The sequence below is a fragment of the Quercus robur genome, chromosome 4 (assembly GCF_932294415.1).
Source record: "Quercus robur chromosome 4, dhQueRobu3.1, whole genome shotgun sequence".
Classification (NCBI taxonomy): domain Eukaryota; kingdom Viridiplantae; phylum Streptophyta; class Magnoliopsida; order Fagales; family Fagaceae; genus Quercus; species Quercus robur.
The window spans coordinates 84,164,495-84,236,583 of NC_065537.1; the positions used below are offsets into that span (position 1 = coordinate 84,164,495).

Sequence of the window (72,089 nt, forward strand, 5' to 3'; positions counted from 1 at the left end):
ATTCCTCAAATTTTTTATTTCCAAAGTCATCAAACAAGTTTTCAGCTGAAGTTTCATTGTCCATGTTGTCTTGTTGTTCTAATATATCTTTTAGATTATCAAGTTACCTATCAAGCAATCAACTAAGCAACCATTGTCATCCATTTTCTACAATGTCGGACCTACTTCATTTACTATTCAGCTAGTTCTACTCCACTTCATAAGGTAGAGAATAGTTATTTGTAGTTTCAAGTTTCCTAGCGCTTTGCATATTCTATCTACAGGGATATTATAGATTAAAATATTGAGATCCAACTTAACATTTTCCAATTTTTGAAATGAGTAACCTCACCATGTACATTGGAACACAAGCATGCAATATTTGGAATAAATATACCACACAAGTACACCTCACTTGTCTTGCATTTCTTGAGAGAGACTAATTTTCTCATTAATTCTGTCTTACAATATCCATTGATGAACACATCATAATACTTTTATAACTCAAACTAAATATTTTTATTACAATTTTACAAACAATTATTATCAACTAGCATCATAATTTCTTCTATGCGGATCCATCCATTCTCATTCTTTTCTTCTTTTTATGAGCTTGCTTCCAATTTTTTTTTTTCTTGGCTTCCAAATTCTTTTTCAAAAAAAGACATAATACAATAGTTGTTTTTCTTGGCTTCCAAATCCTTTTCTTGATTCCAAATCCAAATCTTTTCAACTTTTTGAGACTGACCTTACATAAACTGTCAATGATCTACAACTTATGATAATAGGCCGACATGATTTTTACGGTCAATTTCAAATACGGTCAATTTCAAATGGCAGAAGCAGTTAATCAACACATTTGAACGTGACAAGTTAAAGACAACATTTTAGATTCAAATCTTTATACAAAGTAATCACGGTCGAATAGTACTTTATTGTTGCAATTACAAAATATAAACTAATAAAATCTATAATTGCAGACAAAAGGTTCATATGAAGCAGTTTATCAAACAGATCTAAACCATGATCAAAGTCTCTGTATCGAATTCTCACATAAGTCATGAACTAATCTGGGTTTTCGAAATTATAACTACTAGCAATAGCAATAGTTGCACAAGTAGTGCTAACAGAACAAGTACGAACATGAAATAAAAGCCTTACACAAAAGGGGAGAGAACAAGTTAGAACACACACAGATCGGGTGGGTAAAGATGCACACGCATTTCTCCACATCATAGGCTGCCGCCGCTTCCTCTCTCAACAAAAATTATATAAACCTTAAACCTAAAATGCTGCTTATATAATGGAATATGGACTCATTTTCCTTCATGGGCTCAAAAACAGGCCCAAGCTTAGAAACGTGAGTCAATGTGTGTGTACCTATAGCACGGGACCCACACATTGTGAGCACCCTTGCCTTCTTCACCGCAAATGTGGCAAGTGAACGTGAGTCACAAATAAAATAAAATCCAATTTAGAGAAAAAGAAAAACGTGACTCAATGCAAAGGGCTGGCAAGCTGAAACAAAGAAAGATATAGGCGTGAGAAACTGAGAATTGCTGCCTTTTCAGTTTTGTAGCATTTTTTTTTTATTGCTCAATTTTGATGTGAAACACCAATGTTTTTAATTTAAAACAAGATTGAAGGCTTCTTTTGGGTGGGATCAAACGTTTACAAAGGAGGATTGTGTACAGAATTTGGGTGTGAGTGAGAGCAGCACTTGCACATTAGGTGTTTGATTTTGTGTCTAATAAAAGTAAGTAAAGAAGTTTGGATTTTGAATGAAAACTGGATTTGGGCCTGTTTGTTTAAGAGGCATGGACGTGGCCTAGGAGGAGACAAAAAAATTTATGGTTGTGGTAAAAAACTGTAATGACTGATTATGAAATCCTCTCTTCTAAAGATATGACAATACAATTTGTAATAACTTCCTTTGGCTAAGGATATAAATTATTGCTTTTTTATTATGCAATCTCAAAAGTGGACGGCAATGTTAAACTTAAAACTATTGAGTTAGAGATGAGTTTTTTAATTGTTTTTTTTTTCTTTAAACAAATAAAAAAAATTCTGATTTTTTTATTTAAAGGAAATAAATGGAAAAAGTTAGGAATAAATAATAAGAATGTTTTCGCCACAAAAGTTCGAACCATGTCTCTTCTCCCAATTCTTGAGACTAAAAAAGTATAATTTGTTTTACTTTGTTCCGCTTATGTCAATTCTTAATTTCTTATAATTCATTAAAAAGTATCTAACCCAAATCTAAGTTTTCCTTTGTTCTGTATATCAAATAGAAAGTGCAACTAAGTTTGCTTTTTTATGCAACCTTTTACTTAGGTAAAGTCAGTTAGTACAGCTCAAAACAACAAAGCCAATCCAACAAAATTTTTGACAAAAAAATTAGTAGTAAATGGCTAACCTTATAGATTTAACGGTAAATGGCAACTTATTATTTTGAAATTTTGCATGTGATTAACTTATAAATAAATATTAAATAAAAGCATGGATCCAATAATATAGTAACATAAACCAAACTATTTAGTGGTAATATCTCACAAAAATATAGTATTAATCCAAGTGCAATAAAAATTTACTACATTTAATATCTATATGACAAATTTTAAGCAAGCACTGTTTATGAATAACAATAGAAAAACACGCATATATATGAATAAATTTGCAAAAGCAACTATTAATACTTACACCAAGAAGAATTCAATTTTGACTTCAAAACGCACTTAGGAAAACCTCCAAGTTATCCTCAATTTCAATATTGCTAGAACTAAGGTTATGGAGAACTCATTAATGACTTCTACTATATATAGTGTATCCTATCGTATCAAAAAATAAATTCCCTCTCCAACTCAAAAGAAAAGGAAATAAATAAAGAACAACAACACAAGCAAGCAAGAAATATATTCTTGCTTGCCTACAACTTAGAGTTATATACTTTTTCTTTCTCTTTTATCTAATCTTTTATATTTTTTAATCTTACTTATCCATTTCATGACTTCTTACTAACATTTCTTTTTTCTATACATGTCCATGCTAAAATGTTATTTTCTCATTCATTTATGAGATTTTGTTTTGTTTCTCTAATTAGGTTTTATACACACATAAAGTTTAACTCTTGGGTATGATGAATTTTGAGGTGGAATTTACTCAAAATTGTACTTCATAAATTTCATTTGGGCATATTGCAAGTTTTCCTCATTTAGCTTAGGGAGGGAGACTAAGAGAGTTTTTAACCGATAAGAGTTGTAGTCCATTCCTAGCCATAAATCATGTGCCCTTCTTGATATTAAACTTTCAAGCCTACTAAGCACTAAGCACCAACTATAGAAAGGGTAGTGGTTAGAGTTTGGGCCTGTGGACATTTGTAATGAGGTGTTTCAAATTAGTGATGGATCAACTGCTTTGATACTTGGGCTAAATCACCAAGTTTTTCAGCCCATTTTACACCATTTGTATATTTTCTCACTCTTTGGACTGATCGATGATGGCCAATGTAAGGCTGAATTTCTATATACGCACTTCAATCATAACTTCCTTTATAACTTCTTATTTTGAAGGGATTTTGCATGTGATAAATCTAAAGATCCAAACAAATTTTACAATTTTTTTTTCAATAATTGTTGATGTTGTTTGTTGTGATTGATGTATCATAAAAATGATGTTTATAGTGAGTTAATATGAAAGTGATATTGATCCAGTAATAACTTACCACCTTAACAAGTTTTGGGAAGATGTTGTGATAACTTTTATAACTATTCCCCTAAAAGAAAGTGTAACCGTAGAATTTTTCAATTTCAAATGTGCACTAGAATGAATTGGGATGCAACAGATTTCAAATTATCAATCATGGTTTTTAGCAAAAAATAAAAAGAGTTCAACCAAATCCAACCCTATAAGGCTATAACTCAATGTGCAGGATGAACATCAATAAAACTTTAAAAATCATTGAGAAGATTTAAATAATAAAAAGAAAAGGAGAATAAATATAAGATTTTTGCTTTGGGACTGAAAATGAAAAAGGGACAAAGCATTTGCAAGATTACTTCACTTGAAGTAATGCTAATGAAAGAATTTGGTGAAAAAAATATTCGGTATACTTATTGCTTCAATAATAACCCGTACTGTTATTGTATTGTGATTGTTGGGGAAACAACAGAGTAGGGAATGAAAGAAAGAAATTTCCCCAAGTAGGGAATGAAATAAAGAAAAACTATCTCAAGCAAGGCATAATCAAAGTCACAAGATGCTTCCCTTTGTAAAGCATATGCAAAACTTCATGTTAGAGCATCTCCAACAGGGCTGGCCATCTCCAAATTTTGGAGAGAAAAGCCACTATTCACACAAAAACAGCCCTCCAGCAGCCTCTCTATCTCCAAAAAAAATTTTAGATTTGCTACAGTAGCTCTCCAGGCCTGGAGAGTACTGTAGCAATCACTGTAGATTTTGCAAATAATATTTCTCATTAAACTAATACCGGTTGAATTAAATTTTTTTTTTTTCTCTTTCCTTCCTTTCTCTTTCTTCTTCACTCCGTCTCTCTCTTGCTTCTCTTTAGAAAAAAACTCTCTCTTTGCTTCTCATCAGAAAATGACGGTGAAGCTTAAAATCGACGAAGCTCTCTCTCACAAAACGATCTGCCCAGATATTTTGAAGCCCAAATCGTGGCTCAACCACCAGTGAGGAAGAACGGAAATCTGAGAACATCGGTCAACAATGGAAATCTGAGAATATCGGTCAACAATGGAAATCGGTACCCAAAATTTGATTTCATGGTTTTTTTTTAATAATGTTTGAATTTATTGATGGTTTTGCATGATTTGCTATTGCTACTGTCTGGATTTAGTTTTGGATTTATGGGTTTTTTCTATGTATCTCTGATTTGTGTTTTTCTTTTTCACTCTGTTTCTTGATCTCATCTATAGCTATTTAATCAATCTTATTTAGAGTCAATAAGCTAATCTGATTCCTTTTAGTTTCTTATTTTTTAATAAATTTTTTGGCTTCATCTCTATTTTTGCATGCCAACTGTTCGACTTAAGGCCTTCCCTGATACAGAGCTTAATCCCTTTCTTTCTTCCTTCCTTCTTCTTGTTCTTTTATTTTTTTTCAATGCATTTTGATTCATGTGTTACAGTAATATGATTGAAATCTTGCTCTGAGGAAAACAGAGAAGGTAGGGGGAACTTGGGAAATTTTTTCTTAGACAGTAGTTGTTGAATATATATATATATATATATACACACACCAACAGAGAGGTTTCTGAGAGAAGCAATGGACGGGAATAAGAAAACGGCGTCATCTTCTTCCTTGACTTCTAAACTTTTTAGGTCCAATTAAAGAATCTTCTTCGTCATCTGGGATTTTTGGGTCTATCTTTGTGCCTTCAACCAAAGTATTGGCTTTAATCTCAGTTCAATTTTGTTGTTTTGAGCTAATGTTTAGAATCTATAAATATGTGATGTATTTTCTTTGATTGTTTCAATTTGATTTTCATTGATTTTATTTTGTTATGTTCGTCTGTTTTCAATAAATCTCCTCTCAAGTAACAAATGTGTCATGCCCAACAAAAAAACAAGTGCATATCTTTGTGTGGAGCAATGAAATTGTTCGTTCAGTATTAGGTTCGAGAGGCTTGAGGGCAAGCTTTTTGGGTTAAGACTAAAGATAGCCCCAAAATGGAAGTACCCAGCCTAGGGTAGTTGAGAGTAGGCCAAGGACAGGGCCTAAAATAACCAACCAACATGAATGCAAGAAGTTATTTAGGTTTCAGTGGAGAGGATCTTTCTAAAACCAGAACTCAGTTTCTAAACTGTAGGGAAGCCATTGTTTTTTGCAGTGTGAGTATCCTGGACGCCATATAAGGGAGTTCTTAATCTTCTACAAAGAACTCCCTGTGGTAAAAACATTTATTTAGACCTAGGCCTGAAGTATGGTGTTGATTTGTGATTTATCATTCATTCCTCTGGAGTTTGTTTCTTGTTTTGCTAGAGATTAAAAGTTTAAATGCTTTGCTAAGTAAACCTTTTGAATGCTTTTTTAGATACTTGTGCTCATATCATGGTTAATTACTTGCCTAAACAATATTTCCTCCTTCAGTATAACTTAATAGATGTTCAAGCTACATGTATCAAGAGGCTGTATTGTCCAAATTTTTTTTTTCCTACAGAACTAGTAACAACATGCCTTTTCATGATGTATTCTTTGCTTTTAAGTATCAATATGTGAATTATTCACACAGGCTGCAATAATTGTGTGTTTTTTTGGTGGCAGCAACTTGGGAAATTTTGTCCATGGGTCGTAATACAAATTATGCACGTAATATGCTTCTAAATGACTCTGATTCCGATGATGATTTTGAGATAATTGCGCTTCTTGCATTGGAAGAAGAAAGATTAGAAAAAGAAAGGGCATCAACATCACGTCGTGGTTCTGTTCCAGGCCGTAGGTGTATCCAATGTGATCATGAGCAAGGCCTGAAAGCATCCCTACAACAGTGTCCCATGATCCTGCAGAAGAATTTAGTCAATTTACGGCATTCATTGCAGCCCATGAAAAAATTAGAGATACAGAAACTCATTTTCAACTCCAATTGGATCTCATTGAGCACTTGTGGCAACGATATAGTGATTCGATGTAATTTGAAATTTCTCTTCATTTATGTTAGTTTTCTACAGGTAAAATTCGATGTAATTTGAAATTTATCATATCTATGTTAATTTTGAAATTTATCAAGTCTTTTTGAAAAGTATGACTATTGAAAAATATTACCATTTGAAAAAAATAACCCTAAAAAAAAAAGGCTATTGAGAAAATATAATTGTTGGAAAATTTGAAAATGTTACCGTTGGGAAATTTAAAAATATAGCTGTTAGGAATTTGAAAAATATAGTTGTTGGGAATGAATAAAAAAATAATAAAGAAAGATTAAAGAAATAATAAAGAAAGAATGAAGAAATAATATTTAAATGAGATAGAGAAAGAATAGAGAGTCTGTTGGAAAGTGTATTTTAAAAAGTGGGTAGCTAAAAGCTAAATGTCACTGTTCATTCTCCAAACAGACAAAAATTAGACAAAAATTTGGAGAGGCTGCTGGAGATGCTCTTACAACATACTATTAACTTTATCAACTAGCCAATGCAGTACAAAGATTGGCACCAAACCCAAAGAGATCTACGTAATTAATGGTGTTGATAATTTCAAGACAATATATATAAATATATATATATATATATATATATATATATATATATATATAGAGATGGATTCAAGTTACACCTGGTGTAACTCTTTAAAGTTACACCATTTTTAAACCATTGGATTTAAGTAGATCTAACGGTAAAAAAAATACACTCATTAATGCTGATATTCTGATAAGAATCTTATTTATTATCCTTATTTATAACATTACATAGCTATCTCTAATTCCAAAAATAGGTATATTTTTCCCTTTGTTTGAGAAGAAAGCCATGGATTACTTCATCATTATCTTGGTTTTTTTTTTTTTTTTTTTTTTCGTTATTCCGGAATGTTATAATCTTAAGAATGAACTGAACAACATGATTACCTAAACAAAAATCCAAATCAAAAACACTGTTTAACCCTTAAAAATTTACAACGTTCTACGCATGTAATATATACAAATTAACAAATATCCCAGTAAGCCTAACACGCATTTTCCTTCTTGCCGGAGATCAGATGATGAAATAAACTTAACCACCACAAAGACCAAGACCCCCACTGCCGCCATGATCACCTGTGTTGTCTTGTAATAACTCTTGCTCCGGTTATCGCAAAGACGCAAATTCATCTTGTTCATCTTTGTTAGATGGTATACTTTTGATTTGATTTGATTTTTTTAATTGAGTTACATTGTTTATATAAGTTATTTTTCAACCCATAAGACCCAACCCAACCAATCATTTATGTAATTTAATTTTTTTTGAGATATAAATATATTTTTAGTACCCTTATTTTAATTTTATTCTTAATGATTTGATTAGTTCGAGTTTTTGATTCATCAGATTCTATGTAGCTGTTGAGGTGAAACCTTATGAAAATGGAGGTGGAAGAGCAATAGAGAAGAGAGAAACGTGTAGTGGATGAGAAAGAGAGAGCAGAGAGAAAAATATACGTATTTTTGGAATTAGAGATAAGTATGGAATGTTATAAATAAAGATAATAAATAAGATCCTTATCAGAATATCAACATTAATGAGTGCATTTTTTTGACCGTTGGATCTACTTAAATCCAATGGTTTAGAAAAAGTGTTACACCAGGTGTAACTTGAACCCATCTCATATATATATATATATATATATATATATATATATTATATGCTGGCCTAATTGACAAGTTATCATCATTTTCATTGCATTGCATTGTAATCATTCCTATTGTAATAGTAATTCTTTTGAGCAAGAAACAATCGACCTTGTGCCCAATGAACATAATTATAAGGATTTGATCAGATTATAATACTTAGACATGTGTTAGTTGAAATATCAAGCAATTTGGGCCTAATATAAAGCCTTGTGCTTTACAATTAGTCAAACGATGTAATTTTTATTTGGGAAGGTCAAGAATATTCCTAGCATGCAAAGAATTAAATTGAAACTACTAGACAAATAAGATTTTTTGATCAATTAGTATCTTGATCTTCTTGTGATCTTACATGCAGTTTGCTATGCTTTATTTATTGATTCCTTTAGAAAATAATATGATTATCAAGCTCTATAATTATGGACTCCATTATCTAATAGACTAATACTAATGCTGCAAAATAAAATTTGAGATTTGCTCCATTGCAAGAATTTTTTATTTATTTATTTATTTTAGGATCTATTTGGGATGTGCTTATTTTGCTGAAACTGAAAACTTTTTGTAAAAAGTACTGCAGATGAAAGTAAAAGTTAGCTGAAATAATATAGTAGAACATATGAAAAATACCAAAAAATGTAATGAGACCCATGAATAGTAGCAAAAATAAGTTAAATAGTAAAATAAGTTGGCAAAAATAATCCATGCCAAATGCACACTTAATTAGAAAGCATATGAATAAGAGTGCAAGCATGTTCCATATACTTAAAAAAAAAAAAAAAATCAAAATAAATCACTTTACTCACATGATTTTACTCTAATTATTCTGAGTTTATGCTTTTGATTTAAAGGGTTTCTAATTTTATCCCTTCTAGTTTCCTCAATCATCATTTAGGACTTCACCTTTAATTTGTGTTGGGTTTGTGACATTGATATTTGGGTTTTTCTTTTCTTAGTGGCTGAATTATAATTATATTCTTTTTTAGCCAATCCTCAAGACCCATTGGTCATTTCAGTTTGCTTCTTTTTTTCTTTTCTTTTTTTTTTAAAATTTTTTTTTATACTGATTTCTTATCTGAATTTTTTATTGAGTTTTTAAGTCTCCTCAATTTGGGTTTTCTTTGGGGAAATGTTTTTCAATTTTGTTGCATTTGTTTAAATTTTTGGGTATTTATTTAATATTTCCAATTTTATTAGTCTTCTTTGTTTGTCATTTTGTGTTGTGTGTTTGTGTTTTAGATTAATGGTTCTTTTTGTTTGTTGTTTTTTCATTCACTGTGTACACTGTGTAATGCCTGTGGGATCAGGGACAGGAAGAGGAGGAATTCTATGTGGGTTTGAGTCATGTATCATGTAGGAAAAAAATATAGATCAAATGCTCATGCCACTGCCACCACCACCAAATCCAATTCCAATGCCACAGCCACACCCATTGCTAAAGCTGTTGGCAATGGTGGTAGAAATCTGAGAGAGTCTTTAAAGACAAAATTAATGGCTTTGGAAAAAGATTTCTTGCTGCAAAGGTTACTAGAATTGTCATAGTACGATCCATCCTAAGCAATTGAGGTATCAAAAAAATGCGCTCAAAGAGCTACTTAAAAGACGTTTGAATTGCTTCAAGAGTTTTAATTGTTAACATGCTGACATGATTCTTTTGTCACTTTAATTTGGGTTTATTATTAATGTTATTTTTATAATCTACTATTAATTACACTGAAAAATGTTGAGTTCCTATATTTATTGAGCCCAAAAATAGAATAACATGATTACCGAAAATGCTATAGCAAGGTGGTTTTAATTCAACGCTATGACACCACGCACCCGTGGTTCGGTGGTCACTTCACAAGTATAAATGCTTGTGGGGTGTGGGGGACAAGGACTAGGGTTCAAGCCTTCAGGAGAGAACTTTACACACATATACACTTAGATTAGGTTAGAGTAGAAAATTTATCTTGTATAAAAAAAGAAAAAAAAAAGTCAACGCTATGAGAAATTATTATGTCTACTAGGAGGATTGCTCATATGGTCCTCCCAACCAATAAGACTATTCCATTGATGCAAATGCGTGAGTGGGCTTCCTAATTAGCACAAGAAATAAAAAAATAAAAAATTATCGTGTGATGTCACATTTGCATATATAACATCATTTTATTAGTTAAGAGGTCAAGAAAGATCACGTTAGTAGTCCTTTTGGTAGACCTAATAATTTTTCCAATGCTATAGGGCATGAGGTCCAAGTGGCAATTATATAGGTCAATCATAGTGTTATAGTCCTCTATCTTATGAACTAAGATGAAGGTGAAGACCTGGATCTCCCTCAGTTTCAAATGAACCAAATCTAGTTGTTCCTCTTGGTTCTCAAGACCCACATTTGAAATTGCAAATGATTTTATTTGTCAGGTGATAGCATAAGATGTGAAGTTAGTTTTGTCTGATAAAAAAAAAAAAAAAAAAAAAAATAGGAACTCAAACCTTTTGAATAAAAAAAATTTGGAACCAATCTATTTTTGGGAACTTTATTTATTAACCTCTAGACTCTAGACAGTTTATGGAGATGCAGTATAACAAAAAATGCTTTTTTTTTTTTCTTTTTTTTAAGTAATGTATGCTCATCCCTGAAGGAGTTACTTTGTCTCCTAAGGTTTATAAGGTGTGACCCATTCCCAGCCAAAGATCCAGAGCCCAAGCTTCTGGATATTGAACTTTCAGGCCTAGTTCAGGCTTGGCTAGGAGGGGTACTCAACAACACACTGAGCATATCACTATCTGAAGGATGGTAGGAGTTTGGGCTTGTGGGCATTTGTGTTAAGATATTACGAATTAAGGATGGCCACTCTAATACTTGGGGTACCTCACCAAGTTTGAATCCACTTTACCCCTTCCATGTCTCTTACTCTTTGGGCTAAACAGTCACAAGCATAGCACATATAAGACTCAATAGCTATGCAAGCCCATCAATCATGACTTCGTTCATTTATTTTTTCTTTTAAACCAACTTCAAAATTCCATACATTATTGAGATATATGCCAATGGTTCTATAAAGCAGCATTGGTGTTAATCAACCTTCCATCTATAACAAAATTTGACTATTAATTCAGAAGTTTTGGGTCTGCGTGGAAGATTGTCTAGTTAAATAATGGGGATAGTCACTAGTGTCTCTTTTACCAGCTTGGGAGTAACGACGTAGCTAGTAAGATTCTATTGAATATCTTAATTATTAGTTGATAAGAATTCACAGTCAACCCAAATTTAATTGGGATTAAGGTTTAGTTGAGTTGATTTAAATATTAAGTAAAAGCAATTAAGATGTAATAGTTAAGGTTTTAAAAATTTTAGTTTGGGAGACAAACAATAATACAATATAACATGGTTTTCAATGCAACAACAAAGGAGAATAAGGTACAAAGATGAAAATTGTAACCTTGTCCAACGAAATGGAAAGAGGGAGCAATCAGTAACGAAGATAAAAATTATTTATATTAAGATAGCCTACACAAAAGCTTTTGAGTAGATTCCTCAAAATTTTTATTTCCAGAGTCATCAAACAAGTTTTCCGCTGAAGTTTCATTGTCCATGTTGTCTTGTTGTTCTAATATATTTTTTAGATTATCATGTTACGTATCAAGCAATCAACTAAGCAACCATTTTCATCCATTGACCTACTTCATTTACTAGTCAGCCAGTCCTACTCCACTTCATAAGGTAGAGAATAGTTACCTGTAGTTTCAAGTTTCCTAGCGCTTTGCACATTCTATCTACAAGGATATTATAGATTAAAATATTGAGATCTAACTTAATATTTTCCAATTTTTGAAATTTGTAACCTCACGTTTACATTGGAACACAAGCATGCAATATTTGGAATAAATATACCACACAAGTACACTTCACTTGTCTTGCATTTCTTGAGAGACTAATTTTCTCATTAATTCTTTGTCTTACAATATCCATTGATGAACACATCATGAAACTTGAAAAATTTTGAAAAATAAGAGATGAACACTTTTATATAATTTTACAATTTTACAAACAATTATCATCAACTAGCATCATGATTTCTTCTATGCAGATCCATCCATTCTCATTCTTCTTTATGTCAGCTTGCTTCCAAATTTTTTTTCCCTCTCTCTTGGCTTCCAAATTCTTTTTCAAGGACATAACCCAATTATTGTTAACTTCAACAACTTATGATAATAGGCCGATATGATTTTTACTAAGAGAGAAAATAACAACTAGTCAATTTCAAATGGCAGAAGCGATGCCCCAAAACGTCGAAGACCCATCAGTATATCTTCTTTGAAATCTAGTATAAGTCATCTGCTCTAGAGCATCCTGCATCTCCCAATCCCATTGATCCGTTTCTTGAGAATGATGCTACGACTATTCCTCAGTCACCTCCTGCAGCACCCTCCGCATTCATGCTTTTCAAGATGAGATAAAAAAATGCATGCATGCTTCTCATGATGAGATGAGATGCGTCAACGGATTAGATTCAAATCTTTATACAAAGTAATCACGGTTGAGTAATACTTTATTGTTGCAATTGCAAAATATAAACTAATGAAATCTATAATTGCAGACAAAAGGTTCAGATGAAGCAGTTTATCAAACGGATCTAAACCATGATCAAAGTCTCTGCATCGAATTCTCACATAATTCATGAACTGATCTGGGTTTTCGAAATTATAACTACTAGCAATAGCAAAAGTTGCACAAGTAGCACTAACAGAACAAGTAAGAACATGAAATGAAACCCTTACACAAAAGGGAAGAGAACAAGTTGGAACATACACAGATCTGGTGGGTAAAGATGCGCACACATTTCTCCACATCTTAGGCTGCCACCGCTTCCTTTCTCTCAAGGAAAATTTAAGAACACTTTGACCTAAAATGCTGCTTATATAATGGAATATGGACTCATTTTCTTTCATGGGCTCAAAAACAGGCCCAAGCTATTAAGCAAACTTGGAAACGTGAGTCAATGTGTGTACCTACCGCACGGAACCCACACATTGTTAGCACCGCAAATGTGGCAAATGAACGTGAGTCACAAATAAAATTAGAGATTAAATAGGGTCCTGACCTGACACGTCAGCAAATAAAAAAAAACATTTTTTCCCTCCTCTCCTCTCTTCCCATCTTCCTCACTTTTCCAGAAACATTGAAGGCGTGAAACAACGTTGAAGGAGTCACACAGCCTCTCTTTTCTTCATATCTCCCTCTCTTCTGCAAAATCCTCTGAAATCATGCAAATTTCATTAAAAAATCCCAGCAAAGGAGCTGTTCACGCACCCAAACCAACCATTAATGGAACTCACAAAAAAATACAGTGAGAAACCCATGCCACAAACTCAGATCCACCCAAAAAAAATCAACCCAGCAGTTTCAACTAGCAATTTTACTTCAAGAAAAATAGAAGACATACAAACAAGAAATAAACAAGCAGTGAAATAAACAAACAAGAAATCACAGAAGGAAAAAATAGAAGACATACCCATGAGTGAAGCCTCAAGCAAATGGGTCCTCCATAGAACCTGATCCATGGGTGACATGGTTCCAAGCTTTGCACCCCTGTTCTGTATCTTAACAATGCTCATAAGGCTTGATAGTAGAATCACAGACATGGTACCAGCTATAGTTTTCGCAGTGGCAGGACCTTTCCCAGTCTTCAACGGATCCAAATTCTTTATCGCAAGCTCTCTCAAAGGCCCAATCTTGACCAATAGAAGAAATGCCAAAATACCCTCAGCAAACAAAACCAAGAACAACTGAATCATTCTCTCCTTCAACAAAGCAAGCCTTGATTTTTCTCTCTCCAATGCCAATTAATATTCACAAAAATTTATAAAAGCCTACTTCACCAAAACAAGTTTTAAGCTTTAAAAAATGAGGTTTCTTCAAATCCATAGATCCACAGACCCATCCATTAACAAAAAGCAAGAAACTTTCTTACAGAGACCCGTTTGCTCTTTCTGATTGGAACAAGAAAAACACACACTAGAACCAAATCAGCAGTAAACAAATGCAAAAGCCTTAATTTTCCTAAAATGGGTTGAGGAAATAAATGAAACCCACTTCAAAAAACCTGGTTTTATCTTAAAACAATGAGGGTTTAACGCCACAAATCTGTGCATTTAGTCATATGTAGATAGAAAGAAAGAAAGAGCAGAGACCCATTTGTTCTTTTAATGGCTCTTTTGTGAAAATTGACTTGGTAATTTTGGCTTGGGGATTAACGGGGTTGTAAATAAGCCAATTGGTTTTTTCTCATTTGCCTTTTTTTAGGCCAAAAGGTATTAAAGGGGCCAAATGAAAAGAATGTAGAAACTGCTGGGTTGATTTTTTTTGGGTGGATCTGTGTTTGTGGCATGGGTTTCTCACTGTATTTTTTTGTGAGTTCCATTGATGGATGGTTTGGGTGCGTTAACAGCTCCTTTGCTGGGATTTTTTTATAAAATTTGCAGGCTTTCAGAGGATTTTGCACAAGAGAAGGAGATATGAAGAGGAGAGGCTGGGGCTCCTTCAACGTTGTTTCAAGCTTTCAATGTTTCTGGAAAAGTGAGGGAGATGGAAAGAGGAGAGAGGGAGAGAAAAAATGTTTTTTTATAATTTACTGACGTGTCCGGTCAGATTGACTGACGTAAATCACACCTTTAATTTAATCTCATAAAATTAACATCCAATTTAGAGTGACTCAATAAAGAAAGAATATAGGCGTGAGAAACTGAGAATTGCTGCCTTTTCAGTTTTGTAGAATTTTTTTTTTATTGCTCAATTTTGATGTGAAACACCGATGTTTTTAGTTTAATAAAAGATTGAAGGCTTCTTTTGGGTGGATCAAATGTTTACGAAGGAGGAGTGACTATAGAATTTGGGCGTGAGTGAGAGCAGCATTACCACATGAGGTGTTTGATTTTGTGTCTAAGAAGCAAGTAAAGAAGTTTAGATTTTGAATGAAAATTGGATTTGGGCCTCATTGTTTAAGAGGTATGGATGTATCAAAAAATAAATTCCTTCTCCAACTCAAAAAAAAGAAGGAAATAAAGAAAGAACAAAAACACAAGCAAGCAAGAAATATATTCTTGTTTGTCAACAATTTAGAGTTACATACTTTTCTTTCTCTTTTATCTAATCTTTTATATTTTTTAATCTTACTTATCCATGTCATGACTTCTTACTAGCATTTCTTTTTTCTATTTTTATTTTTCTAAAAATGTCCATGCTAAAATGTTAGTTTCTCATTTATTTATGAGATTTTGTTATGTATCTCTAACTAAGTTATACACACATAAAGTTCTATCTCTTGTGGATGATGAATTTTCAGGTGGAAATTTCTCAAAATTTTACTTCGGAAATTTCATGTGGGGGCTTACTGCTAAATTTTCCTCATCTTTCTTAAGGTGATTAAAAGAGTTTTTTAAACTTATAATGAGAATTAGTACAAGAACATGCAAAAGTTGTCGTTGCTATTACCTCAATCGCCACCCAACACTCTTGTCTATATTGTTGTGGCATGCTCATCCAATGAGCAGGCACAAGTGGGCACAGATAGTAAATTTTCGAGATCGTACCCAACCACCTTGACCATTTAATCCCGTTCTCCCCTCGGTTGGCTTGTGTTGTTTAACTCCAATAACATTTTTACTCCTAGTGCAAGATTCCATATATCTTGATAATGCGTAGGCCCATGAGTTTTATGCCTATTATCAGCAAGGGCTGCTTGGGCATCATCTGTATCTAGTGAACCACCATTACGAACTAATTTAAAAAGTTCACAACTAGTACTAAACACTGTCAAAGGATGAAATTGAAAACATGTAACTACCTGGTGGTTGTGTATCATCGTCACTTGTCTCGGGTTGTGGTCTTTCTTCCTCCCTATTATGGGCTTATTGTGTTTCTTGGTATTGACTCCCTAGTGATTGAGAAGAGCCTTGCCCAACTTCCAGTACTGCCAGAAGGTGTTTTGTAGGCATTCCTGCGTGCAAGACTTTAACAACAAAAACATAATAATAAATATAGACCAAAATTGCATACAAAGGAAGTAAGAAGGCTATTGTCAAACAAGTAACAACGTATACCATGTAGTCATTTGTCGCTATTTCTAGCAAGTAATACTCATGACATATTAAAGAAATAACATTAAAGAATACCATATGCAAGATGCCAAAGTTTGAACACCATAGAAAGGTACATATACTACTAACAATTTACTAGTTCGTTAATAACTATAATGTACTTACACAAAAAATACTAAAAGCAAGTTAAACTACTCATCATTAATGTACTCATATTCATCATATTCCTCATCGTTTGACTCATTATCAATAAACTCATTTTTGTCTAAGTGGGGTTCATGAACATCTTTGTCACTAATGATCGAGGTATCGATCTTAAGCCCAATTAAGGTTGTCATTCACATCATCACGTACATTGTTAGTACTTATATTGTAAGGAATGTTGGGGACTAGTACCAACATCAAATACATCCCTAGTTATAGTTTTAACAACAACATACCAATTTTTGTGCCTTTCATTTTTTTGGGTTGAACCTATTGCAGCACTTTCCAATTGACGTAATAAGTATTTTTCAAAAAAAAAAAAAAAGAACAGAAATATAAATATATATATATATATATATATATATATATAGTATTTCTAGACCTATTGCGGCTCTTTCAGGCACCGTAATAAGGCATAGAGATGATCGCTCTTAGCTAGTGAACACTAGTTGGGATGGTCATGAGGGTGTCCTAACACATTTCAAAATTTGTTCATTATTTAGCCAAAAAAACCAAAAAAAAAAAAAAAAAAAAAATGCAGCATTACTTGTAATTAATACATTAATTCATTTCCTATTTCCATGTACTTCATTAGTTAGTTTTTCGTAGGTGTATTTTGTTTACAGTTAATTCTAAGCTTATATTTTAAGTTTGGAAAAAAAAAAAAAAGACTAAGTTTAAGGAAAATATCACACTGTAAATTTTAACCACTTTCTTGTAAATGTAGGTTACAATAATATTGTTTTTGTATTAACGTGTGCATTAATTATCACTTTCATTATAAATTTTTTCTTTTAAAAAAATTCATTCCTCAACTATTGAAAACGTTACATTTTCTGTTGTTCAACTTATTTATTTATTTATTTTTCATCTTTAAATCACTGAAAAAGTTATTAGTTTGTCCTTACTACTTTAGCCCCTAAATTATCAAAAAATATTCTTAAGAAAAAATTGTAACATTTTCAGGAATTTTTTTTATTAGTAATGAAAAATGAATTTCATACAAACTTCATTAAAAAAAAAAAAAAAACTCTATTTTAGCCTAGTTAAACGAATCTACTCTAAGTAGATTAAGTCTATTGAGAATTCAAAGCCAAACCAAAAAATTTGAAGACAAAATACTTTTTAGTTAAAGTAATAGTAGGTTTCAAATATATGGAGATCTTAAACTCTGAGTCCCTGAGCTCGGCAACCACCATGCTTCCAATCACAACTTGCATGTCATCACCTTCGTTGTTGTGGAATCTCATTCCTGTCAATGTTGCCACCGGCCAATCCTAACTTTTTCAATCAGCCAAGGCTCGGAAATGCAAAAACGAAGACATCATTGAACTACCACCAGTAATAACCAGTAACAATATTGATGCTCGTATCTTCACAAGACTCAATCTTGTAATGCATGAAGTCATCCCAGCCCCGCGATCTTCCATCTCTGCCTTGAAGCAGCCTAACCCGACAGCTCTCATTATAGATATGTTTGGAACACCAGCACTTGAGGTGGCAGACCAATTTCAAATGCTGAAGTACGTGTTTGTTTCATCCTATCTGTAAGGTTGAATTTATTCAACCATCTAATTGGCTTTATTCCGTGCCAAATTTGCTTGTAATTCAGCATTTAGTAACCCTGTATTTAGGTGGGTTTGATGTAAGGGTAGTGAGTGAGATAGAGTGAAGATTGCTTAAGAGTGTGCAAGAAAACAGAGACTCGTGGGTGACTCGCGGCTGCAAGCCGCCAGACGCAGCACACGTGCCAAGCATGCTGGAAGGTGAATAGTCATGCAAGCTGGAGCACTACAGGACAAAACAGGACAACTGGCCATACGGTTATCTCGCGACTGGATCTCGCGACTTAGTCAAGCCGCGAGGTCAAGCCGCGAGCCACCCCTGTTTTGTAAAACCTGACGTTTCACATTCCTCTCCCACTCCAGTATAAATACCCCTTTTACCCACGATTGTGAGAGAGCTTCCAGAGAGAATTTTGAGAGAGAAATCCTAAAGAAAAACAAGATTGATTCACCCACAATCTATACATTAGAGTCTCTTCAAATTCCTCAACTCTCTTCCTCTCCATTGTCAAATCCTTGAGAGGCATTATACCAAACCTGGTTCTCACCATCATCATCACTGTGAGACAGTTGTTTGGATTTCTGGGAAGCAGTTAGGAAGGAACCAATCTTCATTGGTTGATGCTACGGTCTAGTAGCGGAATCCGGGAAGCTAGAAAAGAAAAAGGTTCGGCGCAACCTCGTTGGAGCAAGAAGCTTAGAGGGCTTAGGTGCACTGGGTAGATTAGGCTTGGAGGGTCTATTGCTGTCCATGTATCCCAACTGTATTTTCTAGTGGATTGTTTACCGCTTGGAGGGCGGCGGAGAGGTTTTACGCCGAGGGCTTCGGTTTCCTCTTCGATAACACATCGCGTGTTGTCTTTGTATTTGCATCTTCCTTCCTCTCTATCTTTGCCTTTTTATTATCTGCTGTGGATTGTGTTTTGTTTTGGCTTAGATAGTTTTTAACCAATTCCATATTATAGCTTATGTTAAGTTTCCGCACACTTGTTGTTTGACATATTGCTTGAATTGGTTAAGTTGTAATTTGGGGGTCTAAACGTTCAAGGGTGTTTATACACGTTTTTGAACTTTCACTATCTACTTTTGTGTCTCACGTGAACTATTGATGTAGTAATTGTGTGGGGGGAGACTTCCCCTTCTTTTATATATATATATATATATATATATATATATATGCTTTGAGAATGAATTGTCTAAGTTTGTAGATGAAGTTATGAAATATGTAATTATTAATTTTCATTTATTTGTAGTCTAAATAATTCATTTCGTGTTAGAGAATTATGTATTAAATACAAGGTTAGTGAATATGATCATTTCTATAAGTTCATGAATGAAAAACTTGTCTGTGCGAACTATAGTTTTTGTGTAGAAACTCTTAAATTTGTGTTTTACTTTTTGGAATTCGATAAAATTTGAGCCAATTATAGAATGCTCTCTCATATATTTATGCATGTCGATTCATGCATGTCATTTTTAATTATTTAATTATTGGACAAATTAAAAACGATTGATAAGTTTATATTGCATTTTATGGAAAAATATAAACGGAATGATGGTTGATACAAACTGAACAAAACTTTAGATGCTAAAATTCAAATTCTAAAATTTCATAGTGTATATATAACCCAAACATCTCCAAATTTCAGGAATATAGTTTGCAATTTAACATAAAATTTAACCACACCCTAGTATTTCCCTACAAAAATATTTACTTAGGGGAATAAGAAGAACATGACCAAAGGTTTTATCCAAAGTTTCAATGAATGAAATATGAAAAACATTTTTCGTATACCAGCTCTGTGCATTGCCTCTAGATTTACAATGCCACAGAAACCTGACCTTTCTTGTCCAGAGTTGGAATAAGAACATGTTTAATTCATGCATATATTCATTGGGCTTGGGGGCCCAATGTTATTTGTTGTTGTCAATTAAATCCATTGGGTTTGGAGTCTCAAAGTTTTGTAACGTTGTCCCTTAAGCACGATTGGGCTAGGGCCCAATGTAGTGCGGCAAAAAAATTGAGAGTTGTTCTCTAATAAATGTGTGATACTTGCACTTCTAAACTACGTTTGGTAAACTGTAATAAATACTGTAATGTAATAGATATTCTTATGACATAACTATTTAGTTGTTTGGTTATATTTTTATTACAATAAATAATTATTCTTTATGAATAGTTATTTTTCAAAATGAGGAATAACTATTCTTTATCAAAAGTACTGAATATCTATTCCTTCAGCTTATGTAATAACTTTTTTTAAAAATTTCCTAAAAAGCTATTAGTTGTCACATTTTCAAAAGGAAAGAAAATAAATTTTCCTTGTTGTTAATTATTAGCTCTATTTTGAACACCCTAAGAAAGTGTATTTTAGGAAATTTGACTTAAAAAATGATTTAATTACACCTTCTTTTTATACTCTACTAAATTGTGGATGCATATTCAAGATTCTATCCCTAAATAGTCACCAAACTAATGAATAGTAATACTTATTATATTCCAACTTTAATGTATTCACTGTAATATTTATTCTTATTCCCATGTAATAATCATTACAGTATACCGAACGTGCCCTTATTGCTAAAAGGGGAGACAATCTATGGATATGGGCCTAAAAACTCGACCCAATGGTTCAAGAAGTTTCTCAGTTGATAAAAAAAATTAAAAAATCTTTATAAACCAAATTTCATATATTTCCTAAAGCAATCTAATTTCATGTATGGGAGTCTCTAAAAAAAAAAAAAATCATGTATGGGAGAGTTCAATGAATATAAGTCCATTTATACAAAAATTTCTATTTAATGTGTGTGTTTGGCTACAAATTAAAAACTAGCTTATTTTACTATTCAGCTTATTTTTGCTACTATTCATAGGCTCCACTGCACTTTTTGGTACCATTCATGAGTCCCACTATACTGTTTCAGCTAACTTTTACCGTTATCTACAATGCTCTCAATAAAAAGTTTTCAGTTTTAGCAAAATAAGCGGATTCCATACGGACCCAATATGTTCAAAGAAAACAACCCATTTTATCCTACACACTATGCATGCTTGCATTATTTTTATTGATAATCTATTATAAATTTTTGGTTTAATAAAAACTATCTTACAAGATATAGTTTTGCCTGTTCATACTAGTATATAAAACCTACTATTCTCTATTCCCAAAAGTTTTAATAAAATTAAAGGAATATTAATTGTTTATTTTATATTATTCTAATTATTTACTATTATTTTTTAATTATTAAGAGTTAGAGCAGAGTAATTATATGTTAAAGATGCTATCTGAGTTCAGGATAGTAGGCTTTATTATCAAAACTCTCACATATTAGTTTAATATCCACAAGAGTCTAAGCAACTTCTATTGAAAAGATCCTATCTGAGTTCAAGAAATCAACAAACAAGTCCAGCAAAATTGCATTATGCTATAACATTAGAGAAACAAGTACTTTGACAAAATTGGAGAGGTAAATATTCTACTTATGGTTATATTATCTTCTTACACCTAACATTTTTACAACATATCAAGAAAATCAAAGATCTATAATCATCCCATACATGAAATATTTAAATTTAAACTTTTTTTTAAACTTTAAAATTCTATTTAAAATATGATTTTATGAATTAAATAAAAAAATATTCAATTAAAATGAAATTTGAAGTTTCTTGAAAACATAAAGATAAGATGTGATCCAAAAATAAGATTTTCAAAATATTAATCTAAAAAAATATTAAATGATGTATTGTCAAGTAAGAATTATGCATGATGTAACTATATCTTGTCCTCTTTTATATATCTTTGAATAATATAGTATTAGAAAAATATATTATTATGCCACTAATTGATTAGAAATTTTAGGTATGAATATTATTTGGAAAGTCTCGAGCTTGCATTAACTCGGGTTAACATTAGCATGTTCTAATAGTTAGAGAAGATAGAATTCATTAGTTAGGGAAATACTCACTTACATTATGTTTTGTTTGAGGGGAAGGGGAGGAAAACAAAGAGAAATTAAGTTTTTTCCATTGCTTAGATAGAGCATGAGAAAAAAGAAAATGAGCCAAATTTGATGAAAAACACATCACTTGAGCCCACATTTTTCCCTTCCCCTTTTTTCTTCTTTTCCGTTCCTTTCCCTCAAACCAAACATAGGGTTAATCCTTTCGAGTTTTCTCTCCACAAGTGTCATTGATCCTAGATCTGTGTAATCTTATCTGTTTATAGTTGGAACATGTAGGACAAAAGTGTAGAAAATCATGTCATGAATCCGACATGTATTATCAACCACAATGTAAAACGCGTTCCTAGTTGTCATATCTTTCTTTTGTTTTGCTTTTCCCAAATATTCTTTTTTTTTTTTTTTTTGATGGGAAATAAGAGAATTTCATTCAACAGAAAATGTATTACAAAGAAGAGCAGAAGCTTGAGCATTACAAACAAAGATCCTCAATGAGAAGATGCTCAAGAAAACTTGGAAAAGACCTTTTCCAAACCTGTGATACACCAGAAAACCCAGCCACCTTTGCAAGCTCATGGGCAACTCTGTTGCCTTCCCTTTTCAGATGTTTAAAAGAACACCAGGAAAACATAGCAGTCAATTCTCTGATGTTTCTGATTATGTGCCCAAGCTCACCACCATGGATTCCATCATTAATTGCTAGAATAATGGATAAGGCGTCGGACTCAAAGATAGCGTGGGAGACTTCCAATTCTGCTGCAAGAAGCACACCATCTTGCAAGGCCAGAGCTTCTGAGACCTCAGTCGAGAAAGATGCAGGAAGAACCTTGTTTGATGCTGCTAGAACTTCACCCATATTATCGCGGATGACTACACCGATGCACGATTTCCTCCCATCTTCAAAGGCTGCTGCATCAGTGTTGATTTTGATAAAGCCCATAGGTGGAGCTTTCCACTTGGACTGAGGGATGGACTGAGAAAGACACGGACAGGAGCAAGCAGCCTTGTATTCGGCCAAGACTCCACCTGCCATTTCCCAAGCATGAATTGGAGGGGAACCCGAGTCCTCATGGATTGCTTGATTGTGATTCCACCAAATTGACCAGGCAACGGCAAAGAAAAACTCTAAATCATTCGGGGAGCCTTTTGCAATAAAATCTAAGGCAATATCCACCAAGTCACTATAAGAGGAAGAGAGGTCCACAGGACAATTGTTCCAAAAAGCCCAAGTCATTTTTGCATGATCGCAATGAAGAAGAGCATGGGTTGTGGTCTCAATGGCTTTGTCACATAGGGGGCAAAAGCTAGAGCAATGAACACCTCTATTGTTTAGATTTTTCATAGATGGGAGACCGTTGACACAAGCCATCCAAGCAAAAATTTTGATCTTCAGAGGGACTTTTTGCTACCATATTCGCTTCCATAAAAGGGTCCATGAGCTGCTTGAGGTGCTTTCACCTTCCTCCATAGAATCCACAATACTTGAAGCTATATGATAAGCACTTTTAACCGTAAACTCACCCCTCTTGTTGCCTATTCAAATAAGACAATCTTTGGGCAAATTATAGTTTAGAGGAATATTAAGGATGGTGCTGGCTTCATGGGGTAGAAAAGTAGCATTAATCACGTCAATCTTCCACCATCTAGTATCAATGTCAATGAGGGAAGACACCCAAGGAAAGTCTTCATAGCCATCTTGGGGGGAAATTACCTTGTGGGTTGATGGTGTTGGCAACCATCTATCATCCCAAATATGGATTCGCCGGCCATTGCCTACCCTCCATCTTGTGCCCCTTTTAATAACCTCAAGACTATTGTGGATGCTCCGCCAAGCATATGAGGGGTTACACCCTTTTTTGGAATTGAGGACATCATCAAAAGGAAAATATTTTGCTTTGAAAACCCGGGCCACAAGAGAGTTGGGGTTTGTGAGAATTCTCCAACCTTGCTTAGCTAGCATGGCAAAGTTAAAGGCTTGAATGTTTCTGAAGCCCATACCTCCATGGAGTTTAGAACGACACATCTTCCTCCAACTAACCCACACAATCTTGTTCTCTTTGTCCTTTTGCCCCCACCAAAAAGCTCCTCATCATACTTTCCAAGTCTTGGCAAAGAGTTTTGGGGAGTTGGAAGCAACCCATAGTGTATGTAGGTACTGCTTGAGCCACCGCTTTGATTAGGATATCTCTCCCACCAATTGAAAGGAGTTTACCCTTCCAACCGGCAAGCTTTTTTGCCACTCTATCTTTAACTTCAGCGAACACCTGAGCTTTGGATTTCCCGATGATGGAAGGCAGCCCGAAATACTTGTTATGGCTGGAATCTTGCATTGGGCCGAGGATGTTTAGGATGCCATCCCTTAATTCTTGGGAAGTGTTCGGGCTAAAAAAGACTGAGGATTTGTCAATGTTAATTTTCTACCTCGAAGCCTCTTCGTATCTGTTTAGGATACTGACAAGAGTATGACATTCTTGCTCCTTTGCTTTACAAAACAAGAGGCTATCATCGGCGAAGAAAAGGTGAGTAATTAAGGGGCATCCTCTACAAATGGAAAATCCATTAATTTGTTGGTTCATAGCAGCTTCATGAATAAGAGTTGAAAAGCCCTCGGCGCAGAGGAGGAAGAGGTAAGGGGAGAGCGAGTCCCCCTGTCTAATGCCCCTTGAGGGAGAAATGTTCCCACAAGCTTCCCCATTTATAAGCACTGAATAAGAAACAGAAGAGACACAATTCATAATAGTATCAATCCATTTTTCTGCAAAACCCAAATTCTCCATCACACCTTTAATAAAGCTCCATTCAACCCTATCAAAAGCTTTGCTCATGTCCAATTTAATAGATATGTAATTTTCTTTACCTTCTTTTTTATGGTTTAGATAATGCATGAACTCGAAGGCAATAAGAACATTATCTGTGATCAAGCGATTAGGAGTAAATGCACTTTGGTTTTCAGATATGATATTTGGGAGAATGTCTTTAAACCTATTGGCAAGGACCTTTGAAATGATTTTATAGGTGGTGTTACAGAGACTAATGGGACGAAATTCTGTCATTCTGGCTGGCTGGTTGGTTTTTGGTATGAGGGAGATGTTGGTTTTGTTTATTTCAGTCATGGGAAGATTTTGAATTCAGCACATTTAAAACCATGTTTATAATGCTAGGTCCAATAATGTCCCAATAATTATGAAAAAAGATCGCGGACATACCATCAGGCCCAGGTGCTTTGGTGGGATGAAGTTGCTGAAGTGCCTTCAAGACTTCCTCACTTGTGAAAGTTTTGGTGAGCTTAGAGTTCATTTCATCTGTGATATGCCTAGGGATTGCATTAGTGACTTCATTGATTCCGACGGGAGAAGATGTAGTATAGATTTTCTCAAAATAAGCTATGGCAGTGGCTGTGATACTTTCCTTACTTTCACACCAAACACCCTCCTCATTCCAAAGCCCCAAAATGGAATTCTTCTTCCTCTCCAAAGCACGGGCTTGAAAAAATTTCGTATTTCTGTCACCTTCCTTATACCAATGGACTTTGCTACGTTGTCTCCAAATGATCTCCTCACTGTCTAGAAGGACATTTATTTCCTTTCTAAGCTGATTAATTTCAGCTCCTCTACAGCCTTGCTGATCGACATTTGTAATGGAGTTAAGAGCTTTTCTTTTCTCGGCTAATTTCTTAGAGATATTGCCTACTACATTCTGATTCTAGCTAGCCAATGTGCTTGCACATCTTTGGAGATTTGAAGCTATCCCTTTAGGAGTGGCTGAGAGAGTACCGGAGTGCCATGCCTCCTCAATCACATCAAGACAGTCCTCCCTTTTGACCCACATAGCTTCGAAATGGAAACGACGTTTATTTCTACGAGACGGAGGAGGAGAGTCAGAGATGGCAAGAATGCAATGGTCGGATGTGGAATCAGCCAAATGGTGGACAGTAGGTTCCTTAAAATATCTGAGCCATTCATTAGTAGCAAAAGCTCTGTCAAGGCGAAGCGAAATCCTGTTACTCCCTTCCTTCATGTTGCACCAAGTAAAATCTGGGCCACAATATCCTAGGTCCTTAAAACCACAGTGATTTATAATTCTACAAAAGCCATCCATTTGATTTTGGGAACGTTGAGCTCCACCGTCTTTTTTCAGACATTGAAAGGATTTCGTTAAAATCACCACAACAAAACCAAGGTAAATTAAATTGACTATGTAGATACGAGAGGAGTTTCCATGATTCTTCCCTGAGGTGGGTCTTCGAGTATCCATAAAACCCAGTGAATCTCCAAACAAGACCTGTGACTGTCTCTGTAATTATCGCATCAATGTGATGGTTAGAATAGCTCTTAATCTCCAGCTTTGTGTCACTGGACCAAAAAAGAGCAAGCCCTCCACTTCGGCCCCTACTCGATACACATAACTCATTTGTAAACCCAAGTTTCAATTTTAGTTTTTCCATACGTCTGCATTTTGATTTAGTTTCTGAGAGGAAAACTAAGTTGGGGTTCCAGCGCCGCACATAATTGCGGAGCGCATAGACTGTCCGGGGGTTCCCGATTCCCCGACAATTCCAACAAAGGGAATTCATTGTTTTCAGTGGTATGGCCATTCTGTATTTTTCATATCCTACTCTATACAAAACGAATCCAACCAAGAGTAATAAAGCCCAAGGAAACAAACAAAGCATCCAAACAAAACCGACCAAGAGATAATCCCAAATTCAGAGCCTAGAAGCAAAAGAGAAATACAAGTCAGAATTTCAGAAATTACCCTTAAATGCCGGTGAATCGCCCTACAAATGGACCAGCAGCAGTTGCATCAGGCAGAAAATCCACCGAGAGCCACCAGCACAATCTCAAAACCCACCCAGACCAGAAAACCCACTCTCCAGAGGAACATGCTCCTACGGCGAGAGAGAAGCTCCAAAATGACCGGGTTTTATTTATGCAAATGCCGACCCACTTCCTTATTGAATCCGATGGTGGATGGTGATACACGGCTGAGGAATTTGGGATTTAGATTTAGGGATTTTCGGACAAAACAGATTGGCCACGAAGAGAACGGGTAGAGAAGACCCACACAGTGGAGGAGAAACCCACCCACTGATGGTGGAGAAGACCACACAAGGTGGAGGAAGAGTCACACGGAATGTGTGAGAGAAAGCTCCTACTTGGGAGAGACAAATGAATTTTTTCTTAATATTCAAGAATATTTTTAGGAGGAAAGGAAATTACACAAATACTGGTCCAAGCTCATCTTCACCTTTTGGAACAAAAACCCAATGTGCATTTTAAGCAGGAATTAGAAAATTAAAAGTTTTACATGGTGCAAACAAAAAATCCCAGCATTCAAAAAAAGTGAAACTAGTCATATTCGACAGATTAAGAACGAAGGCTACCAAAAATGTAGAGTTTTTTTTTTATTTTTTGGAATACAAAATGTACAGTTTTGGAGGGTTAAATTTTGCCTTTTCAATCATGAATAGTTACAATGGATCCCCTTGGCCCCATATTCTTATATCCAAATAGTGTTTGCTAGCGATTTTCCATATCCAATAATGTTGCACATTATTTCTGGGAATCGAGTACACATTCGTCAACATCATGAAAATTTGAAATCGTACTGGAAAGATACAAATGTATTTCATTAAAGTCTGTTTCATTTCTTCAATGTCGATGACACTTAACTATGAATGGTACATTGCCTTGTTAGTTGTCACATGATTATTGGCTCCATAATCGATTTGGCTTAGGTCTATATCTTATCATATATATCTTTACCAGTGCCCATCAAATCAGGCCATGGTCATGGGCCAAGTTTGAGGCCGAGATTAGAAAAAATAATCTGGCTCTTTCTCAAACATGTTGATGATGAGTACATCCAAAAACAGAAGTCCAGAAGTCCAAAATAAAACACGTGGACCAACACTTTTTTTTCTTTCCAACTAAAGAAAGGGATTTGGTGCGGATTTATGGCGGACTTCTCGTCCAATGATGACAATAAATAATATCATTTGTATTAGAGAGAGTTCTGGTAAGATTATCATTATGGGTATAATACATTTGTTGAAGTGCTACCATTGAAACTGCTAAATTCTTGTCAAACATCATATGTAATAATATAAAAAATTTTACCACCAAGTCACACTGTGGTAGACCCACACTTACCGTCTTGCACATTTTGGTCTAATAGCGAAGAAGAAATATTAATGGTGGCCCATCTTCCCCACTAGAATGAATTATATGCATGCCATAAATAATTAGCAATGATAGACAAGGACGTCAAATTTTGGGAATATTAAAGCTTGTTTGATGCTGTTGTTATATATATATATATATATATATATATATATATATAGTTACTTTCAAAGAGATAATCCACACTTCATAAAAAAAAAGAAAAAAAAAAGAGAGAAGAAGAAGAAGAAGATTTGGTAGGTCAGATAAGCATTTGGATTCTATTGAGTATTTAAAGTGTTAGGTTTTAAGACTTTAGAAACTAATGTATTAGAACTTCAATTTGTATTATGTTAGCAAACTATGATCAAAACATAGAGTCTAAGTTTAGGCTTGCTCAAAGTGTGTTTATTTGTAAAATTGGAATCGAGTGTTTGCAAAAATTATTGGACTTAATCTGCAAGGCTCGATCGATCGAAAATTAAACTCGATCGATTGAACTACGTGCATATTTATTTTTCTATAGAATTTCCAATTCATCCCAAGCCTATTTAACGTGTAGAGTTTTATGTTTTACTCCAAGTATAAAAGGAAAAACCTTAACTACGTTTTAGAGATCTTTTGATGGTTGTGTGTTGAATCTTTTGTGAGATCTAGAGGTATTTACCTTCATACACACTTAGGGTTATCAAAATCAAGATTCATGTCAAGAACTTAGTGATCTCTTCAGTTGTTACACAAAGAACTTTAAAGAAGATCTGAAACCTTTGAGTGGAGTCTCAAAGTCACAAGAAGGAGAACTTGTGGTTTCAGTGGATTAAAGAAAGAAGCAATCTGTGGACTCGGAGCTGTCACGTGGTCGTGGTAGTAAGTTTTCTACTCGAGGTAGCAATAAGATGTTAGTGGTCTAAGTCTTATTGTACAAACTTCAACTCTTTCATAGTGGATCTGTTTTTACATTGAGGATAGCTAGGTTAAATCCTTCCCAAGTTTTTTACCAGTTAAGTTTTCTTGGGTTATCATATCATTATGTTCTTTATATTTCCGCATTATTTACATGATATGATTTTGTTGTGTTAATCATGAACTAAATAATTAATCTAAGTAATCACTTGCCTAAATAACTAGATTAAAAAACTTGTGTTAAAGGGTCTAAAAATGTACATAAAAGATTATTTATACTAAAGCAAATGACTATTTAATATGTACAGAGAGACATTGAGAAAAGAGGATAGGCAAGGAAAGAATGTCTCACACTGCCATCCACACCGCTTCCTTGCCGGTTAGCCCTTCCCCTTCCCCTTCCCCTCCCCTTCTCTCTCTCTCTTTGTGTTTTTTTATTAGTAGACCTAGTGTTTTTTTTTTTTTTTGGTTCTTTCCTGTTTAACTAGTAAGAAAATGATGGAAATGAAGAATATTTTGAATGAATTGGATATTCTAGCAATGTTTGTGTCTATGTCTTGATTAGGATTTGGGTTTATATATCAATGATTTTGTGGATCTGTGCTTGGATTTGTGCTATTGTGTTTCTGATATTGTGCTTATGTTTAAGTCTGGGATTGTGTTCTTGAGCTTGTGCTTTTGTGTTTCTGAGCTTGTGTTTTTTGTGTTCCTTAAATGGATTTGGTGTTGGAATTATGTTGGCTTTTTTGAAGGAAATGAAATTTATGGGTTTGTGTTCTTGTATTTTGGGGCATGTTGTGATCAATTTTGAATTTTCTGGGTTTGTGTTTGTATTTTGTTTTTGTTTTTTTAATTTTTTGTTTTGAATTTCTTAATTTAATTAAAATTTTAAAGCATTAATATTAATGCTTTCAGATTAAAAAAAAAAAAATATTTGATTACCAAAAATTAATTTTTGGTAATCATTTAATTGGTGTGCGTGCATGTGTGTGTGTGTGTGGTGGTTGTTGGCTATAGTGTTGTTTTGAAATGCTGCTATAGCCAATTTTTTTTAAAAAAAAAAATATAAAAGTCTATAGTAGCATTTTAAAAATGCCACTATAGGGTATGGATCTACAGTGTTTTATAAATGCTACTATAGGATATGAACAACGCCACTATAGATCTATAATTATGGTATAAAAGTGGCATTTATAATCACCACCATAGAAAACGCCATTACAGAGTTTTTAGGACCTAGTGGCGTTTAATGAATGCCACTATAGACCCTTCTTTTTTTTTTTTTTTGTAGTCCTAGCCATCTAGCATGTAATTTATTGCATGAATAAGGTTGCACTTCAGATTAATCACAATAATATATATATATGAAAAATTCATACCTAAGTTTAACACTATCAACATTTGTTTTTGAATTTTTGCTAATTCCTTATAACTCTTGTAGGAATATCATTCGATGCACTCTTGATTATTTTTGCTAATTCCTTATTACACACAGTGTAATTTGTAACTATGATGAAAAGTAGAGGCATGGATAACACTAAACCCTTTTCAAAATTTTAAATACTATAAATTTCATTATTGATAGTTTAAGAACAAAATTAAACTCTTACATATAATTTGGAAATCAAAATAATAGTTTGGATATATAAATACCTAGGCAAAACAATCTAGTTTTCAAGTAACAAAAATCAAACACAAATAGGAAAATGGCATTTTCTAAATATAGGTCAGAAACCTATATTCTCTTAAAAGTAGTAATAACCACAATTCCTAAAAAAGAATGTGTCTACACACACACATATATATATATATATATATATATATATATATTGTAGGGACACGATTTGCGTAAAACCGCAGTTGAGTTGTGTTTGCACGTAGATGGGCCCATACAATATCATTTGTAGAGAGTGGGATCGAAAGGCTAAGTCGTGTTACCCGGCTGTGGTGTTGTTAAGGGGCCCATAAATGGTTCAGGCGTATCCGCCTCTGGAACCCCTCCTCTTTTTTCCTTCGGACCCCCTGCTTTAGGTTACATATTTTTTCTTTTATACTAGCATGCATTCAATTTCCTTCGTCCACGTGTAGGGTCGACCTTTCCAAGACTGATACTTGTCCCATCAGTCCCAGACCTAAGTCGTTGAGAGTTGTTGATAAAGTTAATGGATAAGGCTCTGTTAGGTGCCAAGTTCAGTCCGGGAAAAGGCGGTAAGGGCAGCCTGTCCTAGATATTTCAGATTTTATTTTAAGATATTTCCTATGCCGCTTTTGCCCTTTTTCTTGGTGGAGCTTTGAGCCAGCCGAGGGCTGCACCGTCCTCGGTCGCTTTTCTGGGCCCATTTGTGCTTTGCGCTAATGAGCTTGGACTGCCACCTTCTTCGGCTTGGGCCTTAAAGCTTCCCATGAACAAGTGGACCTGGCCCATATATTGTTGGGCCCCACATATATAATCATCAAAGACTTTAATTATTTGTTGACTTCTTCTAATCTTGCCATATAATTTTGAAATTCCACATTTTTTTCATGCGGTCATTCTAGTATACTTTTTTTTGTTGACTTTAAATTTAATAAGGATTGCCAATAAATCCTCTAATATTTACAGCCTCTTTAAATTATTGTTACTCATATATACGTGGATTGTATGATCACCATGATTGTGAAACCCTCGAAATAAGATGCAAGGGAGTGTATTAAAAAAAATAGAAAATAAAAAGGATACTATTTAAATATTCGAAGAAAAGTTTTAATAAATAAAAGAAACAAAAGATCTGTTTTTAACTGTTTATAATAATTTTAAAAAAAGAAATAAAAGCATTTCTTTATAATAATAAAAATTAATCATTTTTTAACTGTTTTTGTCTAAAGATTTCTTTAGCTAACTTTAGATATTGGTGAGAAAAACTGAAGGTGATAAACATGATGTGTAATTAATGATGTGTAATTAATCATGTGTTTACTTTCTCTCTCTCCTTTTTTTTTTCCTCCTAAATTCTATACACAAAATAAAGTAAAGAGTGTGCTCAAATTAGTGTGAAATACTAATACTTGTTTAGACCCCCAAATTACAAATTACCAATTCAAACTTATCAACAAACAATGTACGTGCGGAAAATGTAAATAAGCTAAAATAGAATTGATAACATAATTTAAACCAAATAAAATCACATCCACAGCAGAAATTAAATGACAAAGATTAAGGGAAGAGAGATGCAAACACAAGGACAACACAACAATGTGTTATTGAAGAGGAAACCGAAATTCTCGGGGTAAAACCTCTTTGTTACCCTTCAAGTCTTCTCACAGATATGTGTATGGTGAGAACAGGATTTGGCTAATGAACCTCTCAAGGATGTAACAATGGAGAGGGTAAGAGTTGAGGAATTTGAAGAGTCACTATGTAAAGATTGTGGATGAGTTAATTTGGTTTTCCTCTAGGGTTTCTCTCTCAAAATTCTCTCTGGAAGCTCTCAATATTTCGTGGGTATAAGGGGTATTTATACTGGAGCGAGAAAGGAATGTGAAGAGTCAGTTTTTCCAAAACAGAGCGGACTGGTGACTTGGCCTCATGACTTGACTGAGTTGCGAATCCAAGCTGCTTGCTAACTGAATGGCCAGTCTGGACTTTTTGTCCTGTAGTGCTACAGCTGGCATGACAGTTCAACTGTACTACATGCTTCACTTGTGTGCATCATTTGGCAGCTTGCCAGTTGCGAGCCATCCGCGAGATCCAGTCGCGAGTCTCTGCTTCAGTGTACATTCTTGAGCATTTCTTCACACTCTCTCACATATTACCCTTACATGATTCCCACCTAAATACAGGGTTTTTAAGTGCTGAATTACAAGCAAATTGACACGGAATAAAGCCAAAAAAATGGTTGATTAAATTCAACTTTACATAAATAAAGCAAAATAAATCGGTAACACTACTCTTTAAGCCATAAGTAAGCAAGCAACAATAAACGTAAGCTTAAAGAGTAAGGGAAGAGAGATGTAAGCACAAGATAACACCAAGGCGTGTTATCAAAGAGAAAACCGAAGAATTTGGCGAAAAACCTCTCCGCGACCTTCCAAGTCGAAATTGATCCACTAGTGAATAAAGTTGGAGTACACGAATAACAAAAGACACTCCAAGCCTGGTCTACCCTATGTACTTGAGCCCTCCAAGCTCTTGCTACCAACGGACTTCTCGAAGTCTTGTCTTCACTAGTTTTTTGAATCCTGCAATTTATCCCAATTGCATCCGCTATTTAATGGCTTATTCCAATACTTCCCAACAGCACCAAAACTTGACTCAACACTTAGATTGGGTGTGGTAAGAGTTTTCTCTCTGAAAAACACTCCTTACATTTTGTGGGTAATGAGGGTATACATAGTGTGGGTAAAGAATTTGGTAAAACACTTTTTCTTTTTGCCAAATAGAGAGTTTTGTGGGTACCTTGCAAGATGGCATTTCTCACAAATTTGACAGCCTGAAATGACTCTTCAGTTTTTAGTCATGTGCTTTACACGTGGCCTTTCACGATTTACTCTTCTTGCAAGCTAGTTGTGAACTGCACTGGTCCATTTTTGAAACTTGATTCTTCACCAATCTCTCACACTCATTTCTTACAAATAAACTCACATAAATACAGAGAAATGATTGAAGAAATTATAATCAAATTTGTCACAGGATTAAAGCCAATAGATGCTAGTTGGAAATTACAACTTTACAGTTATAATGGCCAAATTGCATTAAAAAATTTAATAGTATAAATATACTGTTGAATTAATTAACTCTTTCCTTCTATAATATTATATAGGCAAAAACATTATTTTGGTCCTTACATTTTTAGGTCACAATCAATTTGGTCTCTACATTTTAAGAATAGTCAATTTGGTCCCTGTAATTTTTAACTTACAATCAATTTGATCCCTGCTGTTAAATCACTAAAGAAAATTGCCTAAGTGGCAAACTGTTAACACAGTTGGCAGGTCTAATATTAAGAAATTAAATGAAATACTGCCGTGTCTTAATTTCAACAGCCAACTCAGTGCTTAGTTGGCAAACAAAAGCCAAGACCACGTTAAAAATACCTTTTCTTTTATTGTACAAATTTCTTTCCTTTCTTTATTTCCACCTTTACATTCTTACAATTTTTTTAACCAATCAGAATTTTATTTTTCCTTTTACAATTGCTAACCAAACAGAATTTCCTTTTATTTCCCTTCTTGCGATTTCTTGGTAACCAAACACTAATCTAGTCCAAAAATCATAGACCCAAATTTACTACAACGAAATCGTCCAACACCACAAATCCACTACAGAGCCCAAATGCCACTATGCCAGTTTGCAAGTGCATATTAAAAATGCCCATTTTACAACTTTGATCACTCAACACAAACAAACCCAAAGTCAAGCCATTGTAGTGTAATGGAAACCCAAAGACATAGACATAGTAAGAAAGCTTTGAAAAGCAAACCCATATAGCCATGGAAGTGGACGGGTCATCGAAGAAGAAGATAGCAACGCAGACTTTGAGCCTAAAAAAAACACCCAATCCCTTTAGCTTTTGGAATCCGACCATGGAATGGTTCACCAACCAATCTCTTTTGTATGGCGTGGAGCTCAAAACCCATATCGAGACCACTGATCAGAGACATCGAAGAAGTTGTGGTCGATCTATGTTGAATCTAGGTTCGGAGAAACTGGGTTTAGTGGATCTGGATTTTAGATTTTGTATGAATATGGGATTTGGCCTTTTCAGCCATGAATAAGAGAGAACAAAAGAAAAATGAATGAAGGAAAAACAAGATAAGCATAGATGGGATGTGGCATATTCTAATTTCTAAGGAAATAAATTCTTTCTACCAAAAAAAAAAAAAAGGAAAGAAATTCGTACAATGAAAGAAAAGTATTTTTAAACGTGGACTTGGCTTTTGTTTGCCAACTAAGCACTGAGTTGACTGTTGAAATTAAGACACGACAGTATTTCATTTAATTTTTTAATATTAGACCTAACTGGGCTAACAATTTGCCACGTTGGCATTTTTTGTTAATGATTTAATGGCAGGGATCAAATTGATTGTAAGTTAAAAATAATAAGGACTAAATTGACTATTTTTAAAATGTAGGGATCAAATTGATTGTGACCCCAAAATGTAGGGACCAAAATAGTGTTTTCGCCTATTATATATTAGTGAGTTTGGAGGAAGCTTTGAGCAGAAAATTTGGCCATGGCGATCCAAGGTCCTTTCCTCTTTTGCTTCCTTGGCTTGGCCTGCTTGTCTGCTTACACTGAAGCTGCAAAACCAAGTCATTCAAAACCATTTAATAGGACCTGTTTTCCTAATGGTTTTATATTTGGAGTTGGTTCAGCTGCTTACCAGGTACATACATGAATAACACTATAGACTACTTACTTTTTTTTTTTTTTTTTTTTTTTTCTTTTTATTATAACAAATAGGGAATGAAATTCAAATCTAAAAACACTAGCATCCGGGTTTGTTAAGAATTATCTATTTTACATTCTCAAAACTTACTTTATCTATTTTACCATCTTAATCCGTGAAAAACCAAAAAAAAAAAAAAAAAAAAGAACTCAAGCACAACAGCCACCATCCAGATGAAGAGAGGTTGAGGGAGGCGACAGAGAAGGAGGCAGAGGGAAGAGAAGAGAGAGGCAGATTTTGAGACTGTGATTTGACTGTGAAGTCTGAACGTGAAGAGAGAGAGAGAGAGAGAGAGAGAGAAAAGAAAAAAAAAAAAAAAAAGGAAAAGAGAGAATAAAATATATTATTTTTTGCAACCATCTAGCTACAATATGGTTGTTTATATACTGTTCAAAGTTGCTAAAAACTTTTGGCAACCCACACCCAGATGAAGCACAATTTCAGGATATGGGTTGTTAAAATAGCAATTTGGGAGGTTTTATACCCCCAATGCTAGTGCTAACTAGCTAGATTGACTTTGCTTTCATGAGAGAACTAGATAATATTACTAAACTAGAACGTTGGGGCTTATTTTCATGTTTCAACTAGCATGTATTTACTTTTATCCAGCCAATAAGATTTAAAAAAAAAAAATTACTCATTTAAAATTTTTTTAATTTTTATTTTTGAGCCAGTCTGAAGGCGCAGCACATATTGATGATAGGGGCCCTAGTATATGGGATACTTTCACTCGGGAACATCCAGGTCTTTCAAAATTGATCATGATTTTTTTTTTTCCCTTTACTTTTCTATTGCATTTGTTTATCTTATCCTGTAAAAGTACTCATGAATAATGTCAAAAACTTCTGACATGAGAAACTAGCTCATGGCCATCCTTTAAGAGCTCATTGCACCAGAAACCCATAGCATGAAAAACAATTTCCAGTTTTATTTTGCACCTCAAGTTTCCACTAGCAAAATATTATTGGGCCTAAAAAAATAAAGAAGAAATTATTGGCACCATATGAAAGAAGTATATACAGAAAGCTATGACAAAGTTGTCAAGAAAATTTGGTCCTTAAAATAAAAATAATGTGATAGTGATTTTTGAATGCTATAACATAAAATAAAAATATGCACTGTCACTATCATTTGTCCAAGGAAAAAGATGGCAAGAAAAATAATTGCACCCAATTGACATGAGGATATATGACTAGTTATGACAGCTAGTTGAGGGAATAGAGTGAAATTATTCAGTACATTTGAATGCTCTCATTTCATATTCCATCTATCATGGGTTGTACATAATATAATCAATTCTTATACGAGAGGGAGGTATAGTATGTCGAATATGCAAAATAATTTTTCATATGCTATATGATTTTTAATCGTTTGTCCTAATTTGACATTTTTAATCGCAAAATGCTGTGGTTAATTAGCATTAGTTCTGTGCACTCGAGTCAATTGACAACATATTTTTCAACATGAATTTCACTATTAGTTTAAAAGTAAATTTCCTTAAGAATATTTGGTGTTAAAATGTAATAAAATAGTATTTTAAACTTTTGATAATAGAATTTCAATTAGAAAATATATCTTAATTAATAATTGGATTAATTTTGAATTAAAAAAAAGAAGAAGAAAAAGAAAATACCATATAGTAAACTGATAGGAAGCATGTCTAAAACTAAAATTTTATAATATTGCAAATAATGTGTAATTAATAACACAAAATATTTAGGCATCGTGATGCAATCATATTACACTAAAACTGACTATGTATATTTTTAGGCTTTGTCAGTTTTGGTACTGGTACACCAATTTGAATTGCTCCTACAAAATAAATAAATAAATAAACTCAAGCTAGTAATTGGATTTTTTATACTACCAAATAAATATTGGTATCGAATGAGAACCCTTAATTATATAACTAATTAACTATACAATGAAAATCAAACTGATTAATGGAGATGTAGCTGATGACTTTTATCATCGTTATAAGGTAGCCGATCATACTATTCGCAAACATGGTCAACGTTATTATTTGTTTTAATAATTACGAAATGGTACAGGGGGACATAAAACTGATGAAAAAAATTGGATTGGACTCTTTCAGATTCTTTATTTCATGGTCAAGAATATTACCTAGTAAGATTTCTCTCTTGAACCAATTCTCATCATTTATAATTATAAGTCTCTACCTAGTAATTAAGCTTCTAATTACGATGGGTTCCATTAAGACAAACTTCAATCGAATCTGAAGATCAAAATGGTGGATCAGCAATGAATTGATGTTGGTTCATTCAGAAAACCCACTAGTTGATGTTTTTGTTGAATCATTTTAATTTTGTTTACAGAGGGAAAAATAAGCGGGGGAGTGAACCCACAAGGTGTTAAATTCTACAACAACCTCATCAACGAGCTCCTGTTGAATGGTGAAATTATACTTCATTTTATTTTTAGCTATAATTTTTGTAATGTCAAACATATATGGGCAAAACCATTAGTAGGGGTGTGTGGATTGGGTGGGTAAATGCTAATATTTCTATCCAATCCGTCACTAGCGGGTTGGGAAAATTCCAATCCACCACTGACTCACCAAAGTATAAATCCGGCGGATTGGTTACAAATTTTGGCAGTTTCAATTTTGTGGGTTGGGTGGATTGACATTATTCTTTTGATAAACTACAGAGTATATATACTAACATACAAGAATAATGAACATTGGTGCCTAAACTAGCCGTATTACAAACTATAAGAACTACTAAGAGTATTACACATGCACAACAGTATAATTAACTCTATTATTAGAAACTAAATGACCTTTAGCTTTTCATTCTAATGTTACATGTTGTTTTGTATCTGTTTGCATCTTGAGTGGATTGATTTGAGTTTAAGGTATAGCTGGCTTTACATGTAAGACCATAACATTTTTTTTAAATATATAAAAATGGATCAAAAGACAAAAATATTTTGTAGATTTACAAGAATATATGAGACCCAAATCAAAAGGACCAACAACATACTCAATAAATATATAGATACAAACATTATACAATAAAAGAAAAAAAAATTGCCTTTGTGGTTGTCTAGGAGAGTATGCAACTGATGGAAAGTGAAGAATTGAAGGGATAGAAAATAAAAAAAAAATCTTCAATTTTGGTTGAAGGTGAAGGCTAAATACAAAGTGTTTGCAGTATAAGATTGAGGTGAGTTTAGGGTTTCAATGTTGACTTTTTATATTTTGTTTAAGGAATTGATTATTGATAAGCTGTATAAATTGATTAGGTGAATTGATTAACTTTAAATATAAAATATATGGTTAAAAATTTTGAACTAATATATATTTCTCTATTTATGTATAATTAAGTGGGTGGGTCAGGATGTAGCGGGATGGTAATGTTTCAACCCGTTATCCAACCCAATATGCTATTTTGGGGGTCTAGCTTGCCCAACCCAAACTGCCTAATTTAATGACCTACATGGGGCAGGCGGATTGGTAGGTCAAGCGAATGTTTTGCACACCTCTAATTATTAGTATAATGATAATTAGCTACACAATAAGAAATATGTACGATGATGATTTTATGAACTGTTACATATATAAAAGAGAAGATTTTTCCAACCCAAATTGAAAAAAAAAAAAAAAAATCTTTAATGGAATATATTTTAGTAGTTTTATTAGAATGGTCTAAAAACATAAAAATTGATATTTTTAGCATTTTTGCATAAATGTTCTCTCCAAACTTCAGTTTCACATTGTGGGCAGGTATCAAGCCCCTAGTGACTTTATTCCATTTTGACACTCCACAAGCACTTGAAGATGAATATGGTGGATTTTAAGCCCGAAAATAGTGAAAGTATTAGCAATTGAACAAAATATAGATCTTCCAATGCTCAAAACGTTGTGCCACAAATAATAATTAACTATTTGGTTGTATGAATAGGAAGGATTATCTAGATTACGTGGACTTTTCCTTCAAAACATTTGGGTAACAAGTTAAGCTATGGGTCACAATGAACGAACCAAATGGGATATGCATCAATGGGTACACCTTAGGTACTATTGCACCAGGACGATGTTCTAATTATGTTGGAAATTGTACTGCCGGTAACTTTGCCACCGAGCCCTATATTGTTGCCCACAACTTACTTCTTGCTCATGGAGGTGCTGTGAAGTTGTACAAGGACAAGTACCCGGTTTGTATGATTGAAAAAAGAAAAAAAGATATATCATTGCACTATTTAATAAAAAAATAATAATAATTTTCCCCATAAATTATTCAACTTATTAGTATTTGATTGGAAAGGGAAAAAAAGTCAGCATATTGGGTTTTTAATTTTATTTTTGTTGGCCCACACAAAAAAAAAACAAAAAAATCTCCCATCTATTTTACCGTTCTTTCATTAAATAAGCAATCAGGAATGTGAATCAAAATGCTCTCTAAGTTTGTTTGTTTGTTTGTTTTTTTTTTCTTTCTAAGTATAATTGTATTTTGTTCAGCTTTTATGATAATTTGATAAAGTTATTATGTGATGTCAGACAAATTGTGATTAACTTAATATGCTTGCAGCCATATGAACATGGGAAATTTGGGATTACAATAGTGGCACATTGGTTTGTACCAAAATACCAAACTTCTGCCAACAGAAAGGCTACCTATAGAGTTCTTGATTTCTATTTTGGCTGGTGAGTACATATGGCAACAAAGATTAATTTCTAAAGCCATCCTTAGTTTTTAATCATATTCATTCTTCTATATAGTTAAACTTTCATAACTCTTCTTGAAGGCCTCTAATGGTAATTTTTACATTAAAAAAATCTCATTTGCAAGACAATTTTTACTTTATTATACATTTATATGCACAAAAAAGGTTGATAATCATCCACAATTTGTATATATAGGTTTCTCCATCCGGTCATATATATATGGTGACTATCCCAAAAGCATGAAATCTTTGGTGGGTAATCGATTGCCCAGATTTACTGAAGCTCAATCCAATAAGTTACTAAAAGGCTCCCTCGATTTTCTTGGTGTAAATTACTACACTACAAATTATGTAGAAAGTGCTCCCTCTTCTAATGGTGTTAATGCTAGTATTGTCTCTGATAGACAAGCCACCCTCACGGCTGATAAAAATGGAACTCCTATTGGTACACCGGTATTTATACTTTTTTGTTTCTATGTGTGCGCGGGCATGTATATGTATATTTTTTGTCTCATGTTGCATGCATGCCATTACCTAACGAATGTGGTGCAACAAATTGTTTTCCAGACAGCTTTGAACTGGCTATTCATCTATCCTAAGGGACTTCGAGAGCTTTTGCTATATATAAAGGAAAATTACATCAATCCAGTGATATACATAACAGAGAACGGTACTACAATTTTCTCTATCATTTTTTTATTAGAATATTTTTTGCAGTGTCTTAAATAATATTACCAGAGTAATTTATTGCACTCTTCTTTTGTAGGAATGGCTGATGCAAATAATAGATCTTTGCCAATTAAAGATGCCCTCAAAGATAGTCTGAGGATAAGATACCATTATGGACATTTATCATATCTTTTAAAAGCTATCAAGTGAGTGTTAATGAAAAAAATTGTTGTGTCATATTTTAATTTGGTTATGGTAGAAAAATATAAAGGAGGACAGACAAAATAGAATTAAAATTAAAGAATAAATATATTTATATAATTGTTTTGATAATAAAAAAATGATTTTAATAGTGAAATTTTGGCAGGGAGGGCGTGAATGTGAAGGGATACTATGTTTGGTCATTCTTTGACGACTTCGAATGGGATGGTGGTTACACTTCTCGGTTTGGTCTTATTTTTGTTGATTTTAATAACAATATGAGGAGATATCTCAAGTACTCTGCCTATTTCTTCAAGTTGTTTCTCCTAAAATAAGTTGTGACTCTTGAGCCATAAGAGAGAAAATTGTCTTTTTCCAACCTAGCTTTATTTTTTATTGGAGATTCTTCCTCTCATATGTTCTTTTGAACAAACTATTACCTGGTGTGATTGGATTTTTGAATTTCATGTATTAATCTTAATAAATAAAAGGAATCACACTTGTCTCTTGTTTTATATTTTGTGTGGCTTATATTATATATTTTTGTACTATAAAACTTATATACTTAAGTGCAATACATTAGGCTTCACAATTAGATAGAAACATTTGGTTGTTTTGAATTTAATTTTCATTGAAAAAGATAACTTTATTTGTATCTTATTGGTCAATGCAACCAAGTGTTTGAATCTAATTGGGGAACCTAATGGACTGTACTTAAGATATTATATCTAAGCTTTATCATTTAAAAATTTATGATAACATGGTTGGTTGCATAGATGGAAGCAGTTGAGGATGCTTGGATGAGCATAATTATGTGAATTTTTGCTTGAAAGACATACTTAACCGGTTAAAGATAAAAAAAGAAGAAGATAATTATGAGGAAATGAAGACTCACAATTCACATGGATAAAAAAAAATCCACTATTGTGCATTATGTTAAAGTTGAATGATATTTATAACCATATAGTACAACAAAATGCTGATAAGGTCGTTGAGGAAAATATTTAAGGTAAATAGTTGGGAAGGAAATATTTAACAGAACATTCAGTGCAAGTCAAGTCAACACACGAATAAATGTGTACAACTGAGGTTATTAACTATGGTACAGGGTGCGTGACTATGTTCCCAACCATGGTTCCATTTTGGAACCAGCGTTCATTGCCATTTTCTTGAAAGAAAGTGAATTCGAAGTCATCTAGTATGTATTACTAGAGATAAGTGGCAAAGCCTGTGCTTGTGTAACCAAAACACTCGTTGATTTCAAAATATTACTTTTCATAAATTAGAGTTATAGCATAAGGCAATACGTTAGTACCAAGGTATCATGCTAACTATAGCAAATCCTCTACATTATCGTGTGCTCAAGTGGGAGACGTAAGTTTTTGGAGTGATAAAATTAACCATAACATAGTACACCCTGACATAATACAAAAACTATCTTGAGATAGGCATAAATTTTCATAGTGTTGTTACTCTCCACAATTTGGTGTATGCTCATTTATAAATGATGGGGATGAGCGTTCATTCAAGGCATTCAATTCCTACTTCAAAAAATTCCTTTGTATATGATTAGCATCCTCATGAAATTGTCATCCTTTCTCTTGGACCAACGAAGACTACTATTTGTTAATGCTAGCCATTTCTACTCTATATTCCAAAAAGAACTAATCAATTACAATTGAGATTCCTCATAATCATTTACATAACTAGTTTCACCTAATAAATACTCTTTGTGAGATTCAATATACGCCCGCACAATGCAAATTAATTTATCCAATCCATAAAATTTGAGATATCACAATCTCTCCCACTTAAATTCTTGATGCTGTTATAGAGTTCACATTGTGTTGCAGTGCCTCTAAGCCACATGATGTAAGTTATGAAAAACTTAGACAAACATTAACTTAAAAAGTAGACCTAATTCATATTGCAACAATAGTAATAACATATTCAATGAGAAAATTAAAATTAAAACATGAGGAGGTCATTCCACCTAAAACAGAGAATATAGTCCAACGAGCACATTAAAAAAACAAATCAAGCAAAACTTAAATCACACGTTGTTATGTATCATCACTAAATTTAAATAAGGTTAAGAGCTCTAAATCAACTAGAAAATGCTCTAAAAATGCCCCTTCAAAATAATGTTATATTTTCACGCATAGTTAAAACTATTAGATGTTACTATATAGTTTGTTTGTTCTGTTTAGACACCTATAAATAAGATTCTTTTAATTTAATTAATTAGCCAAGTAGTTACTTAGGTTAATTATTCAGATCTAAGTTAAACTCATGCAATCATATTACTCAGTGCGGAAAAGTAAATAAGACAACAATATGATGACTCAGGAAAACCAATGAAACCAACAGTTTCAAGGTAATAATCTAGGGAGGATTTAACCTAACTATTCTCAAGGTAAACAAATTCACTATGATAGAATGGAAGTTTACAATAGATTTTCTCCCTAAAATCTAAAGCTACCTCTTGTAGAACATACTCTCACAACCACGTGCAGTTCCAAATCCATGGATTCTTCTATTTGAATTTGTCACACACAAACACCCACATTAGTGACTTTGAGATCCCACTCAAAGGTTTAAATCATCAACTATATCTTGTAGCAGCAATTTCTACAACATCGGATCTTAAGTTTCTTCAAGGAATATTGCTGATAAAAGATTTAAGAGAGTTTTGGATACAAAAACCCTAGATATACAATAGGAGGCACAAGATGCACTCTTCTCTCTTAAAAAACCCCTCATAGGATTAGCTTATAATGTCCTTTAAATATTGCAAAAAATGGATCACGATTTGGGCTTCAAACGGACAAGTTATGGGCTTTTTACGTTTGTTGATTTTTGCTGATTTACGATTATCGACCGATCGAAAATTCTTCTAATCGATCGAGCCTGATGAATTGAAAAATCTCCTAATCATTCAAACCAGTCCGATTTTGACTTTTTGAACCTGCAGCTTGTATGTTCTTTGAATTTTGACTTGCAACACTTTGAGCATTGTCTAATATAACTTCATAGACTTAAGAATCTATATCTAGACAAGTTTGTTTATGATTTACCAATTGTTCTAAACTTTTAGAACCTAACATAGTTGATGATCAGTAGTTTGCCAAGCCTTCACACGAGCTCAACGAACTCAAGCCAATCCTCTAACCAACCAAGTGACCAATAAGCCTAAACAGTAAACACTTGATTGAACTATGCTAAGATTAGATGGTCAATGGGGTGCAACTTAGTCAGACCAAACTAATGTTGCTGAAGCGTTAATTTGGTCAGATTCTCTCTCTCTCTTGATAAAGACAACTCATAAAAATTTTTAAGCGTTAAAAGATCAACACATAACCTAGACAACACTAGCAAATCATTCATAATTCGCACCCAAACTGTTATTACCCTCAAAGTAACATGAATGTTTAGTCACACATATGCTTTACCCATCAATAGTTAGTCTATTAGACCTTCTCGTAATTGTTTATATAACCCAATTCGATAAAATAATCACCGAAAGTGATACTCAACACATGTCCAAACAACATATATATATTCCTTCCAATCCACATGATTTGACATTTCACACCTGCGTAGAAAAGCAATGCTACGAGTGCGCACCACAAACATTTCATGGGGTTAGTGCACCTGTGAAACTCGATCCATAATTCTATAGCATAATCCGAAAGCTCCAGAATTAGAATTATTTGGCTTTGTTTCTTATCCAAAAAAAGAAAAAGGAAAAAAAAAAAAATAGAATTATCTGCACAGTATTTTTACTTTTACACGACAAAAACTATCCTGACACAACAACAATTAAAATCTGCAAATTTGTCCAGAAAATGCACATGATCTTAAACTCTGTTTTGCGTGTGGGGGACCTAGGCCTCGTCATTCTGTTGGTCTAACCATGCGAACTATTTTGCCTACACAATGAGAGAAATGATTTCTAGCAGAGTAACCTGAGTATCGAATAGGCCATAGGATATATACCTCTAGATAAGTCTCTAGATAATACAGTTCATCATGCTACTAACTATTGAAGTGCCAAAAAAAAAAAAAAAAAAATTATTGAAGTGCTATAGAATTTTTAAAAATATTATAAAATTTTTCCACCCTAAGAGCATCCACATTGGTAGAATCATAATTTTAGTTATTTGGTTTTACCAAAAACTACTTTATCTATTTTACTACTTCATAACTTCTGTGTCACCACTTTTGTCGTGGTGGAATCTCATTCCTCGGCCAGTGTTGCCACCGGCCAATCCCAACTTGTCCAACCAGCCAAGGCTAGGAAATGCAAAGATGAAGAAATCATTGAACTACCACCAGTAACCTGTAATATTGATGCTCCTACTTTTACAAGACTCAATCCTGTGATGCATGAAGTCCTCCCAACCCTCCAATCTTCCATCTCAGCCCTGAAAAAGCCTAATCCGATGGCTCTAATTGTAGATATGTTTGGAACACCAGCACTTGAGGTGGCAGACCAATATCACATGCTGAAGTACGCGTTTGTTTCATCTGCATGGTCACATGCAGTGATCTTATACCTATTACTAACCAGTGCTTGACAAAGAAATAGGTACCACAACAACAGCAACAATTCCTGGATTTCGGAGAACCAATTAGAATATGAGGGATTTATTAGGTGTTTTGGGGCTTTGGGCTTGGGAGTTACATTGGTGAGTTTTTTAAGTGTTGTTTGCAGGGACGGGGCCAAAGCTGAAGGTTTGGGGGGGCAAAGTTTGGACTTTGAAAAAGTAAAAATAAAAAAATAAATCGCAACTTCAAGAAATTTTTTTTTTGGGTCAATTTAATATTTTATCATCTATTTGCTTATGTTTTTAAGACCACGATCTTTGGCCTCATGTTCTGACATAGACTCTTGCCACATTAGTTAGACATTTCAAAACACAATTGACAATGAGTTTTTTCTTTTGAATTCTATTGACACTTGGTTTGACAAATTCTATCCACTTTACAACCTTTTTGATATCATTAACTGACTTTCGTAACTCAGATAGACAATAAACATCACTGATAATGTTACAAACAACTAAAATCCATTCATTGTGGTCATCAATGGATTCAACAAATATCAAGATAGTGAAAGAATAAACATCAAGCATAGGAGTAACCTTTGTGCAAAGCAGAGGATAGCCTACGTGTGGGGATAGGAGGATTTTTGTCTAATATTTTGGTCATTAAGAGAGAGAATTTAGGCTAATTTTGATATTGAGTATCCAAAAAGAGTAGTATGAGAACTTGATTTGGGTAAAAATTAAAAAGCTTGTTTTTAATTGCTTTTATTTTGTTTCATTCAATTGCTTTGTTCCTTATATATACAAGCAGAGCTGTACTTTTCTTATTAATTCAATGAGAAATTTCTTTCTCTTATCTTCATCTCCAAGTTTATCTTATTATATGAGATAGTTAACCATAACATAGCTCCATCTCTGGCCAGGAGTGAGCTAATAATGAGCAAGAAGAGACTAATGATGATCAATTTTTTTTTTTTTTGGCCTAATTGAACATTAAATGTACCTATATCAATTTTTTTTCTCCAAAATCTAGTGGTGGCCATGACCCCCCTGGTCAAAGAGTAGCTCCATCCTTGGTTGTTTGTATGAGTTGTGAGTAGAGGTGTACAGCCAACCCATCAAGATCGACCCGACCCAACCCAACCCGCTGAGTTGGGTCAGTTTTTAAGGTTTGGTGGGTTGGGTTGGGTTACAAATTTTTTTTTGATAGCGGGTTGGGTTGGGTTGGGGTCATAAAATTTCAAACCTGCCAAACCCGACCCACCTATATATTTAATATATATTTAAAATATATTATATAATTAATAATTTTTTTTTAAAAAATAACCAACTCTTCCTCTTACCTTATATAAAAGCCAATATTAATGTATATTAGTTTATATATTAATATATAATTTGTTTATCAACTTAGGTGGTTTTCTACTCAATTTAATAATAATAATAATAATAAAAAATTGTCCAAACATGGGTTCAACCCAACCCAACCTAACTCATGTGCGTCGGATTGGGTTAGGTTGAACTTATGTGATGGGTTAGGTTGGGTTGAATTTTTTTTTAACTCACCATGGTGGGTTGGGACAAAAAATCCCCTTAACCCAACTCATGCACACCCCTAGTTGTGAGTGTTGATTAATATCATCGTAATCCATATCATTGATAGTATATATTTTTGCTTGGCATTGCCATAGATGTAGACATGGAGATGGTGAACCAAGTTAATTTTTCATGTGTCGTGGTGCTTGCTATTTATTGTTTTGCATGTATTTTCACATCAAACTCAGAAAATCAATTCACTAACCTGGTATCTATAACAAATCATATATAATTTTCTATCACAAGATTAATTATTTAGAATACAAACAAATTAAAGATAATAATTATACATTTTATAACTTCATCTACATACTTAGGGAATTCAATCTCAAAGTTATATATGTAAGACGGGGAAGCCTCCCATCCTTTCTCTCTTTGCTGAACTGATATTATTGACCTAAAAAAGAAAATTAAAACTTACTTTTTATTTTTATTTTTTGAGGAACCAAATTAAAACTTACTTAAGCATTCCAAAGGATCTTACAGGACACACAAAACAAAAGTTGCTACAAAAACAAATTAATTAAACACTGCCACCAGTAATTGGCTCCCACTTTGATGGCGGGTCATGGAGCCTTAACCTTTCTAGCGTTGACAGTTCAATTGGAATTGGTTTGCCAATTGAGACAAAGTATTGAAAGTAGAACCACCCTCAGCCAAAGCTTTTTCCCCACTTTTCTTAAGCTCCTTAACTCTAGCCCTCATTGCCTTACCATTCCCTTCCATAACATTCCTTGCCATCATTTCAATCTCCTCCTTTCCCACTATTTCTTTACTTGGCGCAACTTTGGGCCTCACAGCCACACCATAATCTTCAGCTAACTGTGTAGCATTCATTTTTTGCTCTGCAAACAATGGCCAAGCTATCATTGGCACTCCATTTAGTATACTCTCCAAGGACGAGTTCCACCCACAGTGAGTTAAGAACCCTCCTATGGATCCGTGCGCCAATATGTCCGATTGTGGAGCCCACTTTGTGAATACCTGGCCCACCTTTTGGGTCCTATCCAAAAATCCATCTGGCAAGTAATCCAGGCCCTCCATAGTGCTAGCGCAGTTTCTGGGTGTGCGTAGTACCCAAATGAATCTCTGTTGGCTTTGCTCTAAACCACAAGCTAACTCGATGATTTGCTGAGGTGAAAGAACTCCAAGACTCCCAAATGAAATGTAAAGCACTGACTCTGCTGGTTGCTCATCTAACCAATGCAACAATGGATGATCATGACCACGGCCATGATCATTATCAAAGGGTCTAGTTACTGGCCCAACTGAGTAAACTGGTACTTTTCCATAACCCTCTTCCTCTCTCAATGCTTTAAGCGTTGTGGCATCCAACTCTTCCCAAGAGTTCACCAAAATTCCATCACTGTTTCTCATCTTCAGCCCTATTTGTAACAACATCTTGTAATCGCTCTTTGTCCTGTCCATCATCGAGTCGAGCAAATCATCAGGTCGAATTGGTTTGCAACCAGGCATTTTGATTGGTTCTTTCAGCTCACCCAATTCAACTCTTTGTGCTTCCTTGTCAAGCACTGGAAAGTATAAGAGCAATGCATTTGACCATGTAGAGGAAACAAACACGTACTTCAACATGTGAAATTGGTCTGCCACCTCAAGTAATGGTGTTCCGAAAATATCAACAACGAGGGCCGTTGGATTGTGCTTCAGGGCTGAGATGGAAGATCGGACGGTTGGAAGTATCTCATGCATGAGGGCACCGAGCCTTGTGAAGATGGGAGCATTTGTATTATGGGTTACTGGTGGTAACTCTATGATGTCTTGGTTTTTCAGTCTCCGAGCCTTGGCGGATTGGATTAGTTGGGATTCCCCGCCGGTGGTGGCGGCGGTGGCTGTGGTGTGAGATTCCATGACAACGAAGGTGGTCACGTGCAAGTTTTGATTGGCAGCAAGGCGGTTGCTGAGCTCGAGGACACGAACAAGGTGGCCCACGCCGGGACTAGCGACTAGAACTACTTGAGGCTTTGAGTTTGAGCTCTCCATATGGAAAATTACTACCAATAAAGTTTCAAAATTCTTTGGTTTGGTTTGGTTTTGGATGATTTCAATGCACCTGTATCCACTTTGGCGCGATGATCACTCCACAAATATATATACTTGTGGGGAGATAAAGATTGGAGTTCAAGTTTTCAGAAAGGAGCTTCATATATATATATACACTTAGATTAGATTAGAGTAGAATTTGTATCTTATTTAAATAAAAAAAAAAATACTATATGTACGTGTTTGGATTGCGTCTACATCTCTGTGTCTGCGTTTTATTTTTATTTTTTCATTGAGAAGCATGTTTTAGTTCTGTTCAGTGGATCCTATGCACTGTTCATGGGATTCACAAACCTTTTTTTTAGCAACTTTTTCATTAAAAATGGATCTCACTATACTATTCACACATTTAAAAATTATTTTGCTACAGTGTTTTTAGTTTTCAGCAAAATAAGCGATAACTAAGCGGACCATATATAGATACTAATTTTACAGTGTAGCTTTTTTTTTTTCACCTTTATAACATTCACATCGGGTATTATAAAGAAAGATGTAAAATTTATATATTTTTGTCTAAAAATAGGTTCTTATATTAAAATAAATAAAACAATTTTGTACAAACTTGTACGAATGCTGCCCAAGACCTTTTTTTTTCATGGGCATTATGAGCTAGAGCTTTTACTCTCTTCTTTTTCTTTCTTCTTGCCCACCCACCCCACCCCCCCCCCCCCCCCCAAACATTTCTCTGAACCGAAATGAACAAAATTTTTGAAACCAATAAATGGGATTCATGAAAGTAGGATATGAATTATTACTATTGTATTAATTGTGATAGTACTATGGTCGATGACGATGGACATTGATGTCTGCTAATTTTTTACGGTTAGGGCAACCAAACCACAAGTTGGTGTGTGATGGACGTCACTCCACGACAACTGATCAGTTGTCTATGGGTCCATAAAACATTACTGGACTACAGATCGACCGACAATATATAAGTAGGTGTTGACTGACCGGTTACCAGTGAGGCATGCACGCACGTGACAACTTAAAAAGAATGTAATCTATGCGGTTTCGGTTAAGTTAATTATTAAAGTCTATTGTATTAAATAAGGGATATATAAAGTTCCAACTTTGACTATACTAAAAATTAATCGATGTCTTGAATTGGAGCGAATACAATAGGTTGCATTTCCATCATATCTTACACACATGAGATCTTTCGGTAATCAAGGATTTATCATAAAAGCTAGACAGCCAGAGTAAAAGATACAGAGTGCCTTTCATAATACATATTCCCAAAATTGTCTAGATGTAATAGTAAAGAGCACAAAGTGTTTTAATGTGAGTCTTTTAACATAACTAAGCCTTCCAAGCCATTTGATTATTCGAGTGAAATAATACTAAGATTTGAATGTTTGGACTTTGGGTTTTGGGGTCAATGTGAAGAGATACTTTCAGTGGTGGGATCATAAAATTTTTCCAGTATAGTTATTAAAAAACTTAAATTATACAAAATCTAATAAAAATATGACTTCATATATTGACAAAACACACACACACACACAAATACATAATGTCTTATAACTTTCTAAGAGTTTTTTTTTTTTTTTAATTGATTATTTCATGATAGTCTTATTATCGATACTGTAAGCAATTTCAAAACATTAGTTTAATAAAAAATTTCTTGGACTTTTTCTTTTATTTGGAAGAGCCTAATATATTGTTAAGGGAATCAAAATTTAAGGACAAAGTTTAACTACAAACTTAGTTGTAGCCTAAAGGTACAACTCTCACTAAAAAATTAAGATGACTACATATATACTTTGAAAATCTAACCATTGAAAATCGCAACTTCAAGAAATTTTTTTTTTTGGGTTAATTTAATATTTTATCATCTATTTGCGTATGTTTTTAAGACCACGATCTTTGGCCTCATGCTCTGACATAGACTCTTGCCACATTAGTTAGACATTTCAAAGCATAATTGACAATGAGTTTTTTCTTTTGAATTCTATTGACACTTGGTTTGACAAATTCTATCCACTTTACAACCTTTTTGATATCATTAACTGACTTTCGTAACTCAGATAGACAATAAACATCACTGATAATGTTACAAACAACTAAAATCCATTCATTGTGGTCATCAATGGATTCAACAAATATCAAGATGGTGAAAGAATAAACATCAAGCATAGGAGTAACCTTTGTGCAAAGCAGAGGATAGCCTACGTGTGGGGATAGGAGGATTTTTGTCTAATATTTTGGTCATGAAGAGAGAGAATTTAGGCTAATTTTGATATTGAGTATCCAAAAAGAGTAGTATGAGAACTTGATTTGGGTAAAAATTAAAAAGCTTGTTTTTAATTGCTTTTATTTTGTTTCATTCAATTGCTTTGTTCCTTATATATACAAGCAGAGCTGTACTTTTCTTATTAATTCAATGAGAAATTTCTTTCTCTTATCTTCATCTCCAAGTTTATCTTATTATATGAGATAGTTAACCATAACATAGCTCCATCTCTGGCCAGGAGTGAGCTAATAATGAGCAAGAAGAGACTAATGATGACCAATTTTTTTTTTTTTTTTGGCCTAATTGAACATTAAATGTACCTATATCAATTTTTTTTCTCCAAAATCCAGTGGTGGCCATGACCCCCCCTGGTCAAAGAGTAGCTCCATCCCTGGTTGTTTGTATGAGTTGTGAGTAGAGGTGTACAGTCAACCCATCAAGATCGACCCGACCCAACCCAACCCGCTGAGTTGGGTCAGTTTTTAAGGTTTGGTGGGTTGGGTTGGGTTACAAAATTTTTTTTGATAGCGGGTTGGGTTGGGGTCATAAAATTTCAAACCTGCCAAACCCGACCCAACCCGACCCACCCATATATTTAATATATTTTTAAAATATATTATATAACTAATAATTTTTTTTTTTAAAATAACCAACTCTTCCTCTTACCTTATATAAAAGCCAATATTAATGTATATTAGTTCATATATTAATGTATAATTTGTTTATCAACTTAGGTGGTTTTCTACTCAATTTAATAATAATAATAATAATAATAAAAAATTGTCCAACCATGGGTTCAACCCAACCCAACCTAACTCATGTGCGTCGGATTGGGTTAGGTTGAACTTATGTGATGGGTTAGGTTGGGTTGAATTTTTTTTTTTTAACTCACCATGGTGGGTTGGGTCAAAAAATCACCTTAACCCAACTCATGCACACCCCTAGTTGTGAGTGTTGATTAATATCATCGTAATCCATATCATTGATAGTATATATTTTTGCTTGGCATTGCCATAGATGTAGACATGGAGATGGTGAACCAAGTTAATTTTTCATGTGTCGTGGTGCTTGCTATTTATTGTTTTGCATGTATTTTCACATCAAACTCAGAAAATCAATTCACTAACCTGGTATCTATAACAAATCATATATAATTTTCTATCACAAGATTAATTATTTAGAATACAAACAAATTAAAGATAATAATTATACATTTTATAACTTCATCTACATACTTAGGGAATTCAATCTTGTAAGGTTAAATTTATTCAACCATCTAATTGGCTTTATTCCGTGCCAAATTTGCTTGTAATTCAGCATTTAGTAACCCTGTATTTAGGTGGGTTTGTTGTAAGGGTAGTGAGTGAGATAGAGTGAAGTTTGCTCAAGAGTGTGCAAGAAAATAGAGACTCGCGGCTAGGACTCGCGGGTGGGCTCGCGGCTGCAAGCCGCTAGAAGCAGCACACGTGCCAAGCATGCTGGAAGATGAACAGTCATGCTAGCTGGAGCACTACAGGACAAAATAGGACAACTGGCCATACGGTTAACTCGCGACTGGATCTCGCGACTTGGTCAAGCCGCGAGGTCAAGCCGCGAGCCACCCCTGTTTTGTAAAACCTGACGTTTCACATTCCTCTCCCACTCCAGTATAAATACCCCTTTTACCCACGATTGAAAGGGAGCTTCCAGAGAGAATTTTGAGAGAGAAACCCTAAAGAAAAACCAGATTGTTTCACCCACAATCTATACCTTAGAGTCTCTTCAAATTCCCCAACTCTCTTCCTCTCCATTGTCAAATCCTTGAGAGGCATTATACCAAACCTGGTTCTCACCATCATCATCACTGTGAGACAGTTGTTTGGATTTCTGGGAAGCAGTTAGGAAGGAGCCAATCTTCATTGGTTGATGCTACGGTCTAGTAGCGGAATCCGGGAAGCTAGAAAAGAAAAAGGTTCGGCGCAACCTCGTTGGAGCAAGAAGCTTGAAGGGCTTAGGTGCACTGGGTAGATTAGGCTTGGAGGGTCTATTGCTGTCCTTGTATCCCAACTGTATTTTCTAGTGGATTGATTACCGCTTGGAGGGCGGCGGAGAGGTTTTTCGCCGAGGACTTCGGTTTCCTCTTCGATAACACATACCGTGTTGTCTTTGTGTTTGCATCTTCCTTCCTCTCTATCTTTGCCTTTTTATTATCTGCTGTGGATTTTATTTTGTTATGGCTTAGATAGTATTTAACCAATTTCGTATTATAGCATGTGTTAAGTTTCCGCACACTAGTTGTTTGATATATTGCTTGTATTGGTTAAGTTGTTATTTGGGGGTCTAAACGTTCAAAGGTGTTTTGTACACGTTTTTGAACTTTCAATTGGTATCAGAGCGGGTACACTGCTATTGGTTTCATTACCATTGTGTGATCCATGACTCCCTTTTAAGATGGATAGGTCTCAATCCCTAAATGCACCTCCATATTTTGATGGTAGTAATTATGCTTTTTGGAAGGTTCGCATGAGAGCTTTTCTGTGTTCTATTGATGAATCCGTTTAGGATGCTGTTGAGATTGGTTGGACCAAACCTGAGGCAGCCAAATCCACATGGGATAAGGCAGCACTTGCTGCATCTAATGCTAACAGTAAAGCACTCAATACTATTTTCTGTGGTGTGTCTCCAGATGAATTTCACAGGATTTCTCACATTACCATTGCCAAAGAAGCATGGGAGATTCTGGAAACCACTTATGAAGGCACGAAGAAAGTGAAAGACACCAAGTTACAAATGTTGACCACTCGGTTTGAGGAGCTCAAAATGAGTGAGGATGAGTCTTTTGACTCTTTCTATGGGAAGCTAAATGAGGTGGTTGTCAGTAAGTTCAACTTGGGGGAGAAAACGGAGGACTCAAAGATGGTAAGGAAGATCCTTCGATCATTGCCGGAAAGTTTTCGTGCTAAAGTGACAGCAATTGAAGAGAGCAAGGATCTTGATGACATCAAAGTACAGGAGCTGGTTGGGTCTCTGCAGACTTATGAGATGTCGCTGCCCAATCAACGGAAGAGTAAATCCCTTACTCTAAAGACCATTAATGAGAAGGTGGAAGATCAAGACTCATCGGGAGAAGATGTGGTTGACAAAGATGTAGCCTACCTTGTCAAAAATTTCAGAAAGTTTTTGAAATTCAAAAATAATGGCAAATTTGATGATAAAAGAAAATTCCAAAGTTCTGGAAGGGAGAAAAGGGATTTCAAAAAGAAAGATGGAAAAGAATCCCAACCCACACAAGGTGTCACTTGTTTTGAATGTAACGGGCATGGACACTTTAAGAAGGAATGTCCGAATTATTTGAAATCGAAAGGCAAGGTGTATGCCACGACCTTGAGTGACTCAGATTCGTCTGACTCAGAATCTGAAGAGAGCTGTGATGGAGAAGGGAACTATTCAGCTTTTATGACTATTGATCATGTTGAGTCTTCGGATGAGTTGAATCTGCTTGTACGAGACCTTGGAGAACATAGTGATGATGAATCACTAGGAATTGTTGAAGAATCAGAAGCTGAAGAAGAAGAAAGCACAGCAAATCTTCAAGAGAATTATAACTCACTCTTGGAGAAGTCAGGTGAGTACACAAGGGTGGCCAAGACTGCTGTGAGAAAAATGAAGAAGGCTGAGGAGGACTACAAAAGTCTCCTAATTCGATATAGGGAGGCCAAATGTGAGATAGAAACACTGAATGGTGAGTTGTCCGAAGCTTACACAAAAGTGAGATTTCTTGAGAATGAGGTTGTGCAAGCGAATGTTAAAATAGAGAGGGTCACCACCAAGAAGCTAGATGATGTTATATCATCTCAAAAGAGCTTTTCAGACAAATCCGGATTGGGATATACCGGAGGAAGTAGTTCATCTGGAAATGTCACTAAAGAAGTGAAGTTTGTAAAGGTCAAAGATCCAGTTGTAGCTGACCTTACTGGTGAGAAGCTCGAGGTGGAGGAGAAGAAGAATGTGGTGAACCAACGGATGCTGAATCCCTGTAATCAGTCTGTGGGCAGGTCTGAATCTCGTGCCAAGTCACGTCCACGACCACAAAGAGGTTCTAGAGGAACTTATGTGTGCCATTATTGCGGACTTCAAGGGCATACTTGACCAAATTGCCAAAAGCTGAGAGCAAAGAACAGTGCAACTCCTCAAAGGTCAGGAGGACCCAGAAATGATAGGAGAATTTGGGCAGGTGATCAATCTAGAGATCAAAATGGAGATCCCGGAATGATGAACGTGATGAAAATGATTGGTGCATTCACCAACTGCTTGGAAAGCTTCTCACGAAGGTTTGAAAGCCCTAACTCCCGTACCCAATCCCATAAGGAAATCACCCCAAACGCAAGTGACGTGTGGGTGAAAAAGGGTACTCATGCATAAGCATTACAACATGTCCATGCATTAATACTTCCTATGCTTTGCGACAATGTTTGTTTGGTTTGCTTGCTGTTTTTGATGTTGGTTGTTTGCTTGTCTTCTTGTGAATATTTTTAATTTTGTTTTATCAATCTTTTTGTTTCTTGTGTCAAAAATCCAAAGATCACATAAAAAATTAGAAAATCAAAAAGCTTGATTGACTTTGTTGAGTTTTGTCTCAAAACTTGTTTTGCCTTGTACCTTTGTGCTAATGGCTTTGTGCATTTTCGAGCATTGCTTGCTTTCATGCACTTATATCACTGTGGGAAAAATCTTGAGATCTATGTGTTTGTTGTAAATAGATCTTCAAACTTGTCATGAATGATTAGTGAATGGTTATGTTGATCTTGAGACATGCATAGACTTGTGTCTATATATCTTTCCACTTTTTATTTTTTTGTTTTGCTAAAAAGAGCTCACCAAATGTAAATCTCTAAATGAAAAGAGATATTGAGCTGCAAAAACCTGTCGCACATTCTAGTATTTGACTAGGAAAAAGGGTAAGCGACCTTATATTAAAGTGAATGTTCATTCAAAAAGGCCAAAGGCCTGTTCTTTAAAGTGAAATGTCATATATCACTCTCACAATGAGAGATGTTTGCCTCAAAAGATCAAAAAGATCAAATGTTATGATTGAAAGTGGAGTTAAATGATAAGCTCCAAGTTATGTTATCAAGTTGTGTGGGAGGTCATATATACATATTTCTATAATTGAGATAGGTCACATGATCTAGTGCTAATTGTGTATGCCTTGGTTGAATTGATCATTGAAACTTCACATTAGACAAAGGACTATCTCATTGTTGATATCCACACACAACACACAAGTTTATGTTCAATAAATGCCATATTCATTTGTGTGATTGTACTTGATGAAATGTGTTTTCACATGCTCAATCTTTGTTAATTCAAGCACAAAAAGATTTTTGAGTGTTTTAGGTGTTTTTGGAAAGTATTTTATTTGAAAAATCTAAAAATTTCAAAAATCCAGTTTTGCCCTGTTTTGGCGGCTCAGTCGTGGGTATGTCAAGTCGCGAGCCTCAGTCGCATCTTCGCTGGTCATTTTTGGCGACTTGTTCGCGAGTGGAAGGTCCAGTCGCGAGGTTCACTCAGAGATTTTCGCGACTCACTCGCGGGTAGACCTTCCAGTCGCGAAAAACACTTAGAAAAATTTTCAAATTTTTGTTTTTGAGTGCTTTGGCGGCTTGAGCTGGCGACTGTGTGGCGACTTAATCAAGTCGCGAAAATCGCGTGTTTTGCAGAAACAGGAGCAGTTTTTAAACCTCTTTTCAGTTTTCCCTCGAACTTTTGTGACTGTTCATCTTCTCTCTAAACTATCTCCCTCCCAAACACTCCGTGCTCCCATTTCCAATCTCCATTGTTGCATTCTTGTAGCTCAAAATCGTCAAGTTACAGGTATGGGTTTTCAGTTTTGCACCCTTTTATACTTGATTTTGTGCTTTTCCCTTTGATTTTTCGCATATGTTTGTGTTTTAGAAATGGGTTTGTGTTTCGGTTTTTACTCCTTGTTCATGCTTAGCTTGCTAATGCTGCTGCTAGTATTTGATGTGATCTTAGTTGTTTCCTTATTGCTCTTCATCTTGTGCCTAGCTAAGTGTTTCTTTTATTTTAATCTGAACTTTGTGCTGTTGAGTTGTTTCTATTTGTTCATTTTGAGGTTGTGAGTTTTACTGTGCTAAATATGCATGTTTCATTGTGTTAATCTGTTGGGAGCTTCTGTTAGTCTCAAAATTCTGATTGTGTGTCATGTCATTTTTTTTATTATATGTCTCAATGACATATATCTGCCTTTAGGATAGTTTCTCCATGTTGTTCATGTGTTTCCTATCTTAGGCTTGGTCTATCCATGTGATTGATTAAGTAGCTTGTTGTTTAAGTGTTCAAAGTTAATTTGTATGGATGATATCTCTTTGTTAATTACATGGTACTGACTGGTTCTGCACATATATTGTTCTATGCTGTTGTGGCCTTTTCTGATTGTTCACAGATGGCTCCCTCACCTCAGAAGAAGAAATCTACTGCAAAGAAGGCTGACAAAAGATTAAAGATGGATTCTAAACTGTTTAGGTCAGTTCACCACTTTGAGAGATACAAGGATAACTTCTTGAATGCAGGAATTATTCAAGAAAGATTTGTAGATTTGGAGGACTTAAGACAAACCTTTATTCCCAGCTGTTTTGAAGGAAGAAGATGGGAAAAACTTCTGAGTGATTTCCCTGTTGTGTGTGAACCCCTGATTAGGGAGTTTTACTCAAATGCTGTGATAAAGGAGAATGAATTGAGTTGCTGGGTTAGAGGTAAAGAATTCGTTCTGGATGCACATGTCATAGATGATGCATTAGGGCTTGAAGGATTAGATGATGAAGAATTTATCAATTACAAGGATAGGAGTGTTTCTATTGAAACAATTCAACAAAGGATAGGTGGGCAGAGAGAAGGGAAATGTTTGAATACCACTGCCTTTCCAGTGGACATGAGGTGCCTTACAATAATCATGATGTTTAACCTCTATACCATTAAGAAATTGACTACAATCAATTGTGCTAGAGCAGTTTTTCTGATGGATCTCAAAGAAAAGAATTTCATAGACATAAGTTCCCACATTTATGACACCATTGTGGATGAGACTAGAACAACCTCTAGGCCTAAATTGATCTTTCCCAGTTTGCTAATGAGGATTTTTAGAAGGAAGGGTGTTCCAATCCCTCAAGACATCAGTCCCATGTCCACACCCTCTGCAATTAACAAGCTTACCTGCAAAAGGATAAGTGTTAGGCTTCCAGGAGAAGAAGATGAAGGTGATGAAGGAGAGGCTGTCCCAATGGAGACTGAAGCAGAGGCAGCAGGGCATGCATCAACCTCAACACCTAGGAGGAGTGGCAAAAGACACAGAGCTTCAACTTCTGCAGATACACCTCCAGATGCTTTCCAAATCATTCTGAAAAGGCTTGATGGGATCAGGGCAGTCCAAACTGAGCACTCTGACAGGATGAGAGCCATGCAAGACCAGATTGATGTCTTGGCTGCTAAACTTGACAGCTTCACAACTCAGCGTGACCAGTGACCCTTTGGCCATTCCGGTCAAAAAGGGGGAGAAATTATGTCATTGATGATGAAAAGCAGAAAAGCAAATCTTAAGGGGGAGTAATGTGTTGAGGGGGAGTTGTCATAGTTATCAAATTCAGAAACTTTGTTTATATATGCTTATGTTTTTGGGTATTTTGTGTATAGCTGTTTCTAATTCATAACTTATACTCTTGGTTTAAACTTTAATATATTTTGATGATGTTATTCAGAATGTTTTTGTGGTTTGTACCCATGTGCTTTTGTAAGCTTTTAGGGTTAATGTTTTATGCATAGTTTGTAGGCTTTATAGTATGTACCTTGCTTAGTGCAGCCTTTATGCTATGTTGAAATCAGTACTTTAATCTAAATGTTTTGCATTTTGGTTTATGTACTGTCACTCTTGTGCCCTTGTAGGATTGTTCCTAGATGCATATGCCTTGTGTGTTATGCATTGGTTGAGTGTTGAGCATACAAGTGTCTTGTCTTGTACTTGTTAACTTGTATGTTCTTGTGTTCATTCCAAGTGTGAATGAGCACTGTGATCACTACCTTGTGGTGTTCACTTGGTTGATCAAGCCATGATTTGTTTATTAACTCCATCTTTGCTTGTTTACATATTGCCTGTTTCATATGCATTTATAATTTTCTGCTTACAATAATCATGGTGTATTGTTGTGTTTCAGGAGTATTATGTTCATATGATTCAAGTGCTTCACAGCTTCTAGAGTTAGGTGTGAGTGAGTTTTGTTCAACTGTTCTCAACTCACATGTTAAGTCTAGAGTCTGTTTTAGGGTTTTGTCACGGAATAGCCAAAGGGGGAGATTGTAAGCTTGAATTTATTCAACCATCTAATTGGTTTTATTCCGTGCCAAATTTGCTTGTAATTCAGCATTTAGTAACCCTGTATTTAGGTGGGTTTGTTGTAAGGGTAGTGAGTGAGATAGAGTGAAGTTTGCTCAAGAGTGTGCAAGAAAACAGAGACTCGCGGGTGGACTCGCGGCTGCAAGCCGCCAGAAGCAGCACACGTGCCAAGCATGCTGGAAGATGAACAGTCATGCTAGCTGGAGCACTACAGGACAAAACAGGACAACTGGCCATACGGTTAACTCGCGACTGGATCTCGCGACTTGGTCAAGCCGCGAGGTCAAGCTGCGAGCCACCCCTGTTTTGTAAAACCTGACGTTTCACATTCCTCTCCCACTCCAGTATAAATACCCCTTTTACCCACGATTGAAAGGGAGCTTCCAGAGAGAATTTTGAGAGAGAAACCCTAAAGAAAAACCAGATTGTTTCACCCACAATCTATACCTTAGAGTCTCTTCAAATTCCCCAACTCTCTTCCTCTCCATTGTCAAATCCTTGAGAGGCATTATACCAAACCTGGTTCTCACCATCATCTTCACTGTGAGACAGTTGTTTGGATTTCTGGGAAGCAGTTAGGAAGGAGCCAATCTTCATTGGTTGATGCTACGGTCTAGTAGCGGAATCCGGGAAGCTAGAAAAAAAAAAGGTTCGGCGCAACCTCGTTGGAGCAAGAAGCTTTGAGGGCTTAGGTGCACTGGGTAGATTAGGCTTGGAGGGTCTATTGCTGTCCTTGTATCCCAATTGTATTTTCTAGTGGATTGATTACCGCTTGGAGGGCGGCGGAGAGGTTTTTCGCCGAGGACTTCGGTTTCCTCTTCGATAACACATCGCGTGTTGTCTTTGTGTTTGCATCTTCCTTCCTCTCTATCTTTGCCTTTTTATTATCTGCTGTGGATTTTATTTTGTTATGGCTTAGATAGTATTTAACCAATTTCGTATTATAGTATGTGTTAAGTTTCCACACACTAGTTGTTTGACATATTGCTTGTATTGGTTAAGTTGTTATTTGGGGATCTAAACGTTCAAAGGTGTTTTGTACACGTTTTTGAACTTTCAAATCTCAAAGTTATATATGTAAGACGGGGAAGCCTCCCATCCTTTCTCTCTTTGCTGAACTGATATTATTGACCTAAAAAAGAAAATTAAAACTTACTTTTTATTTTTATTTTTTGAGGAACCAAATTAAAACTTACTTAAGCATTCCAAAGGATCTTACAGGACACACAAAACAAAAGTTGCTACAAAAACAAATTAATTAAACACTGCCACCAGTAATTGGCTCCCACTTTGATGGCGGGTCATGGAGCCTTAACCTTTCTAGCGTTGACAGTTCAATTGGAATTGGTTTGCCAATTGAGACAAAGTGTTGAAAGTAGAACCACCCTCAGCCAAAGCTTTTTCCCCACTTTTCTTAAGCTCCTTAACTCTAGCCCTCATTGCCTTACCATTCCCTTCCATAACATTCCTTGCCATCATTTCAATCTCCTCCTTTCCCACTATTTCTTTACTTGGCGCAACTTTGGGCCTCACAGCCACACCATAATCTTCAGCTAACTGTGTAGCATTCATTTTTTGCTCTGCAAACAATGGCCAAGCTATCATTGGCACTCCATTTAGTATACTCTCCAAAGACGAGTTCCACCCACAGTGAGTTAAGAACCCTCCTATTGATCCGTGCGCCAATATGTCCGATTGTGGAGCCCACTTTGTGAATACCTGGCCCACCTTTTGGGTCCTATCCAAAAATCCATCTGGCAAGTAATCCAGGCCCTCCATAGTGCTAGTGCAGTTTCTGGGTGTGCGTAGTACCCAAATGAATCTCTGTTGGCTTTGCTCTAAACCACAAGCTAACTCGATGATTTGCTGAGGTGAAAGAACTCCAAGACTCCCAAATGAAATGTAAAGCACTGACTCTGCTGGTTGCTCATCTAACCAATGCAACAATGGATGATCATGACCACGGCCATGATCATTATCAAAGGGTCTAGTCACTGGCCCAACTGAGTAAACTGGTACTTTTCCATAACCCTCTTCCTCTCTCAATGCTTTAAGCGTTGTGGCATCCAACTCTTCCCAAGAGTTCACCAAAATTCCATCACTGTTTCTCATCTTCAGCCCTATTTGTAACAACATCTTGTAATCGCTCTTTGTCCTGTCCATCATCGAGTCGAGCAAATCATCAGGTCGAATTGGTTTGCAACCAGGCATTTTGATTGGTTCTTTCAGCTCACCCAATTCAACTCTTTGTGCTTCCTTGTCAAGCACTGGAAAGTATAAGAGCAATGCATTTGACCATGTAGAGGAAACAAACACGTACTTCAACATGTGAAATTGGTCTGCCACCTCAAGTAATGGTGTTCCGAAAATATCAACAACGAGGGCCGTTGGATTGTGCTTCAGGGCTGAGATGGAAGATCGGACGGTTGGAAGTATCTCATGCATGAGGGCACCGAGCCTTGTGAAGATGGGAGCATTTGTATTATGGGTTACTGGTGGTAACTCTATGATGTCTTGGTTTTTCAGTCTCCGAGCCTTGGCAGATTGGATTAGTTGGGATTCCCCGCCGGTGGTGGCGGCGGTGGCTGTGGTGTGAGATTCCATGACAACGAAGGTGGTCACGTGCAAGTTTTGATTGGCAGCAAGGCGGTTGCTGAGCTCGAGGACACGAACAAGGTGGCCCACGCCGGGACTAGCGACTAGAACTACTTGAGGCTTTGAGTTTGAGCTCTCCATATGGAAAATTACTACCAATAAAGTTTCAAAATTCTTTGGTTTGGTTTGGTTTTGGATGATTTCAATGCACCTGTATCCACTTTGGAGCGATGATCACTCCACAAATATATATACTTGTGAGGAGATAAAGATTGGAGTTCAAGTTTTCAGAAAGGAGTTTCATACATATATATACACTTAGATTAGATTAGAGTAGAATTTGTATCTTATTTAAATAAAATAAAAAGTACTATATGTACGTGTTTGGATTGCGTCTACATCTCTGTGTCTGCGTTTTATTTTTATTTTTTCATTGAGAAGCATGTTTTAGTTCTGTTCAGTGGATCCTATGCACTGTTCATGGGACTCACAAACCTTTTTTTTAGCAACTTTTTCATTAAAAATGGATCTCATTATACTATTCACATATTTAAAAATTATTTTGCTACAGTGTTTTTAGTTTTCAGCAAAATAAGCGATAACTAAACGGACCATATATAGATACTAATTTTACAGTGTAGCTTTTTTTTTTTTCACCTATATAACATTCACATCGGGTATTATAAAAAAAGATGTAAAATTTATATATTTTTGTCTAAAAATAGGTTCTTATATTAAAATAAATAAAACAATTTTGTACAAACTTGTACGAATGCTGCCCAAGACCTTTTTTTCATGGGCATTATGAGCTAGAGCTTTTACTCTCTTCTTTTTCTTTCTTCTTGCCCCCACCCCCCCCACCCCCCAACATTTCTCTGAATTTAATTAGAACCGAAATGAACAAAATTTTTGAAACCAATAAATGGGATTCATGAAAGTAGGATATGAATTATTACTATTGTATTAATTGTGATAGTACTATGGTCGATGACGATGGACATTGATGTCTGCTAATTTTTTATGGCTAGGGCAACCAAACCACAAGTTGGTGTGTGATGGACGCCACTCCACGACAACTGGTCAGTTGTCTATGGGTCCATAAAACATTACTGGACTACAGATCGACCGACAATATATAAGTAGGTGTTGACTGACCGGTTACCAGTGAGGCATGCACGCACGTGACAACTTAAAAAGAATGTAATCTATGCGGTTTCGGTTAAGTTAATTATTAAAGTCTATTGTATTAAATAAGGGATATATAAAGTTCCAACTTTGACTATACTAAAAATTAATCGATGTCTTGAATTGGAGCGAATACAATAGGTTGCATTTCCATCATATCTTATACACATGAGATCTTTCGGTAATCAAGGATTTATCATAAAAGCTAGACAGCCAGAGTAAAAGATACAGAGTGCCTTTCATAATACATATTCCCAAAATTGTCTAGATGTAATCGTAAAGAGCACAAAGTGTTGTAATGTGAGTCTTTTAACATAACTAAGCCTTCCAAGCCATTTGATTATTCGAGTGAAATAATACTAAGATTTGAATGTTTGGACTTCGGGTTTTGGGGTCAATGTGAAGAGATACTTTCAGTGGTGGGATCATAAAATTTTTCCAGTATAGTTATTAAAAAACTTAAATTATACAAAATCTAATAAAAATATGACTTCATATATTGACAAAACACACACACACACAAATACATAATGTCTTATAACTTTCTAAGAGTTTTTTTTTTTTTTTTTAATTGATTATTTCATGATAGTCTTATTATCGATACTGTAAGCAATTTCAAAACATTAGTTTAATAAAAAATTTCTTGGACTTTTTCTTTTATTTGGAAGAGCCTAATATATTGTTAAGGGAATCAAAATTTAAGGACAAAGTTTAACTACAAACTTAGTTGTAGCCTAAAGGTACAACTCTCACTAAAAAATTAAGATGACTACATATATACTTTGAAAATCTAACCATTGAATTACATGTTCTTTATGTTCTTAAAATATATGTCCAATTTCATGCCAATTTGATGTTATTTATTATTCAATCATAAACTTATTTTTTATGTATAATTTCAGACTAAAAAAACTCAAAATTTAAACATTTTATTGATGACATAGTTATTGATTTATGATATTCTTGAAAATTTGCAAGCATAAACGATATAGGGAGAAAATAAAATCCAATGGTGGTTTTGTCAAAATTCACTAAAAAATAAAATTGATTGGAGTTGTAGGCTTTAGTCTACAACCAAGTTTGTTGCCTAAATTTGTCCAAAGTTTAATTATGTTAAACCTAAAAAAGTTTAGGACGGTCACAAATTTGTTTTAAGGGTAAAAAATCATAATTTTTTTAAAAAATTTATATATAATAATTATTTTTTTCTAGGTCAGAATGATTGTGTGGCCGCCTTGGCTTCAATGTGAAGCTGCCCCTGTTTACTTTGCTTGGCCATTGTTGGACAGCTTTGAATGGGCCGACGGTTACACTATTGGCTTTGAGTTAGTCAGGATTATGAGGACAAGCTGAAAAGATGTCCTAAAAACTCAGCCAAGTAGTTCAAGAAGTTTCTCAATTGAGAAAAAGCTTATTAACCAAATTTCATGTGGGTAGTGAATCCATAACAATCTGATTTCTTGTGCATGAGTGTTTCAATTTAGGTCCACGACAACCAGTTTTCTGTGGGGGTACTAACAACTTCAGTGGGTGACGCATTTATGAACACGATACTACTTATAGTTGGATCAGAATCTTTTTCTGTCCTTGATCACTAAGGAGACACAGTAACCTAAGTATGGTGGATGAATCATGACCGTGTCATCAGAGCATGATTAAAAGCCATATGATCCATGGGTTGACAGGGGAATTGATGATCATTCTTAACTAGTGAACACTAGCTGAGATGGTGCAGGAACCAAACTAGAACTTTAAGTTAAAGGGTCAGCTCTATTGCCCACTACGTTTTTTTTTTTTTTTTTTTTTTTTTTTTTTTTTAATTTTTTTTATGTGTGTCTGCTGTTGGGTAAAGACGAAATTGGTTAATTAGGCTTAGTTATTTTTAGTTTTACTATTGGTAATTTTTGTTGTTGGGTTAATTTTTTGGCTTGTATATTTTGTTTTACATTTTAGATGTATAAATTTTTTTATGGCTTTTAAAATAAGGAAAATGCTTGAGTTACATTTTTTTTTTTTTTTTTTTTTTACAAATTGTTAATATGATAAGTTGTTATTGGTAAGTAAAAACGTGATATAAGTGGTGAGCCCAAATACGAACCAGTAAGAATGTGTACCTCAAAAATTTGTAAAAATGCTATAAATAAGTTTGTGATTGTAGCATTACTCTTAAAAGATTCAATAGTATTGCTTATGGAGTAAAATTTAATTTTATAGAATAAAATTACTAAAATTAATATATATATACACACTAATATTTTTTGTGAAAAAAAAGTTGGGTGGGGGGTGGGCATTACCCCCAAAGTCAATGTATAGCTCCGCAGCCCTAGGATGTTGCCTATGCGGTTGTCTAACATATTTCAAAATTGGTTCATTCAAATATAAAATTAAAAATGCAGCATTAGTTGCAATTTCATTTCCTATTTCCATAAACTTCATTAATCATTTTTTTTCATAGGAGTATTTAGCGATTCCTAAAGCAAATCAATTTCTAATATAAAAGTATACATGGTAAAATGAGTACAAATTTATTGACTTGATCTTACCCGACCCAAAAAATACCAAATCCGAACTCAAAATTTTTTTTACCTAAAGCAAAAATGGGTTGACCCGTGACCAACAGGGTTTTTATTTTTTATTTTTTGGTGGGTCAACCCGATCCATGACCCGACCGTGACCTGAATCATTTTTTAAAACTTTTTTTTGGGTAAAAAAAAAAAAAAAAGACAATATTGGTTTAATTGTTTGCTGTGAGTTTTAAGGAAACAATTGAGACTTTTACATAACTGCATGCAAATGAATTAAAAGATGAATGGTTGAGGCATTTTGTAGTGAGTAAATATTTTTAGATATCAATTATTAAAGTACATGTCAAGATAATCTTGTTATAATAGAGTTAAAAACATATATTTAAAATTGTAGATATGTGTGATAAACATTCATAAGTGTGAAAAGAGTGATGAAACCAAAGTATCCACGAAATTAGCATAAATTATGAATGTTTAGGCCTATTATTTCTAACAACTCATGTTCAAAATAAACGGCTTTTAAAAATAAATTATGACATTCCCTAAAGTGTGTGTTGCTTAACAATGACATGATAATCATAAAAGAGACCATCAATAAATAAGTAAACAATAAAACTTTAATGTAGATTCTCAAATTGAAATAGAGTGTCAACCACAATTGCTAATAGATTATAAAATTAATTCTTAAGATTATAAATTTCTTATATGTTTTATTCTTTGTCAAATGAGTTATCCAATAAGTCATTTGTAATTTTGTTTTATATTTTGAGATGTTTATATTGTGTAAAAATAAAACTTGTATATTTATTTTACTTATCTTTGTGCTATTTTGTTTTGGTTAGTAATGTTGGGATTTGTAAAATTCTAAAATTATTGAACAAGTATTAATTTGTTTAGCTAATCTCATTGTCGATATGAGTGGTGAATTCATAGTAATGTATTTTATATTAAGTAATTTGTTGCGTGACTTTCTAAATGACAAATGCATGTTGTTTTCTTTAAAAAAAATGCATGTGAAAAATACGGGTCAACCTGGCTCGACTTGCAACCTGATTGATCCAACCTAGCCATTTGCCACATTAAAAGAGTGTAATATCTAGCTATCTAATAACCATCTTAAATTCCTAAAGTTTTCCTTATTCGAGAGTGTTAGCGTTGACTATTTTTTGGATTAAGATTAGGTGCAGCACTTGATGCAATTCCTTCCTTCCCATTTATAAATTTGTTTCACTTTTTACTTCTCTTAGCTTTTTTTCATAATTTTCTTTAATTAATGGATGAGATTGAAAGTTGCATTTTTCAACCTTCAGTATCAACCATTGAATGGAATTGCATTAGTTGCAATATCTCTTAATTCCTTTTATTTTTTATTTTTTATTTTTAATAATGGTAAACACACGTTGGTGTGTACTAGACACCAATCCACATCAACTAGTTGTCTGTGGGATTACTTCCCTTAATGTCCATAAAACAAAGAAAAATTCCAAGATCACATAAAATGACACAATTTGTTCTATAATTATCTACGTGGCAGACTGTGAATGGTGTAGAAAAAGTAGTAGGTCCATGTAAAAGTTACAGGCAACCAATCATAGACTGACACGTTAGATAGTTTTGGTAAAAGTTGTGGCAATTTATGTGGTACTTTAACTACTCTATAACATAAGGCAAAACGGGTAAATACCCTTAATTTTAAAACTATGTAGCAAAATACCAATTTTCAAAGTATTTAGCAAAATACTCCTGTTTTTGGAACTCGACATTAGCAATGTTGAGTTCAATGCGTATTTTGCCACTTAAATTTTTTTTGAAAATTTAAGTGGAACTCGACATTACTAATGTCAAGTTCTACTTAAAAATACACATAGAATTTGATTTTGAGAATATCAAGTTTTACACAAAACTCGATTTTGTTAAAATCGAGTTCCAAAATAGGGGCATTTTGCTAAATAATTTGGAAATATGGATATTTTGCTAAATAATTTTAAAATTAAGCATATTTACCAATTTTGCCCCTAAAAAATATATAATAGATAGAACAATATTAATAGCAACAACTTTGATTTGATTATAAAAAATAGCAACAATTTCCAATAGGTGAGGCATTCATGAATGTATGATGTTTCTTTGTTTAGACCCCTTAAACCAGATTGTTTAATTTAATATATTAGCCAAGTGATTACTTAGGTTAATTATTTAGATAGGTTAAACAATAATAAATTATATCGTGCAAAGTAGTGAAAAATAAATACCACGATATGATGACCCAGGAAAACCGATGAAACGAATTGTTTCAAGGTAAAAAACTAGAAAGGATTTGACTTAACAATACTCAAGGTAAAACAAATCCACTATAAGAGATTTGAAGTTTTTACAATTAGATTTAACCCTAAATCTATTGCTATCTCAAGTAGTAACTTACTGACACGGCCACGTGCTAGTTTCGAATTCACGGACTCCTTCTCTTCTTAGACTTACTGCAACACAAGCACCCATGCTTGTGACTTTAAGATCCCATTTAGTGGTTTCAAATCACCTTCATTTGTTGATCTTTGTAGTAGCAATTAGGTTCTACCAATGCTTGATTGTAAATCTTTTTCTGGTAGATGCTTGTGCAGTTAGAAGATACAGTACCTCTTAGATCTCACAAAGAGTAAGACACAAGTCTTCAAAAAGTCTCCAAAACATAGCTAGGATTTCCCGATAAGTTAGATTAAAACCCTAAATGTTTTTAGTGGGCTTGGGCCTTGTTTAGAATTCTGCAGAATCTGATTTCTGCTATTTTCAATTGGTCGAACCTAATTTTTGATCAATCGAGCTTAGCAGATTCTGACTCTTCTTTTCTACAGTCAGCTCGAACTTGAAGTTTGAAACATACACCTTTGAGCAATGCCTAACAATTATACTAGACATGTTTTGTTCTCAATTTACCAACATAAACAAAATATAATTCTAAACATTTAATCCTAAATATTTAAAACCTAACAATCTCCCCTTTGGCAATCCATGACAAAACACATACAAGATGAATTGCTCAAATCAAACATCAGCCCAATTATAAAGTATTGCCCTAATACAATTCTATCACAACTACTAACTATTAGTTGCTAGTATTGATAGCAGCTATTGAAAGAATTAACCTATAATTTCCTAAAATACTGAAAGCAAACCATAAACGCATGTGTGGAAAATACAGTAAAAATCCAATAAATAAAAACTAAACTTGAATTCACAAAAACATGGAAATAGATAGGCTATTAAATGAATAAACATCAAATATACTATCATAGTCAATGAAACAACAATGTTTGTGAAACAAGAACAATAAAACAAAACAAATATACATCAAAATAAAAAAGATACATCAAAATCTCTCATCTCAAAAGCACTCCCCCTAAATACAAAAACTCTCTACTCCCCCTAAATACAAGAGCTCTCACCCAAACCTAAAACCTACTCCCCCTTTTTGTTACGAATTGCCAAAGACAACCATCAAGCATTAGAGGGTGGAGGAGGTGGAAAAGCCCTCCTATACTCGGCAAAATCATCTCTCAATGCAGCCACCTCAGTAAGTAGCTCATCAATAAGTTGTCCATGAGCTGTCTGAGTAGTCATAAAGGACTCCATCATGGCACGGAGTGATAGAGGAGGGGTAGGGTTAACAGTATCATCATCACCAGAAGGATCCACAGCTTCGGTAGGATCCACATTTACCTCCTCAACATCAAGCAAATCACTAGAGGCAGGAGCTGCAGTAGTAGTTTCACCTCTTGATCTTTTTGAAGTCCTAGTGTTTGGTTCAACATGCTTCATCTGAGTCTGTCACTATCTGAGAAAAGTGGCTCCTATAGGGGTAGTGATTTGATAACTCTAGAAAGGTCAACACCCTATATATATACATAGGAAAAAACAACTTTTGTGCTTTGGACTTACTCCTATAAATATCAACAATAGTTTGAATCAATAGGGAAGGAAAACACATAGATCCATATATGATAAGAGCATAAAGGAATGCAGACCTATCTATAGGAACAATATGAACATGAGTTTATTCTTGGTTCAAATCCCCAAGAAATTGACCTACCACAAAGCAAAGACATGATATCATCTACTGGATGAAACTTAATGTATGGATATGTGGGTTTACGAACTAAAGGTGCACCTAGAGTTTCGAAAACTATCTGTTTAGTAATCCTAAACTCTTTAACTTTAATCCAAGTAGTCAAATAATGACCACCTGTAACCTCAGGATATATAGAGAGATTTGAGTAAAACTATTTAATCAAAGTAGCAGAAGGAGGATCAGATACATCACACAAAGAAACCCAATTCCTAAACACTAGATTCCTATGTATAGAAGGATCTAACTCATCTAGAACAATCTCTCTCTCTCATCCCCCCCCCCCCCCCCAACCCCCCCATATAGACCTATACTTGGTTAAGGTCTTATAGACTTCCTCAGTCTTAGTAGAAAGAAACCTAACCCTATCAACCAAAGGAGAGGTAGAAGAATAAGTAGGGTTTTTATTTGTCTTGGTTTTGAATTTCTTACCAACCTTAGGAGCAATGTCTAAAGTTTAAATAATACATTTAAAAAAAAAAAAAAAACAAAAAACAAAAACAAAAACAAAAGCCAAAGGTAAACTGCATCAAATAATTAGAGACAAGTTAACATGAAATTTTTGAAAAACTATATGACGCATGACACTAGTACATAGATGATGCATGATCTAATGTTCTAAAATAATTCAATTTCATCTCAATTTTGAAAATTGACCAAGAAAATTAGAAATTTAGCAAAATCCCCAATTTTAAAAACCCTAATTTTTCAAAAATTCTTATATTGAACAACACAAAAAGTATAAAACATGTTATAATCACTCAAATAAGCAATGTCAAGAGTAAATTTCAATCAATTTAGCCCAATTGAACAAAATCCCCAATTTTCTCAAGAATGCATAAACCCTAATTTTGAAATTTTGAAGAAATCATGAAATTTTTGAAATTAAAGCCTAAGCATCATGTTAATATGATGCATGAACGAAAACCCATCCAACAAATTGGATCAAGACACTCAAAATCATCAAAAACCCTAAAAAATCTTTAGTTCAAAAATTTGAAAAATTTTGTTATAAAAAACATGAATGCATGTAATTTAAACAAAAGGAATGGGTAAAAGAGTTTTACTTGATGTTGAGGAAGAAAACCTTTGAGACTTTGACTCATAAAAAGACCAAAGAAAAAAAAAAGAGTGAGAAGGGATTGAGAGAGGAATCAAAGAAGAAGAGGACAAAGCTCTAAAGAACTGTGATCTGATTCCTATTTTTTTTTTAAAATAAGATTTTCGATTGGTCAAGAGGAATCAAAAAATACTCGAGACAACCCGAGAGTTTAAGCCCTAAAATCGGGTTTTTTCTTTTTCTTTTCGATCGGTTAAAAAACAGGTTCAATTGATCGAATCTTGAAGAATCACAAATTTTTGAAAAACCTGGAAATTTTCTACATAACCATTTGGAAGATATTTTTTTATGATATGGGATGCATGTTAATGACTCCAAAGGTTTTCAAAAATTTATTTCCCTTATAAAAAAAAATTCTTTGTCAAGGCAAAACAAATTCCATCACACACTTCTTACCTCACACCCCCAAAAAGTATTAAACATATCAATAAGTTAAATCTTGGATGGTCACAAAAATTAACACACAATCACATGTACAGAGTTTAACAAAGATTTGCATGTGGTGTGTGCAACTAGTAAGTGTATGAGATACCCAAAAGGTGATATGAAG

At 34.5% G+C, this 72,089-nt stretch overlaps 4 protein-coding genes, 1 long non-coding RNA gene and 1 pseudogene across 5 annotated transcripts in view; 1 reads left to right on the forward strand and 5 right to left on the reverse strand.

The window, feature by feature from the left end:
• The window catches only part of LOC126724082 (uncharacterized), a 6,962-nt gene extending 4,997 nt beyond the window's left edge, over positions 1-1,965 (reverse strand). The window contains exons 1-2 of the long non-coding RNA XR_007654601.1: positions 1,141-1,965; positions 1-436 (exon numbers count right to left, since the gene is read on the reverse strand). The exon at positions 1-436 is cut by the window's left edge and continues 4,997 nt beyond it. This is a non-coding gene — a long non-coding RNA (uncharacterized LOC126724082). The remainder of the gene's footprint in view (positions 437-1,140) is intronic.
• Positions 1,966-12,288: 10,323 nt separating this feature from the next.
• LOC126724081 (uncharacterized) lies at positions 12,289-14,910 on the reverse strand. Its single transcript, XM_050428274.1, has 2 exons — positions 13,804-14,910; positions 12,289-13,547 (listed from the first exon to the last, which is right to left on the reverse strand). The coding sequence occupies exons 1-2, from the start codon at positions 14,084-14,086 to the stop codon at positions 13,519-13,521; spliced, it is 312 nt and encodes a 103-aa protein (XP_050284231.1). The 5' UTR covers positions 14,087-14,910; the 3' UTR covers positions 12,289-13,518.
• Positions 14,911-22,588: 7,678 nt separating this feature from the next.
• On the reverse strand, positions 22,589-23,485 carry LOC126722802 (uncharacterized). The gene has a single exon (XM_050425948.1). The coding sequence runs from the start codon at positions 23,483-23,485 to the stop codon at positions 22,589-22,591; it is 897 nt and encodes a 298-aa protein (XP_050281905.1).
• An 11,908-nt stretch (positions 23,486-35,393) lies between these two features.
• Positions 35,394-41,177, forward strand: LOC126724579 (beta-glucosidase 17-like; annotated as a pseudogene).
• A 6,539-nt stretch (positions 41,178-47,716) lies between these two features.
• On the reverse strand, positions 47,717-49,487 carry LOC126724083 (anthocyanidin 3-O-glucosyltransferase 5-like). The gene has a single exon (XM_050428275.1). It carries the CDS (start codon positions 49,310-49,312, stop codon positions 47,897-47,899), a length of 1,416 nt encoding a protein of 471 aa, XP_050284232.1. The 5' UTR covers positions 49,313-49,487; the 3' UTR covers positions 47,717-47,896.
• An 11,640-nt stretch (positions 49,488-61,127) lies between these two features.
• On the reverse strand, positions 61,128-62,865 carry LOC126724084 (anthocyanidin 3-O-glucosyltransferase 5-like). The gene has a single exon (XM_050428277.1). The coding sequence runs from the start codon at positions 62,728-62,730 to the stop codon at positions 61,315-61,317; it is 1,416 nt and encodes a 471-aa protein (XP_050284234.1). The 5' UTR covers positions 62,731-62,865; the 3' UTR covers positions 61,128-61,314.
• Positions 62,866-72,089: the final 9,224 nt, after the last annotated feature.

Bases quoted from the DNA above. Each gene is read 5' to 3' on its own strand.
- LOC126722802 (XM_050425948.1), bottom strand. From the start codon at position 23,485: ATGGCTTGTGTCAACGGTCTCCCATCTATGAAAAATCTAAACAATAGA.
- LOC126724084 (XM_050428277.1), bottom strand. From the start codon at position 62,730: ATGGAGAGCTCAAACTCAAAGCCTCAAGTAGTTCTAGTCGCTAGTCCC.
- LOC126724081 (XM_050428274.1), bottom strand. From the start codon at position 14,086: ATGATTCAGTTGTTCTTGGTTTTGTTTGCTGAGGGTATTTTGGCATTT. The intron at 13,548-13,803 runs GTATGTCTTCTA...GCATGATTTCAG, and splicing joins GCTTGAGGCTTCACTCATGG to AGGATTTTGCAGAAGAGAGG.
- LOC126724083 (XM_050428275.1), bottom strand. From the start codon at position 49,312: ATGGAGAGCTCAAACTCAAAGCCTCAAGTAGTTCTAGTCGCTAGTCCC.